At 48.9% G+C, this 71,912-nt stretch overlaps 1 protein-coding gene across 2 annotated transcripts; it reads right to left on the reverse strand.

Moving 5' to 3' along the window:
- Window positions 1-591: 591 nt before the first annotated feature.
- STUM (stum, mechanosensory transduction mediator homolog) lies at window positions 592-58,770 on the reverse strand. 2 transcript variants are annotated; one of them, XM_059905387.1, is made up of 4 exons: window positions 58,563-58,770; window positions 5,159-5,338; window positions 1,709-1,717; window positions 592-626 (listed from the first exon to the last, which is right to left on the reverse strand). In XM_059905387.1, the coding sequence occupies exons 1-4, from the start codon at window positions 58,768-58,770 to the stop codon at window positions 592-594; spliced, it is 432 nt and encodes a 143-aa protein (XP_059761370.1). The 2 variants fall into 2 exon arrangements, with proteins under 2 accessions (XP_059761370.1, XP_059761377.1); XM_059905394.1 differs by lacking the exon at window positions 1,709-1,717.
- Between the last annotated feature and the right edge of the window lie 13,142 nt (window positions 58,771-71,912).

A 71,912-nucleotide genomic window follows, 5' to 3' on the forward strand; every position in this document is an offset into this window, starting at 1 on the left:
GGAGATTTCAGGGGCGAGGAGGTGAGGGCTGCGATTAGGGTCAGCAGACACCTGCGGGGATCCGTCCCCCTGACAGCTGAGGGCACAGCAGGCCTTTCCACACTGGGCTGGAGTCTGTCCATCCTCACACCCGCTGCCCCCAGGAGACCAATCTGGCAGCGGCTGGGCACCCGGAGGAGGTGTCCGCTGCAGTCCTGCCCCTTGACGAGCCCTGCTCGTCTGGACGGGGCCACCGCTGCCTGGACTGGCGGCCCCTCGCGCCCTCGCAGTGGGCAGCGGGTGACGCGAAGCGGGCCGGGCCGGGGCGCTCCTGCCTCTCTCTAGGCATTCCCATCTCCATCCCACTCCCCACCCAACCCAGATGCCCTGTGTGTCTGCACTACAGGGCTGTCTGGAGCAGCGGGAGGAGCTGGTAGCCCTTAGAGCCTGCTGAGAAAAGCAGATGCGTTTTCAAAATAAATAATATTTTTAAGTCCCCTTTTTCCACTTCAAACCCGGGAAGCGGCAGAAGACAATGTGTGAAGACCCCGTGCCCGCCTCTGCCTGACGTGGCCCTCCTGGACACCGGGCTTCTCAGTGGCTCGCCCGGGCTCACAGCTGCTGTGGGATGCCCTGCTCCTTGTAGCCTGTAAGGAAGAAGCAGAGGAGAGATGGTCAGACACCCACATCCCTCAGCACTTCTCCAGGCGGTGCCCCCAGACAAGAATATGCTAGAACTTATTCACACAGAGGTGTAAATGACTGCCAAGGTCATTGGCTTTTAATGGGAAACAAAGGGATGAATGGAGAACAGTGGATCTTTGGGTTTAGTGGGGGATATATGAGAGGAGGGTGTCTGCTGCAGATCTGGTGGGGCTTGGAAGGTTATCACTGTGCTCCTGAATCCACACCCCTGAAGCTACTGCACAAAAGTGGCCGCAGCAGACTGGCCTGCTGTGATTTCCCAATGCGGAGCCTTGGGAGAAGGTACCAGGCCGGCTTCCCCAAGTGATGGGCATCTGGTACATGTGGACCGAGAGGAGGAAAGAATTAAAAAGGAAGACAGCGTACAGCAGGCGGGAGCCAAGCGTGCGTGCTCCATCAGCTGGACGTCTCTGACACAGGCCAAGGCGACTGATGGCTTCGAGCCTTTAAAGCCTTGGTGATGATTACGAGGACATGGGAAAAAATTGACCATTGTTGATATCAAGGAACTGATGCTAGTTTATTTGAGCATGAAAGGGTATTGTGGTTTTGTTTGTTTCTTTTTTTTTTTTAAAGACATCTACTGAAATATTTAAGGGTGACATTATAAGTCTGGAATTTGCTGAGCGGTTACCCCTGTTAGCTGGTAACTCAGCCCACAGAGGAGCATCAGGGGACTTACATGTAGTTTTTCTCTTTATTTACCAGATATTCATCAGATTTAGGTGTTCGGGGTAGAGGAAGATGTAGGGAGTAATAGATGAAACCAGAGTGGCCGTGAGCGGATAATGGTTAAAGCCAATATGCGCGTTTAGGGTCTCATTGTACTAGACCTTCTACTTGTGTCTGTGTTTAATTAAACATTGTCCAAAATAAAAAAAAAAAAAGAAGCTTCTGAAAATAGAAGCTTGTTGACCAATTGGGAGCGGGGGTGTTTGTGTGCATTGGGGGTGCGGGGCAGGGCAGTGAAGGGGAGGCCCCAGACAGCCCAGGCATGAGGCCTGTCATCCCCCAACAGACTCACCTTGGGAAACTTTGGAGCAACACAGGGGTATGAGGCAGCATGAGGAGGAGGAGAAAAAGAGAAAGAGAAAACAGTCTGAAAACAGAGGCCAGAGGGACTGCCTGAAATATAAAAAGAGGGAGAATGCACAGTGGGGCCCAGGAGATGGAAGCGGGCTGTGGCCAGTATTTACGGTGACCAGCCACTGCGGCCAGCGGCCAGCCCCAGCAGGCGTGTGGACTTGGCTGCAGGAGCGCACAGAGAGCGTGCTCCCCTCCCTGGGGGTCACACTCGGTGAGACACTGCCAAGAAGCTCTCTCCCCTTCCCTCCATATCTCAGCCAAGGCCGCTCTTCTGCTCACCTCCTGCCCCTCACTCTTCTTCCACCCCCAACCCATGTTTGTCTTGAGATGAATTCTGGATGGACCCCAAGAGGGACGGGTACAGGACAGGTTTAACTGTGACAGCCTAAAGATGTTGAAGTGACCCATCCTGGCCCCAGCCCAGCTCTGTCTGAGCCACGGGGTTCGCCTTTTATGTGGACAGGAGCCACATATATAAAACCTATTGCTTTGGGAAAGACCCAGGTGGGGGATGGCAAACAGACTTTATCTTGCAGACATCTTGGATCCATTGATAGTGACTGCCTGAAGCCCTGTGTTAAGAACATGTAAGACTATTCAGCAGGAAGTGTCATGATTGATTAGCCATGTCTGTCATGGGTATGGCAGTAGAAAGAGGCTCTCGTACAACTACCAAATATTTATTGACCCACAACCAATACAGGCTGTTGTTGACTGTTATTTGTTATTATTAATATAAATAGAGCAGCGGCCTTATAAGTTCCTGATTTTAACTTTTACTTTGATCTATATCTCTCTGATTCCCCTCTTAGGAGGTTTTTCTTGATGGTACATTTCTTGATGACACCCCAGGCAATGCCAGGTAAAAAAAATCACCCTGTATTGTTATAATTGAAAAGTTCCCTTCATTTTCACAGGATGGGGCTGGAGTGACACCAGAAAGGACAGCCCCTTATCCAACTACCTACCAGGACAAATAAGTCAATTGTGGCTATTCTCGTCTACATAGTCATCCTGGGATACACACACTCCATTGTTGCTCGGGGCAGTTCCAGCCCACAGCACCATCTCAACAGTGGCAATTACTCATCCTTTGAGGGTGGGCTTACTTTTTGGAGAAGGGGCAAAGGCACCCCTTGCTGAGATGGGTGAGCAAGTCTGGTGGCCAGGTCGGGTAAGTGGGTAGCGGTGAGGTGTGTTGGGTTTTCTGGTGCAGCCCTCAAGTGCATACCCCAAACAGTGTTCTAAAAAGTCTGACACAAAGACAGCATGCCTGGAACCAAGGAGGTGACCTACAGTGAAAGCTTGGATGGGGGGGAAGAGGGTAGGAAGGGTGGGAAGGTGGGTTCCAGCAGTTGATTAGCCTGCAGCCCAAATATGGCCCCGACACCAGCCACAGAAGAGGGATTTCTACTGAGTCAACAGCTAGGGTGATGGAAGGTGAGGAAGTGACAGGTCCCCATCTGCCCTTCTCGGGTCTCTGTTTCCTCCTCTAGGAGGTGACAAGGGGAGTTCTTGAAGCTATCTCTAAGATCCAGACCCTGTGGGTCCTGGTATCAAGCATGACCAAAAAAAAAGAATACCAGAAAGCTCTAGGGATCAGATTAGGCACCAACACATTTATTGAGACCCACCCTGTGACACAGGCTTGTGCCGCTGTAACAGGAAATTTCCGTACTGACATGCCCCAGTGCCTGGCCAGACAGTTGTGTGATGAGGAGATGATGCAGTAAGAGGGGTCGGGGCTCATACTGGGTGGAGACGGGGCAGCCGTCACAGGCTGTCCATCTGCCGCTGAGGAAGCCTCTGAGAGCAGAGGCCCCTTCCAGTTTCCAACTGGGACCAGGGTCCGGAGCTTACACAGGCCTCTCGGGAAGCACCCAACTCCCCTGGGAAATTGTCAGACTTGGCTTCTCAGGACTCACGGGATGACAGCCAGCACTTCTGTCCAATTAGCGATGCTCTGCACCCCTCCCCACAAACGCAAGTGGTCCGTGGACAGGCCCGTGGGGCGAGGCTCCCATGAGGGGCCTGCCTTGGTCTCTGCCTGCTCTGCCCACTCACCGACGTCCTCCCTGACAGCAGCCCCTGCCCCGAGAGCTGCTCTCCCCAGCAAGGAAGGACTGTCTTCTGACTGCTCCTCAGCTTCTGCCTGCCCAGTGTCCCCCTCCCTCTTCTCTGGCGCCCCTGTCTCCCAGCTCTAACTTTGGGATGCCCTGGCAGTCCAGCATCGCAGGCGGGGGGGAGCTGCTTCCAAGCAGCCTGTCTGACCAATCTACGGGCTCTGCCGAGCTCGCTCAGGCTCAGGGACCTGCATTTTCTCCGGCCTGGTGGCTTAATTGGTCACTGACCCGAGCCTTGCTGGGCCCTGGCATCTGTGTGTGCCCTGAATCTGGGATCCTCACAGGATCCTGAACTCAGACTGGGTCAACTAGGAATCATTCTAGATCATTCTAGAGCCCCCGACCCCTGGGCTTCCCCTCCTGCTTCTGCTGTCCTTACCTGGCACATCTCACCTCTGGCACTGACATTCCACCTGCCAATGGTTTTGTCAGGTGTAGGACACAGTAGGAGCGCGGAGTGCGGGGAGAAGGGCAAAGGGCCTGAGGAGACGTGGTCCTTGTTAGTGAGGAACTGAGGCCTAATGAGGTAGACAGAACGTGTGACAATACAGGGAGGGACATGCACAGGGGCACAGGGTGACGAGCGTGGCTGCTTAAAATAGGTGTCTGTTTTAAGATCTCACTAGGTTATTTTTAAAATGTTAATCAAGTCTCCTCTGGTAGTTTTGTGTCGGGATCAAGTTTGTGTTAAGTGACTGGTGAAGGTCCACTGCAGACAAATTAGGAAGAGCAAGGCTTTAGCATCAAGGAACAAAGAGCTTAGTTTAAAAGAAGTTGAAATGATGCTGTTCTAGTTGTAAAAAAACAGTTACAGTGTTTCCTGAGGGCAAACATACCCAGTGGCCTTTTCCTTCTTTCTGGAAATGGCATGATGGAGGCACAGGGGATCTGAGCTCACGCGGGCCACACCCCCGCTACCATGGTTGTCAGCCGGGCTGTTTCTGAGCTGAACGGGGGCTCCCTCCCTCCCTGATTCACGCCCTTCCCCTCCGGCTCAGGTGTCTCAGATTCCCTGCAGGCCTCGGGGCTGGTCGTGCGGGGAGGGTCCCGGAGCCAGGCGGCCACGGGCACTAGTGAGCAGGACACAGGTGAGCCCTGGGAGGAGAAGCGGGCCCAGGTGTGCAGATCGCCCTGCGCAGCCCCCATGCCCCGAAGGATCGCAAACGCCCAGACCACCCTGGGCCCTGCCCCTCCTCCAGCCCTGCTCCCCGCCTGCCGGCCCCGCTCCAGCGCCTCCGGGAGGGGTGGCGCCAGCGGCTACTCACTGGCGAGGATGACCATGTCCATGCCCCAGAAGATGCTCATGATCCAGCCCACCATGACGATGGCCGTGAGCATCTGGATGAGGGCCGCAGCGATGTTCAGCCAGAAGACGCAGCACACGTGCCTGTCCGGGAGGTCAGTGCGGGCACCACACAGCACGGTGAAGGCCGAGACGAACGTCCCTGTGAGAGGCCGGAGGGGACAGCCTTCTGAGGCCGCTGGGAGACACAGCGGCACGTGTGCTCATCACTAGCCTGGGGCCCAGCGGTTCGCCCTCCGGCAGCTCCGAGAGAGCGGCCTGTGTGGCACCTTCCTGCTCAGACCACCTCTGCTGCCCGTACTGGAGATGCCAATGTACCAGCCTGGAGGAGGCATGGCCTGGGGATGCCAAGGACCCAGCACAGTCCTGGGGCCTCTGGGGGAACACAGATGTCACATGACAATCGGGCCCTGCCATTAAGGAGCAACGGTGCAGCCACTTTCAAGGACAACAGACAGTGGGTGGAAAGGGCACCAACCTCATGTGGCAACGATCCTTAGGGCCTAAGAGTTCAGAGGTAGGAGCTGCTGCCACTGAGGTGACACAGAAGCCACCCACAGGGTAAATTCAGGAAATGACCCCCAGCACACACGCTGATTGTGGGTGCCAGCAGAGGGGAGAGAGGCCAGGGCATATCTCCCAGAACCCTTCCCTGAGGGGACGCCCCCAAGCACCCCAGACCTGAAAGGGGAAGGACAGAGAGCCCGAGATTTACTGAGCAGCCACAAGGCACAGAGCAACGTGGTGGGTGTGTCCACGGTCTTTACCTTGTCCCAAACTTCCCAGAGCCCTGCGGGTAATATTGCTACATTTACTGACATTTCTCTCCAGCCAGGCTTTTTTCTACACAGGCTCTGAGCCCCTCAATGACCCTGCAAGGCAGCTGGCCTTCCTTCTATTTGTATGAGTTTCCTATGGCTGTTGTAACAAGTTACCACAAACTTAGTGGCTTAAAACAACACAATGCTGGAGATAAGAAGTCTGAAATGGGTCCTCAGGGCTGGGTCCTTTCTGGAGGCTCTGGGGGACAGTTGGTTTCCTGGCCTTTTCCAGCTTCTTGAGGCTGCCTGCATTCCTTGGCTCGTGGCTGTGTCATCACAGCCAGGAGCTGCACATCTCTCCTCTCTGACCTCAGCTTCCATCCTTACATCTTCTCTCTCTGACTCTGATCCTCCTGTCTCCCTCTTATAAGGACCCCTGTGATTACATTGGGCCCACCGGATAATCCAGGGTAATTCCCACGTTTTAAGATCCTTAACTTAGTCACATCTGCAAAGTCCTTTTTACCATGTAAGGTACCATATTTGCAGGTTCTGGGGACCAGGGTATGGACATCTTCGGGGTGGGGGGGCATCCTTCTGCCCACCACACTATCTTACATATTGTATTAAGCAGGTGTTTCTGATGCTTTGCTATCTGGGGCCTTGCTGACCCTGGAGAGACCCCCTCCCAGAGCTAGCCAAGTCCTAGAGGTACTAAATGACTTTCTTACGCAAGCCAACCGATCCAAAGCCCACACCCAAACTCCTCCTTTATGGACTCTCACACTCTGGGTGATTCCCCCCTACCCTAATCACCCAGAGCCAGATACCAGACCACTAGGGCAGCCCCTACACGCCAGAGACCACTGAAATGATTCAAACTAGCCAATCCTAAACCTGCTTACCCTGTTTCGCCGTTCCTTCTCATGGAAACCACAGTAAAGGCTCCTCCCCACGTTTTCCCCTCACTCCCTCTGCCTCCTAACTGTGCCTTCCTCATTCGCCACCCCCAAAGTGCGGTGTGTCCCCTCCTCTTAGGAACTGTGAGTAACAAACTATCTTTCCTGCAAACTATTATATATAGAATGGATAAACCACAAGGTCCTACTGTAGAGCACAGAAAACTGTATTCAGTATCCTGTGATAAACTATAATGGAAAAGACTATGAAAAAGAACATATATATGTATAACTGAATCACTTTGCTGTACACCAGAAATTAATACAACATTGTAAATCAACTATACTTCAGTAAAAGAGGAATGTTAAAGAGAAAAAAAACTGTCTTTTCAGTGGCCATAGTTTCCTGATCTGTTGGCCTCACCATACCTAACTAATAATACAATCTACATTTTAAAGCACGCACACACACACAATCAAGAATTAAGTATCTTGCCCAAGGTCACACTCACAGGTGGGCATTGACCCCACCGCTGTCTGATGCTGATGGCCATGCTCTGTCATCCTGACCTCACAGGTGGAGTGACCTGGGAAAGCAGGTCCAGACGAGAATGCAAGCCACTTGGGAAATCAGCCCGTGATTCTCATGTTCCTACTTCTCATACTTCCTGCTCCTTGAGGAAACTACTCGGCAGGCAGGGGTTGGGGTGGATGGAGCTGGGGGAGCTTTGATTTCCCTCCCTCTCTGCACCCTGGCTTCTGGCCCTTCTTTGCCCAAACTTTGTGGCTCCTACTGGCTTCCTAATGTGGCCTTTCCCTCAGCCCACACACTCGTGCCTCAGATCCGAGGCCGACCCCTGAGTCCACCAGGCTGATTTCTGATCCCAACCCTGCCCCGTCCTCCTCCTCATCCGAACAACTGCCACTGCTTGTGAGTGCTTCTGCCTCTTGAGTTACTGAGAACTCCTCTGAGGTCCCAGGTGGCATCCCATGTACCTTTCTGCCCCCAGCCCAGCACAGTGGCTGGTGAACAGCAGGTGGGATACGGGGACCCAAAGAAATGCAACCAGTGTGACGTTCATCCTCAGACCACCTGCATCATCACCTGCAGTATTTGTTTAAAATGCAGATGCCTGGGTGTCCATCTGAAAGCTGGATGTCTAAGGGGTGGCCCAGGAATCTGCATTTCTAAGCAAGTTTCTCCTTCCACTCAAATAATGATAATGCTCACTAAAGTGTAATTACCAAGGGTTCAAGTTCAACCAAACAGATTCAGGATCAAGATTCAAGTCTAAACAGCCCCTCTGTGTTCCTGACACAGCGCCAGGGGTGGCCCTCTGGGAGATTTGGGGAGGCAAATGCTGTTCTCCCACTCTCACCAAATGGACAGTCCGTTTTTGTTTTTTGTTTTTTTGGTTTTTAAAATTTTATTTATTTATTTATTTTTGGCTGTGTTGGTCTTTGTTGCTGCGCACAGGCTTTCTCTAGTTGCAGAGAGCAGGGGCTACTCTTCTCTGCGGTGCGGGGGCTTCTCTTGTTGCAGAGCATGGGCTCTAGGCGTGCAGGCTCAGTAGTTGTGGCTCGCGGGCTCTAGAGCACAGGCTCAGTAGTTGTGGCGCATGGGCTTAGTTGCTCCGCGGCATGTGGGATCTTCCCAGACGAGGGCTCGAACCCGTGTTCCCTGCATTGGCAGGCAGATTCCTAACCACTGCGCCCCCATGGAAGTCCCGTGAATGGATTTATGGATTTATAATATAAAAACATCGTTTTAACCTATTCAACCAGAAATTTTAAAAATGATTTTAGCACCCTTTCATATGAAGAGGTGTTAATTACTTTAAATGAGTCTTCCGCTAAAGAACGAACCCTCTCCAGCAGCGACGGGTTAGCTCTAACTTATTGCATGAGCACCAACCACGAGCCCGTGCTGGGCCCTGGGAATACAGAGTGCAGCAGGAGGTGGGGCTTGGCTGGGTCCCACGCCAGGAGCTCACATTCTGGTGGGGACACTGGGTCACAAAAGGAACAGTGACGAATCTTGTTTGGTTTATCAGGAAAGGCTTCACAGAAGAGAACATGAAGTGGGGAGACGTCTGGAAAGCTGATGGGAAACAATCAAGGGGAGGAGGAGGGGAAGAGCATCCCAGAGATGACCCAGTGTGTCCGTCCGGAAGCTCAGAGGGTGGCAGGGGACTTTGAGGGCACAGGGAGCTGAGCATAGGGTGCGGCGTTCGGGGTAGGGATGAAGAACGGGGCTGGAGGCGGGCAGGGGTCAGACTGCAGAGGGCCCTGAAGGACTTGCTGTGGGGCCCGACTTCCTCTTCTAGGCAACACGCAGCCCCGGGAAGGGTTTCAATGGGGAATCACAGACCAGGATTTTGACTCCCAAGGGGAGGACGGGGCAGAAGGGGTGAGGCAGAGGCTAGGAGATGAGATGAGGTGAGGTGGGCAGGGAGGCGTGGCAGCGGGGAGGGGAGGGGGAGAAGGACCCCCAGGAGGGGAGGGTGTCCCAGGGATTGGGGGACCTGCTGCATGTCGGGGAAGGGAGAAGGGGGCACAGGTGGGTCTGGGTGTCTGGTTTCCCACACTGTGTGATGAGGGTGGAGCCACGATCCAGGTGTGGAGCCCAGCGAGGGTCGTGCCCACGGGCTGCTGAGCAGAGCCGAGCTGGAGACAGGGGCTGCGGGTAGCGCAGGTCACCAAAGCGAATGAGGTGAGGTCACCCGGGAGGGCATGGAATTCAAGGAAAGATCTCTGAAAGACCCAGGGGGACATTAAGAACACAAAGGGGACAGAGCAGGGCCGATCCGAGAGGTGAGGGAGAGTGTCCCAGAAACAGAGGCATCTCAGGGAAGAGAAGCTGGTGGACAGGGTCACTTACCGCAGAGATGGAGAAGGGACAGGTGGGTCCCGGGTCTGGTTAGGTCACCAGCAGCCTCAGAGGGGGGCTGAGAGGATGATGAGGAGGGAGCAGGATGTCAGAGGTTTGAGGGGAGAATGAAGTGAGGATTTCAGAACACAGGTGAGGACCACTCTCTCAAAAGTACTTGGGAGAAACTTCAGCTTGTCTGCCTGCTGAGGAGAAGCCGCCAGAGAGGGGAGAGGGTGAGGACATGACCAGATAGAGGGTAAGTGGGTGGCAAGGTTCTCGACAAGGTGAGAAGGTGAGGGGTGAGGGGGGGGTCTACAGCAGATTTCCCAAAGCGGTTTGCGCATTAGAATTCTCCAACTGAAGTTCATGCAAATGCAGGTTGCAGAGCTGCACCCCCAGACCACCAAAGGCACAGTGACGCATCCAGGGATGGGTCCAGGGATTGCTTGTTTGAAAGGATGAAAGAAACAGTCCCCCAGCTGATTCTAACTCACAATCAGGTTTGAGAATCCTTCTCTGAGAGGCGGAGAGACTGGCATCCTGGATACAGAACCGGAAAACCACACAACATTGTAGGAAATTAGTCCGTGATTCCGGCCTTTCACTCTGTCCCACAGCGTCCGCCACGTGACCCGGCAGTGAGTCAGGGAGATTACCCTCTGCAGCAGAGGCCAGGGGCCTGGCCATAATGTTTCTGGCGGTGTCGAGGCCCGGCCAACACTAACTGGCACAAAGGAAAAGGATGGTAATGAACTGAACTGTCAACCACCAAAATCAGTGTGCTATAAGACACCTGCAACTTAGGCATGGACATGTGCTTTGCGTGTCCTACAGGATCCTGAGGGAGAGAGGAGGGTGGGAGAAGCCTGAGGAGGACCCCACCCTCACCGCACAGAGATTTACAGCAAAGACCCCCAAGGACTTTGCAGCCATAGCCCTCTCTGGCCACCATGGCTCTGCCGAGGTCACTGGCTTCCCCGAGGAGCTCAGGGCTCAGGCCCCAGGCGCAGGCAGTGGGGAGGGGAAAGCATCCCCCCACTTCCATCCTGGATATCCCAAAGGGTCCTGGGGGAGGGCTCCTGGTTCCCCCCCCCCCTTCTGTCAGGCGCCAGAAGAGAAGCAGCGCAAAGTGGACTGGCGGTCTCCTGTCAGGAGAGGGGCTGGCTCTGCTCCATAGGATGGAGCCTGGGGGCTGAAATCGTCCTTCATGAGCCCCGTCAGGTTCAGCTTGTCAGATGACTCATGTGGGAGAAGTAGAAGGTTCTGGGCTAGAGGGGGTCTCTCAAGGCCTCTTGAACTCAGGGGGAGAAGGGCAGAGCTGTCCTCTGAAGAAGCTGCTCCCCAGAAAATGCGCTCCCCTGGGACGGAGACCAGTAAGTCCAGTTGGATCCCAGCCATCACCTGAAGCTGGCTCTGCGGTCATTAAGATGTGCTACTCATCAGCGGCCGAGACTTACACCTGAACCCCCTCCATCATTCCTCCAGGGAGGGTTGGTTGAGCACAGCTCTCTTACCAGCACAACCTTGAATGTGAGCTTCGGGGGACGGGAAGGAAATGTAAGGGAAGGCTTGGCCTGGACTTTGCAGCCGATTTGGAAGGACAAGCCACACCATACAAAACACGTCCCCCTGCTGACTGTGTGTGTCCAGTTCAGAGCCATAATAAGATAAATGGAAGATCACGTTCAGGGTCAAACTCAGTCTATGAAATTTCAATTCTCAAACCTGGAGGTGGGGGCATAAGAAGCAATGGAGACTGTGCTAAAAATACACCTTCCTGGGCTACACCAACCTGAGATTGTAATTCAGTGGGTCTGGTCATCATCTTTTCATCATTGTGCAATCATGGAAATGGAAAAGGAAAGGAAAAAGAAGTGACTACAAGTTCACAAATGATTCTGGACAAAAGCCCTAGGAAGACAGAATCAGGAGGGTTTAAAAGTCCCCGTGACAGCCACTATGGAGAACAGTATGGAGGTTACTTAAAAAAATAAAAATAGAACTAACATATGACCCAGCAATCCCACTACTGGGCACATACCCAGAGAAAATCATAATTCAAAAAGACACATGCACCCCAATGTTCATTGCAGCACTATTTACAATGGCCAGGACATGGAAGCAACCTAAATGTCCATCAACAGAGGAATGGCTAAAGAAGATGTGGTACATATATACAATGGAATATTACTCAGCCATAAAAAGGAATGAAATTGGGTCATTTTTAGAGACGTGGATGGATCTAGAGACTGTCATACAGAGTGAAGTAAGTCAGAAAGAGAAAAACAGATGTTGTATATTAATACATATATGTGGAATCGAGAATAAATGGTATAGATGATCTTATTTGCAAAGCAGAAATAGAGACACAGACGTAGAGAACAAACGTATGGACACCAACGGGGGAAAGGGGAGGGGGTGGGATGAATTGGGAGATTGGGATTGACATATATACACTACTGACGCTACGTATAAAATAGATAACCAATGAGAACCTACTGTATAGCTCAGGGAACTCTACTCAATGCTCTGTGGTACCTAAATGGGAAGGAAATCCATAAAAGAGGGGATATATGTATACGTATAGCTGATGCACTTTGCTGTACAGTGGAAACTAACACAACATTGCAAAGCAATACTCCAATACAAATTATACTCCAGTAAAAATTTTTATACTCCAGTAAAAATTAATTAAAAATAAAATAAAAGTGCCTGTGGCCTAAGTAAGCCAGGGTCGGTCTGCAGAAGATAAGGTCTTGGTCCTGGATGGGGCTCTGCATGCTCCTTCTGTCATCCCGGCTCCTGTGGTTCTGATTTCTTAACAGACGGGGCAGAAAGGGGAGAGGCTTTTGGACACTGTGTGTTCACATGTGCTTGTGGGAAGGCACTGTCTGTTTTTTCAGCTTGATAACTCGAACAGAGTCTGAGGAGGCTGTACTAGGCGGTCAAGGAAGGCACGCCAGACCACTGCGAGCGGGACCTCGTGCGTCTCAGAGAACGAAGGGTATCGCTGTGAGCCAAAGGACAGTCAGCCCAAGGTCCAAGGCTGTGGAGGTCTGTGAGGACGACTGTGTCCTCATCCAGAAAGTGTTCTGTAGACCCAACACCATGCTTCTCATGTCCTGGCCAGCAAGGAACTTGCAAGAGGAGACAAATTATAAAACCAAGAGAGAACAGTGCAGGCAAAACATGGACAGTTCTAGTATTTTCGTCATCCTGACCACCCTCAACGTCTTCAAAACAAATCTGCCTTGTTTCTTCAAAACAAAGCTAACTGCATTCCTCAAGAACAAAACAAAAAGGCCACATACTTAATGGGAGAAGATATTTGCAAATGATATATCCGACATGGGGTTAACATCCAAAATATACAAAGAACTCATACAATTCTACATCAAAACAAAAACAAAAAAAAAGAACACAACCCGATTTAAAATTGCACAGAGAAACTGAATAGACATTTTTCCAAAGAAGATACACAGATGACAATTTTCCAAAGAAGACATACAGATAACACATGAAAAGATGCTCAACATCAATAGTCCTCAGGGAAATGAAAATCAAAGCCACAATGAGATATCACCTCACATCTGTCAGAATGGCCATCAATAAAAGGCAACAAATAACAAGTGTGGGCGAGGATGTGGAGAAAAGGAAACCCTCATGCACTATTGGTGGGAATGTAAATGCAGCCACTGTGAAAAACAGTATGGACGTTCCTCAAAAAATTAAAAACAGAACTACCATACGATCCAGCAATCCCACTTCTGGGTATTTATCTGAAGAAAACGAAACACTAATTTGAAAAGGTATATGCTATGTTCATTGCAGCATTATTTTCAGTAGCCAAGGTAGAGAAGCAACCTGTGTCCATCAATAGATAAAAGGATAAAGAAGATGTGGTACGTGTATATATATATATACATATATATATACACACAGTGGAATACTACTCAGCTATAAAAAAATAATGAAGTTTGCCATTTGCAACAACACGGATAAACCTAGAGGGAATTATGCTAAGTGAAATAAGTCAGACAGAGAAAGACAAATACCGTATGATTTCACTTATATGTAGAATCTAAAAAAAACCCAAAACAAATGAACAAACATAACAAAACAGAAACAGAGTCATAAACACATAAAACAGAGTCTGGTGGTTGCCAGAGGGGAAGGGGTGGGAGAGGAAAGAAATAGGTGAGGGAGATTAAGAGTTACAAACTTCCAGTTACAAAATAAATGAGTCATGGGTATGAAATGTACAGTGGGTAATACAGTCGATAATTATGTAATATCTTTGTATGGTGACAGATGGTAACTAGACTTATCATGATGATCATTTTGAAAGGTACAGAAATATCGAATCACTACGTGGTATAACAGTCACTAAAATAGTGGCATAGTACTATTATACTTCAAAAACAAATAAACAAACACAGTTGCAGAAAAAGAGATCAGATTTGTGGTTACCAGAGTCAGGGGATACAGGGAAGGGCAACTGGATGAAGGGGGTCAAAATGTACCAACTTGAGGTTAGTTATAAGATAAATCAGTACTATTTATGTAATGTAATGTACAACATGATAAATATGATAAACACTGCTCTATGTTATATATGAAAGCTGTTAAGAGAGTAAATCCTAAGAGTTCTCATCACAAGGGAAACATTTTTTCTATTTCTTTAATTTTGTATCTACATGAGATGACGGATGATCACCAAACCTACCGAGGCGATCATTTTATGATGTGTGTAAGTCAAACCATTATGCTGTACACCTTAAACTTATATAGTACCGTATGTCAATTATATCTCAATAAAACTGGAATAAAAATATATTAAAAAAATCTGCTAGTGTCTTTGCCCCATAGATCCTGGACCAGTGGCAAAAGGGTTTGTGAACTGTTCTCTCCATTCCAAACAGCACAAAGATCCCTAATGAGGTGGCAGCCCCCCATCAGAAGGCGGCTTAGAAGTGTTTGGTTGGAAGCTCATCATTTTAGTGCAGTAACTGGGGTTCTCTCCTGCTGTTAGCATCTCCTAGGGGCCGTTCTAGCCACCTCTGATCAATTAGAGACAAGAAAGTGAATTTATTATGACTTAAACCTTTCCAAAATCAGTTTCATGGAAGAAAAATAATGAAGGGTGGACAGATGGGCCTTCTGTGCCCCCAGTAAAGAGAAGGTGTAAGGTACCCAGGACCACTTCACCGTTAGCCCCAGCTGCTACCCCACACCCGGTGCCCCCTCTCCTCTCCCCTCTCCTTAGTCGGAAAGTACCAGCTCGGAGTACCCTCTCTGTATTCCTCCCTGGCCCTCAGGCAAATGCTGAGGAGTCACATGGGGACCCGAGGATTGAGGAGCTCGGACAAAGGCAGCCAGGAAGAAGCCTTCAGATGGATAAGGGGGGTTGCAAGGGAGACCTCGGCAGGTAACAGTCCTGGGTCGAGACCACAGCCACGGAGGGGCCTTAGATTTTCCAACTGAAAAGGCTCCGTGGCTTAAAGGAAGGAGGACAGGGAGCCCCTCTGGCTGCCACTAATAAATCTGTCATCCTTCCTTGGAGGGCAGAGAAAATGAGACCAGCTCCCTCCTCCGTCCCTCTTACTGCCTCCACCGTGACATGAGGCTGATTATCCCGCGGAGCGGCGGGTTGACTGGAGCTGATAATTAATTTTAATGGCACTGGGCATTGCATCAGCCTCCCTGTGGTTGTGAGCACATCTCCTCTGCCCTCAGCCTCCCTGCCACATCCTTGACGCGCTCCAATATGTGCCCCCAGCCCTAGACGAGCTGCAGGACAGAACTGGACACCTTAGGTCTCTCGGGGGCCCCAGAGAGGCCCCAAGATCTCCCCGGGATCTTAAGCCTGAGCAGAAATGTAACCACGTGGAATTTCTCAGTTCCCCAGTTCTGAGCCTTGTCAGGACAGATTCTGGCTCAAACGGCAGAGGGTAAACTGAGGAAGTGGGGATAGGACCAGGAGGGCGGCTATGTAATGACCAGGGCTAGGAGTGTCCCGGCCCTCAAGAATCTCACAGGATGGTGAGAGAGAAGAAGCCACGGAACACAACTTGTGTGGTCAGTCCTGGGGGACAGGGCAGAGGCAGGGTGACCCCACGTTACAAAGGGGGACTCTGGCGTCAGAATTCCGGCTGCCCCCCCAGAAGCCTAGACAAGTGACCTAACCTCTCTAGACCTCAGTTTCCCCATCTATGAAGTTAAGGTAATGATAGTAGCCTGCCTCATAGGGATGTGAGGACTGAATTTGTGCATGTAAAGTACTTGGAACACCCTCATGGGAGCAAGGGGAGGGCCCTCACCCCGACCAGGGAGACCCAGAGTCTTCCCCAGGAGGTAATGTTGGAGCAGAATCCTGAAGAATAAGGAGTTATTCTCAGTGAACATGAGTGAAACTGAAGATCTCCATGAATCCTGCTCTCCTAGCGGCTTGTAGCCAATGGGACTACTCTTCACTCCACCTTAAAACAAAGTTTACTACAATTGCCGAGTTCACTATGTCAGCCTCATGGAGCCGGAGGCTTGGTACGCATCATATGCCACGGTACCATGCAGCCAGTAAAAATTATAGTTATGATAACTACGCAGCAAGCCAGGCCAGTGCTTTAAGTGAAATTACAAAAATAGTATGTATACTGTGCAGAGGACTATTTAAAAAATATTTACGCTGTTGACAAGGATTGGAGTGTATCAAAGCAAAATGAGAACTGTTTTGCCATGGCAGAATTAGAGGTAGCTTTTTCTCTTTGTTCAAAAACAAATTCTCTTTTCAGTTAAAAAAAGTTTCAGGCACCTGTCAAGATCCAACTCTGCTGTCCGCCCAACAGCATCTTACTGGTGACAGAGAAAACCATGTGGCAGTCAAGCAAACTAGGGGACAGATGGCATGCAGACACCTGACACAGAAAATAAATGATGCCATGTGACCACGTAAGGGCTGTGACAAAATCCCCTGAACTTCCAGGAACACCTCTGGAATGCAGCCCCCAATCCTAGGGCGTCTTTCCCACTTAGGCAGGCAAAGCCAGGCTATCAAGCTAAATGGGAGGCTTGGGCTCACCTGCTGGAGGTGGGATGAGAGGGAGGATGCTCCAGGTTGCTGTTTGGAAGCCAGGAAAGGACTCCAGTCCCAAGAGACCTGGAGGAGCCATGGTGGATTCATTTAGGAGGCTATACGACAACAAGAGCAGAAAAGGAGGTGGCTGGGCTGAGCTGGTACCCCAGCCTGCCGGAGGACTGGGGAGGAAGGAGGGAGGGCGGCAGGAGGCCTGTGTGGGGCTCGTGCTCAGATGCTCCCTGTCCGGCTGGGGACTCCTTGCTGGCCCAGCAGACACACCTGCTCCTTCCTGGAGCCGTGCCCTGCAGGGTGGCCCATGTGTGTGCTTCCGTGACAGGGACAACTTCCTGCTGGGGCTCCTGGGACTAGGCTCAGGTTGGCTCTCTCCAAGCAGGGCTGACGTTGCACCACGTTGGCACAGGAGCATGCCACGCTGGCAGAGAGGGGTTGTCAGTTGTGGTCTTTATTTTGGAAGTAAGCAACTCAAACAGGCTCAAACGACACAGGGATTTGCTAGTTCACATAATTGGAAAAGTCCAGAAAGGTGGTGTGGGGCAGTGGTTAGGCATGTAGGCTCGAAGGTCAGACTGCTGAGTGTGATTCCTGCCTATCATTTACTGGCTGTGGGAACGTGGGCAAATTACTCTGCCTCTGGAGGCCTGTCTCCTCATCAAAAATTTGTAGACCTATTTCCTCATCTGTAAAGTAGGAGTTAAAATAGTACCCTTATCCAGGGCTCTTTGTAAGGCTTAAAAGAGATTACACATTTAAAGTGCTTGGAACATACTAAGTCCTTAACTGCTGTATGCTGTCTTACTATTAATAAGAATTCAGGATTGGTTTGATTCCATGACTCAGTGATTCAACAGGGACCCAACATCTTCCATCTCTGCTGTGTCTTCCATGGTATCAACTGTATCGCAAGACCAACTTCCCTCACGGTGAAAAAATGGTTGCAGCAATTCCAGTTTTCACATCTACATACCACTTGTCCAGAGAAGACAGAACATTTCTATCCCAGTGTTCCAAGCAGGAGTCCTGAGATCTACCTAGATCGGACTGTGTAGGTCACATACCCACCCTTGAACCAACGATTTGGCAAAGAAAGTGGAAGGTACTTACTGGCTTAAGCAATTGGGCCCACCCCTGGAGATAGAAATAGGGTCAGATTTCCCTACAACGACCAGATTGCGTGAAGGAGGTGTCAATTCCTGAGTGAAAATCTTAGTTTGTGGGGGGGAAGTGAGAAGAGGGTAAAATGAGGCTGGTAAGTGGTCTGTGATGTTTGCTAACAGAAGAGAAATGTGTTACAAAATCCAGCAGAGAAATGACACATTGGACCATCATTTTCTAAATGGAGGTGTGGTGATTTTAAAAGATCGCCCCAAATTCTTTGACACTCTTCCATCAAGAGGTGGGGTCTAAATTCCTTCCTCTTAAACTGTACTCTGTGGCTGGCCAGCAGGATATAAGAGAAGTAACACTGTGCTAGTTTCCCAGGTCAGGCCGTAACAAACTGGTGCTTCCACTTCCTGAATCTCTACCTTCGCACTCTTACACCCAGCGGGCATGCTGTAAAGAAGCCCAAACCAGCCTCCTCAAGAAGCCACGTGGAGAGGTGTGTAGGTGTCCAGCCAACAGCCCAGGTAAGATCTCAGCTGATGGCCAGTATCAGCCACCAGACATGTGAGTGAAGATGCTTCCAGGTAAGTCCAGTCCCCAGCCATCAGGTCACCTTGGTCTTTGAGTTTTTGCAGCTGAAGCTCCAGACATCATGGAGCAAAAGATAAAATATCCTCAGTGTGTCCTGTCCAAATTCCTGACCCACAGAACTGATGAGCCTGCCGCAAGGCTTTTCTCACACCACTAAATTTGGGGGAGTTTTGCTGGACAGCAATAGATCATTGGAACAGGGGTGTCACTGAGCAACATGTCAGTGGTGGGGAAGGAAGGGTAGCAGGAAATGGGCCAGGCTGTTTGGTTCTTACAGCGTTCATTTACCACCTGACTCCAATCCTAGAGGGCCAGTTCTGCTTGCCCCCGGGCACTGGGTGCCTACTGCCATCCTCCACGCCGAGCTAGCACAGCCGCCGACAGTCAGGGATTCAGTTAGGACAACACCACACTGGAGCAGTGTTACTAGAAGTGCTCAATACTGTCAAAACATAGGGCTGCCGGCCACCTATGGTATGACCTTTGACCCACACAACTGGAGGCGGCCGCCGGGGACAAGAGAGGCTCATTTGCCCTGTAGCTGGGCCACTCTGACTTCTGTGTCTCCTGGACAGTGAACTGATGCCCTCGCCTCCCCCTCCAACCCCCCACTCCATCGAGGACCCCGGGGCTATGGGGAAAGAGAGAGGAAGGGGCCAGCGAGGAGGGGCTCCCTGAGGACCGTGCCAGGTGGACAGGGACAGACTAATAATTCACTGAGAAGGAAGAAGAGAGAACTGCTTCGACTGTCCTTTCTGCCAGATACGTGTGCTTGATGTCTACAGAAAGGTCCTTTCCCGACCTTCCTACGGCCAAGTGTATAACCGTTATTATGATTCTGATTATGGATCTATAATGTATCGAGCATTCGTTAGAGGTTAACATTTTACTATATTACCTCACCTGGTTCCCACAACAAGCCACGTCTTTATCCTCATTTAACAGACAAGACCTGGAATAAAAGGTGCATTAACCAACTGTAGTCAATTGCAGAAGTGGCCCCGATTCTCTACCCCCTGTACCCACGTCCTTCGCCATGTGACTCAGCACCTCCTCCCATGAAAAGAACCTGTTTCCCCACCCTTTGAACCCAGACTGGCCTTGTGACTTTCATGGGCCGATACATGTGCTAGAAGTGGCATCGGGCCAGTTCTGGGCCGAGGCCACAGGACAACGCGTTCCTTCACCTGCTCTCGCAGAGCTCCGGCCAGCCGCCATGTGAACAAGTCTAGCCTGTCCGCTGGGGGATGAGGCCACATGGAGGAGACTCCAGCCCCCCGGCCATCCTGGCTGAGAACCACGCCCAGCCCTCCTGAGCCAAGCCCACATCGCAACCCACGGACTGAGTAAATGGCTGCTGTTTTAAGCCACTACATCTTGGGGAGGTTTGCTATGCAGCAAAAGCTAACTAAACACCAACTGTGCCTGTTTTCAGAACCCAGTGGCCGCCAGGAAAGGGGAACAAGAGGCCGGAAGACTGGAGGTCCTCAGCTCCATCAAGAGAACAGGAGGGAGGGGTGGACTCAGGCTTTGGCTGCAGAACCTATCCTGGGACCTGAGAAAGCCTTTTCAGAAAATAGGAGCCAAACAAAATTGGTCTGGCTCCCCATGGATTGCCCTCTAGAGGGACCACCTCTGGGGCAGCCTGTACTTGCTGATTTCTTAAAGGGGCCAAGGGCAGAATGGATTTGATAAACCTACTTATTTCAGGAAAGGACCAAGAATTAAAACCAGCTGTCCTGATGGAGGCCTTCCCTCAGGTCCGGGAGGCTGGGACCTGATCCCTATAGGACAGGGGCTGCACAGCTGTCCCAGCTCCAGCCTCGGTATTGGTGGAGCTGAGGCAGCACCCCTGGGACCACGCTTCCAAGAGGAGGCTGGGAACTTCCACCGTGGCTGCAGGGTGACTCAGCCGAGGGGCCCACAGGGGAGGGACGCGGAAGCTGTGATGCTCAACGGGGCAGATACACGAGTGGGGAGAGAGGGGAGGGCAGAAGCTGGGTGGTCTTCAGTTGGAAATGGAAAAAAAGAAGATTTCAGTGGAATCCCAGTTGCGAAGGGGACATCTATATTACTACCCAAGGAGACTGGCCATGGTCAGTCCAGAGAATGGCTCTGCCTGAGCCATTGCAGCTTCTCGGTGACCCGAGGGCGCCAGGCTGGGCTCAGGGGGGAACTCACTAACGGGTGGTAAGTCTCCCAGCACCAGCTCCTCCCCCAGTGCCCGGCCTCCTACCCACCAGCCACCTCTTCTCAGCCGATTTTGCTAGTTTCCTATTCTTCTCCCCGCCCACAAGCTGGCTGTCCGTCCGTCCACCCCCACCATCTTCTCCGCTTACACTCCCTCCCGCTGTACAACCCACCTGAACACTCCAGCTCGGAGCCCAGGTGGTGTCACAAGCAGCCCACGCTCCACCCGGGCACCACGGACCTCCGATCACCGCTTTGTACTATTTGCAGGTAGATCGCTCACCACGGTGCAAGGGCTTTGAGGGCCCTGGCCTTGCCTGGTCCACCTTTGAGGCCCCTACATTGCCTAGAAGCATAATTGGCACATAGAAGGTACTCAAGTATCTAACGAATCTGAATGGAGCACAATGAAGACAACTCCTGGCTGGAGAGCGGCCCCAAGAAGTTACACTCTGCCCCCCACACAAGCTACAAGCCCTTCGAGGGGTGCAGCCAAAAGGTAAGAAACCCAGCCTACTTGGGTCTGAGCCCTGGCTCTGCCCCTTACCACCTGGGTGACCTTGGACAAGTCACTTAACCTCTCTGGGCCTCAGTTTCCTCATCTGAGAATGAGAGCAATAATCTCTACTGCTCTGTGTCGTCATCGACGTTATAGGAGGAGTTTGGTGCTTAGGACAGTACAGGGCGCCCAATAAGTGCGATGGAAGTGTGTGCTTTAACTATTAGAACACTAGAAAGAGGGTTTGCATTTTACTCCCCTTTATCTTTCAGGCACTGGTGCGATGCCTGGCACGTGGCAGGCCTTTAGTAAGGGTTTATTAAATGAATAGATCTCTACAGAGGCATCGGCTAAGGCCTGAAGATCTGTGTGTCTACAGAACTGGGCAAGATGTGTTTGTGGGTTTCTACATCTCCACTGGGTTCCCATCCCACACCCGGACCCGCTTCTGTGGTCGGCACACAGCTCACATTAAAGCAGTGCCCTTGCGGGACCATCAAAACGAGGAGACGGATCTGCTCTTCCTTGTCCCTACAGATGAGAGACGGCCTGACGTCCTGGGAAGACAAACGGACTACCTGCACATGCTCCAAATCCTTGGGCTGTTTAGGAAAGGTCACGTGGTAAAGGAGAGCAGAGTCACATCCCGGCCTCCAGCTCTACTTGGACACATCGCTCACTGCAGGACCTCGGCCATCACTTCCCCTCTCTAAGCATCCTCCTACTCCGGGGATGGTTATTATTACTGATGTTATTATTATTGGCACCCAGCAGGATTCAGTCCCCAGGATGTTTGATCTGGGCACCACTTTGCCTTCTGAAATGGAAATGACCCAGCTTCTTGGGGGCTGTGCAGTCCAGGAAGTAGCTCCCCACTCTCCCCGCAGGCCTGGCAGGGTCGGAGAAGGGGACAGGAAAGGGACAGAAGCCCTCGGGGGACGGGAGCCCTCGGGGGACAGCCTGACAACAAGAGACCAAAGCCCTGTTGAGAAGGCGCTCCATGCCCAGCGTAAGGACTTTATGTCCCAGAGCGTCCCACACCCTAAAGTGGACACAAACAGACCCAAGCGCACATCAAGGAAAATGTCCTTAAAGAGTTTGGGGGACCATAGCCCCCTCCCCCGCAACGAAATGGCAGGAACATTTCAAGATATGTGAACAATTATTCCACACAGAGAGTCGCCCCAAAGTACACGCTTCCTTCCCCGAGATGCCGTGACAGTGTTGCACCCACACTGTCAGGACAGGCGCGCTGCAGCAGCCCCTCAGAGCCCACACCAGGATTCAGACTCCTGGGTCTTGGTCACAGTTAACCCTGATGGAAGTCAGAATACTTGGCTCAGTCACTCACTTTATTCACCTCACTTGGCTGCAAATTGGCTCTTTCCAGAAATTAATTTCACCCTCCTTGGGTGTGCTTTCTGGGAATGATTTAGAATTTTCCAAAAAATGTGCTGCCGACCTTGAGAGCAGATCCCCAGGGCATGAGCTTTTTCTGAGCAGCGGCAGCCCTGCTAAGACCGATGACACGCAGGACAAGAGGATCACCCATAAATGTGCGTCTTGTAGGTGAGAACTTCTTTCATGTCCCAGTCACCCCCTCAAAGGCGATGGCGTCCAAAGGCAGAGCACACAAGCGTTGGTTAAAAACAAAAGCCTCTTCCCTTATGTCCCTTTCCAGTGCTTCACCAGTGGGGACGGGCAACGGGAGGTTTGGATGCCGGAGGGCAGTTGCTACCTTCAGCATCACCAATCTCATCTCTAGAGGTGAGATTAGAGCAGAGTCAGGCCTACCCTGCACTCCTAGACTCAGCACATCATCTGCTGCAGTGTTGCACGCCTCCTCCACAGGGCTGGAGGAAGTAGGTGCAGATGGAGAGAGGCATCGGCACTTATGCAGACACCCTGGTGGAACGGCAGGCACCCCAACCAAGGTCCTGGGGCTGGTCCGGGTGCATGGATAGTGCAACTGGATTTGTTACATTATATCTACATGTACAGTTAATGGCAGGCTCATGTCATTCTTGAGGCTGGTAAATTGCCCTGTTGTTATGCTTTGTTTCCAAAGCACTTCGAGGATCTAATCGAGGAACATAGCTACTCAGAGATGGTATCTCTTGGTATGCTTTGGGCTGAACGTGACACAAAGCCAACTCAAACGAGCTTGAGCGATATGAAGAGTGTATCATCTCAAATGATAGGAAGTCTAAAGCAGCTCAATTGTGTCCCCAAGGGCCCAGGCTCTTTCCGTACCTGCACGGCCACTCTGAGAGTTGGCTTCAACCTCAGGCTGTACACAGATGGCTGTGGCAGTTCCAGAGATCTCAATCCAGACATGACAATGTCTGCAAGAGTAAAGATAACCTCTTCCTGTGGCCCTCTTTCAGGCTTGAGGAAACATTTCCCTGATTAATGATCATTGAGTCACCTGTCAATTTCTGAGCCAGTCACCCATAAGAGAGTTGGAATTATAAGACTGGCTTGGACTAGTCATCTTGGTGGAAAGGATGCTGGGAGTCAACCTCCCTGCCCACCGCTCACAGCCTTTACCTGAGAGCAGTGGGCCTCTCTCCTTCCTCCTCCTGGGCACATCTCTTCCCAGGCAAGCAAATCAATCCTAGAGACTACTACGGTGAGATGTCACAGCTAGACATCTAGAGAGTCCCTCAGAACAATCACTGCATTTCAAAAATGCCCTACCCAAGTGTGCATCACTGACGAATGGATACACAAAATGTGGAATATATACAATGGAATATTATTCAGTCTTGAAAAGGAAGGAAATTCTGACACGTGATACGACATGGATAAAACTTGAAGACATTATGCTAAGTTGAATAAGCCAGTCACAAAAGGACAAATACGGTATGATTCCACATAGAGACAGAAAGTAGAATTGAGGTTACCAGGGGCTAAGGGAGGGGGAGTGAGGAGTTACTGTTTAAGGGATACAGAGTTTCCGTTTCAGATGATAAAGTTCTGGAGAGTGGTGATGGTTGCACAACAATGTGAATATACCTAATGCCACGGAGTTGTACACTTAAAAATAGTTAATATGGTCGATTCTATGTGATGTATATTTTACCACAATAACAAAAGTAACTTTTGGATCTCTCCTAACTCACTAGTCGGCAGCCTCAGTGAGAGGTGAGCCTTTACCGGGACGTACACACCCCGCACGGCAGCCACTCGGGAGCCTTGATCCTGTGTAATGTCTCCATGTCTCAATTTAATTTCATCACGGCTCTTAGCATACGGAAAGAATCCTTTTTCTTCTCTGACTTGAATGCCATTTTGATTAAAGAGGTCCAACCTATAGGGAGGCAGTGTGTGAACGCCAAAATCAGGGCCGCTGACCCCCCCTCTAGGGGCACTCACAGCTGGGGACCCCGGAAGACACAGCCTGCCACCCCATCCCCCCCCCCCCCCAGTACAGCTCAGTCCCTCTAACTCTGCTCCTGCAGCCACCCTGGTCAGCAGCTCCAGGAGATTGTGTGTCACTCACTTTAATGAAGAGCTTCTGAGACCTGGAGTAAGGACAGACCATCAATCTACCTGCCAGGGAGCGGCCGGGAGAGGAGTCGTGTTCCTTCCTGTGATCTGACTACCGAGCCAAGGAGAGAAGCATAGAGTCAGATAGAGCCGCTTCCGCAGCTGATGGATTTCTTGGAGCAGAACTCATTAGGTGGAAGGAGACTTATCTGGGGGCTTTGCAACCTCGGCAGGACATTCTCTTTCCAGAGATCTAAACAAGCAGGAAAGAAATGGAGATGGCAGCTCGGGAGCTGGGAGGTGGGACTTGGCCCCAGTCCAGACGCCCAGGCAGGCTCTGGGGAGCTGCTCACCCCCAGACATTGCAAGAAGGCTCTGCAGATATGAAAAGCAGAATTTGTGGGCAGAGTGTAGTTCCCTTCAATATTTTAGAAGTTCAAACTCGCCACTATAGGTCCCAATCTCCTAAAAGGGGGCTGGAAACTGGGCGAGTGAGTAAGGCATGCCATTCTGTAGAAACAGTTGGTTGTTTTTTTCCTCTCGGAAATGGCACTTTGGAAAATCTTGTCCTCTGATGGACTCCCAGAAATCCCCGCCCCGATCTCCCCAGCAGGGACAGTGTCCGTGGAGACTGGCCCATTGCCCCTGCCCCAGACTTCCCCTGTTGCCACTTAGCCATGCCCCGCTCTGCTGCTCCCCACGACCCAGGGGCCAGCCAGGCCTGGCTGCCGAGTTCAGCGACCAGCCGCTTCCGTCCGGCCTCTCTCCCCGGCTACCCACCCCGGGTGCTCTGCTGGGGTGGGGGCCAGAGAGTGGCCTGCTGGAGAACTAGGCCAGGCCAACCTATCTCTCTGGGAACCTTCAGCTCCCAGCTGGGGTGCTTCCTAACTTCCTGCTCCCCGTCCTAGGTGTGCAATGGGGCAGGGCGACAGCGCTCAGTTTCACTTGGGGCTCGCTCTGTGCCGGGCCTGTTCAAGTGCTACACCTGCAAAGTCTCCTTCCGTCCCCACAAAAGCCCTGAGGTGGGCGCTCCTGGCAAGGGAGGGGGTGGGACCTTGGTCACGGGCTGCTGATGGTGCTAGGGTGCCCATGTCAACCTGGCTCTGCCCCCTTCCAACCTTGGGCAGGTCAGCTAGGCTCTCTGTGCCTCTGGCCTCCTTCTGCCCCACAGGGCTGATGTTAACTGTACCTGCTGCACAGGTGTTTCAGGCAGCTCGGGCCGCCATAACAAAGTGCCACAGTCTGGGTGGCTTAACAGAAATTTATTTCTCACAGTTCTGGAGGCTGGGAAGTCTGAGATTAAAGTACCAACTGACTTCAGTTTCTGGTGAGAGCTCTCTTCCAGCTCTTCAGGTGGCTGCCGTCTCACTGTGTTCTCAGGTGGCAGAGGGAGCGAGAGAGAGTTAGCCTCTGGGGTCTCCTCTTATAAGGACACTAATCCCATCAAGAAGGCCCCACCCTTATGACCTTATTTAACCTCAGTTACCTCCTAAAAGCCCTCCCACATACAGACACACTGAGGATTAGAGCTTCAGCGTAGGAATGGGGTGGCTGGGGGCAGACACAATTCAGCCCATAGCAACAGGCCTGGTGTGATGAATGAGTGAGTACACACAGAGCTCCTGCAACACAGCCAGGCACACGGTCACACCTACAGGGAGAGTCTAGGTGTGTGACCCAGACTTGTACTCGTCACCCTGACTCTGTGGACACTCTCCACCCTGCTCATAACACAGGATGGGGGTGACAATCCACACCTGCTCTGGTTGCTTGTCCCCTGTGAGTGCTAGACAGGCCTTTCCCTGGAGGGTTATGAGGTCTGCAGCCCTGGGGTCCCCTGACACCCAGCCTGGTGCCCCCTTCCATTTCTCTGGTTCATTCACTGCCAGAACCTGACTCCTATCCCCTTCTGGGCTTCAGGAATCCTCTCACAGCCCCAGCTCAGGTGTATTCCTGGGGATGTTTACATTCTGGACTCCGTAACAGATTTCTGAAGCCTGCCCCATAGCTCCTTCAGAAAGGTGTTTCCTGTCCACACAGGGCAAAGACTGGTAGACAGGAACCACACTTATGGACCCAAATCTATTAACCAATATGAGTAACTCCCCAAGGAAACCCCTCCATCCTGCCTCGGATTTATATCAGGGACAATTTCTCTAACACTTTGTCCATTTGCTTGGGCTGCAAACCAGTTGCAGCCACCGTGGCCCCTTCCTCCACTCAGCTCTCTCCATTCTGAGAGTTGGCAGTGGTAACGTCCCCACCGTCAGCTCCCCTACATGCACATGTTTCTGTGAGGTCACCACATTCCTCACCTGTCTGCACACCTGTAATTTTTACCTACTTCATATCAGTTTCCCTTCTTCTGGAAACAGTGCCCATAGCTTCCTTTGGGGCCTCCCTCTCTCCCATGCTCAGGCCATGAAGTTTGGGTGGGAATGACCTTGGCCCCCAACTCCCAAGGCAGATGCATGATACAGACCTGGACGATCCAGACATTCCACTCCCCAGGCCACAGTGACTGGCTCAGAGATGGGCACATGACTCAAGGCAGGCCCTTGAGATTCAGTTCCAGGAGTTTACTGGACCAATTGGGAGAAAAAGCCCTCTTTACACTGGAATTGCTAGTTTAAAAGACATTGTCAACATGGAGCACCTGGGAGCTATCGTGTAGAAAGAGCCCATCTAAAAATCAAACGTAGAGGAATGGAATTAGGGCCAAGAGCTGGGAAGAGAAACTGAGTCCTGAGGACATCTTTGAGCACCTGGATCCAGCAAGACCTGAAATCCACTGTGCCACTAGATTCCACAGTTCTGTAAGGCAATATATTCTCTCTTTTGTTTAAGCCAGTTGAATTGGTTTCCTGACACTTCTAACTTAAAGACAGTAACCCATCACCATGTGTTCCAAGAGCTCTATGTGTGTTAACTCATATGACAACAAGCCTGTGAAGTAGGTACTAGTAATATCAGGTTGTTTGAATACAGGCACAAAGAGCTTCATTGACCTGCCCAAGGTTAGAAAAAGTAGAGCCAGGGATGGCAGGGCTGATGTACCACTTTGGAAAACCTTAGTATGCAGTAACTAACCAAGGTGGGGATCCAGATCACCTTATCAGAATTGCCCAGGTAACACGCTGTGGGTGCTGAACTGACTCTCGGATAGTTGTATTAAAACAACAAGCCAAACTCCATAAACTGCAACAGCCCCAGGACTCAGGCGTGACCTGCGTCCTGCCTGGGGCGAGAGGAGGAAGGTGTGGTCACATCACACCGCTCAGGACTTGTGGTCAGGGGACCAGGGCTCTCTCCCTGCCTCTTGCCACTGCCCCACGACCTGGGAGAGTCCCTCTCACTCTGACCCACCAGTGTCCAAGTCTGTAAATTGAGAGGCTTGGATGGCATGTTCCCGAAGGACCCTTCCAGGTCTCACTTTTTGTGGCCCGGGTCCTGTGAAACAGAAGAAAGACCTTCTGGCAGAACCAGCACCACGGGGCCCACAACTTTCCTGCTCGGTGTTGGAGCAGAATCACTGGTGGGCGGGGGAGGGAGGATTTGAGCATTTGCTCAGAGGCTGGTGGGGCCCCCTACACGTAGGCTTGCCCTGTGGCAGGCAGAGAGCGCCTGGGCCCCAGGAAGCCTGCCCGGTGGCTGAGTCCGGGACTCTGGGAACACACAGAGGTTTCCCTGCCCACGTAACCCGCCTGCAGGCCTGCCCGGTGGGTGGGGCTCGTGCAGGGCACCCCCTCCTCTGACCCAGAGGTCTCGGTGCTCTGCAGTGAGGCAGGGTCCGCTCCCGGTGCCACCTGATTGGCTTCGCTTTCTGTCTCCCGCGGGCACCTGGCCGCACAGGACTGTCAATCTCCCCACCTGGGTTTTCCTGGTTTCCGCTGAAGCCCGGCTTCATGAGAACAGCACTGCAGACCCAGGATCTAGTTGAGTGACTAAATTTTAGGCACTTGATACATACTTGTTGAAAGCTGTTACATGGATGTAGTAAACATTAGAGAAACAGACTGAAAACAAGCCCCATAGCTGTCCCTCATAGTCAGAAGCTCTCATCTTTCCAAGGTCAAATCACATCTCAATGACCTTGGCCCGGGACGCCTGTGTTGAGAATGCCCCTCTCTGTGGAGGAAGGTGAGGGCAGAGGCCTCCTTGAGGACACAGGTCACGGGTTCTCATGGCAGCCCCAGCGCCACCATGCCCGTCAACGCGTATTCGCTGTGTTTGTTCAACAGTCTTGCTGCCTCTCTGTCTGTCTGTCTGTCCATGCCCGTGGAGCAGCTCTGACAACATAGGTTTTTAAGCAACTTTGGTTAACAGGGCTAGGTACACAGAAGTGCGAAGTAGGAGGATTAGGAAGGGAAAAGTTTCTAAGGGGGTAAACCGGGGGCCACAAACCCCCTGGGGATCCACGAACTAGGACTGGAAAAAATTTACTTCTTTATTTTCACTAACCTTTAACTCAATTTCAGCATTTCCTTTCATTACAGATGTAGGCAACAGCCACCATAATATTAGCAGAACCTGGTCTTCATCACCAATAAGATATTTCCATACCACAGTGAAGCTGAGAAGTAGATTTCTCAAAATACCATTGACACTGATTACTATTTCAAAGTTATGGCACTTATTAGACTCACGGCTGGATCTTCTTATTTAGTATATTAATACAGGAGCCTGGTGTTTCTTCTATATACAAATTTGTTTTTAATATTTTTTTTTTTAGCAATTTCATGTATCTTTATTTATTTTATTTATTTATGGCTGTGTTGGGTCTTCGTTTCTGTGCAAGGGCTTTCTCTAGTTGTGGCAAGCGGGGGCCACTCTTCATCGCGGTGCGCGGGCCTCTCACTGTCGCGGCCTCTCTTGTTGCGGAGCACAGGCTCCAGACGCGCAGGCTCAGTAATTGTGGCACACGGACCTAGTTGCTCCGCGGCATGTGGGATCTTCCCAGACCAGGACTCGAACCCGTGTCTCCTGCATTGGCAGGCAGATTCTCAACCACTGCGCCACCAGGGAAGCCCTGTTTTTAATATTTTGATAACTGTGTTTAAAAATTATTCATTTTCTTTATAAGTCTATGTAGTAAATGCATTAAAAATGCATTAAAATTATTTTGAAAGGGGATCCAAGGCTTTACTAGACCGTTAAAGGGTCCAATGGCACCAAACAAGTTTCAGAACCCCTGGATTTGGGTCTGATATCTCCTCCAGGGCTCAAACCTGCCACTCTTCAATTACAGACCATGGAAGGCCATTTGATTGGACGCTGGGTCTCCAGGTGCCGGGGAAGGAGGGAGCCATGAGGAGAGGAAAGCCCTCCAAGTGATGCTTGTTCCACCGGCCAGAAGGAAGCCGCGAGGAGGGAAGTGGCTTGGCGTCCCTGGGTAGGAATTTTTCTCCCGCGGAGCTCGCTAATCTAAACCAACAGCTGCTGCATCTGTTCAGGGTTCTGAGTTTTTCTACCTGTTGGAGGCACTATGCTCAGACTTTTCTCTCGTACTCTACAGATTTTTATTGTATCTGCGATGGTGCTTGCAGGCATCATTGGATGTTCTGACACTGCCAGTGTGCTCTGGATGAGCCCTGTTGCTAAGAAACAAATCCCAGAGGTATCTTTTAACACACAGCTCCATAAAAGCACATTCCTCCTCACTCAACTCCAGCGTGCCTTTTCTCTGGCTGCTTAGGTTAAACGAATAGCTGTTTTCCAAAGGCCTCGTTTTGAGCCTGGAGGAAAATCCAATGAACTGCCCCAACGATGCAAACAGGGGAGCTACTTTCAGAGCTTGGGGTGGTGGCCTTGGACAGAAAGAAGGGCACCACCCTGGCGAAAGTTGCCTGCAAGGCTCTGAGCAGGTGGTTGGTGAAGGAGGGCCTCCTAGGAGGGACCAGCGCAGGCTGAGAGGACAAGCAGGGCCCTGATGTGCAGAGATGCCTCGAGGGACCCCCCCACCCCATCCTGGGGGCTCCTTTGAGGGTTTCTAGGAACCACTGACCTCACCATTCCCTGTAGAGCGGTTCCAAGTTAAACATGCTTTAGACCGAATTCAACCACAACTTCTCTCCCCGGGAGGCTCCAGTCTTCCTTGGTGTGTCCACCAGACAGCACAGAGCAAGGGCTCCTGTGAGGGACACCACCTTCCCCTCGCAGCCCTACCCCATTCCTACTCCTATTGGTAGGAGTGAGGTGGGCCTGAGGAACTTGCATTTTTAAAAAAGAACCCCATTTGAGAAACTCCTGGGGCAGGCCCTGCTGGTAGCAATCACCCCTGGTTCCCTTCTCCTCCAGGCCTGGCTCTGGGGACACCACAGAGTGCCACAGACTGAGTGCCCCACCCCACTCCTACTCATACTAAACCAAACCCTCAGAGGATGAAAGCTGGGAGTTGACATTTAACAAGCTTCCCAGGGGATTCTAATACACCCTGAGGTTGAAGAACGACAGTGTAGGACCACACATCAGCCATGTCCCCAGCTGGCAACTCTGATCCCAAATTACTGAGGATCTGCTATGAGCCAGGCATTGTACCAGCCTCGGAGGGGCAGAGCTGAGTGTGAGGACGGGTCCTGTGCTCAACAGGCCCATAGTCTAGAGGCCCTGCTGGTTTATACAGCATCCGTACTCTCAGTGCTGGAATGGGAGGGCTAGCTTCACCCCAATACAAATTCCAAGGATGATAAGAATGATATTTAATTTTTCAAAAAAGCAGTTTAAAAATAGGCAAAAAACCTGAATAGACATTTTTCCAAAGAAGACAAATGGCCAACAGGAAAAAATGCTCAACATCCTTAATCATCAGGAAAATGCAAATCAATGAGCTATCACTTCACACCTGTCAGAATGTCTATTATCAAAAAGACAAGAGCTAACAAGTGTTGGAGAGGGTGTGGAGAAAAGGAAACCTTCGAGAACTCTTGGTGGGAATGTAAACTGGCGCAGCCACTGTGGAAAACAGTACAAAGGTTCCTCAAAAAATTAAAAATAGAACTACCATATGACCCAGCAATTCCACTTCTGGGTATTTATCTGAAGGAAATAAAATCATTATCTTGATGAGGTATTTGCACTTTCATATTCATCACAGCATTATCATCAAGATATGGAAACAGCCTAAATGTCTGTCAATGGATGAATGGATGAAAAAACTGCCGTGTATATATGTGTGTGTATATATATATATATATATATATATATATATACACACATATATACATATATACACACACACAAACACATATATATGAATGTTATTCAGCCTTTAAAAAAGAAGGAAATCCTGCCATTTGTGACAACATGGATGGAACTTAAAGGCATTATACTAAGTGAAATAAGCCAGACACAGAATGGCAGATATTGCATGATCTCACTTACGAGTGGAATCTTTAAAAAAAAAAAGCCAAATTCCTAGTAACAGAGAGTAGAATGGTGGTTAGCAAAGGCTGGGGTGTAAGGGAAAAGAAGAGGTAAAAAAATAAATTCCTTTAGAGCTTGGGAAAAAATGTAGTCCTCACTGTGTTCCAAGCACTATTTAAGCACTTTATGTGTAATAGCTCATTTCCTCTTCAAAAGAGTCCCATGAAGTGGGTACTATTATTATCCCCATTTTGCAGATGAAGAAACTGAGGCACAAGAGGTTAAGTAACTTGCCCAAGTCACACAGCTATCACATGGTAGAGTAGAATCCAGGCCCTCAGCAAAATAAAGAAGTTATACCCAGAAAAGGATCACCAGGATTCATTGAAGCACACACAGAAAATTGGGGATCCCCGACTCCCCACATCAAATGCCCTTTTGCTCCCGAGCCCACAGCGGGCCTCTCCCTCCCACGTCCCCATCTCTGGGCAGTGTAGCAGGTGGTTCTGCTTCTACTTATTTTTCCCACCCTGAGAATGAAATCTTCCCAGTCCTGGCAGGGGGAGCAAGGGCCCGCCTGGCCTTCCTGCACCCTGAGCATTGAGGAGCATCTCAGAAGGCAACGCCCCAGGGCAAAGCTCTCCACTGCAGTCCACGCCTGGGCCTCCACCCTGCAGCAGGGCAGCAGCCGCCAGAGGGGGCAACAGGCAAAAAGGCTCCAGGCTCCTTCCCTCCCCCAGCTGCCCGACAGCCGCAGCCATGCTGCCTGCTACTGATGCATTATTTAAAAAAACGTCTAAATTAAATATGTATTCAGGGAAGAGGCTGGAGCAGTGCTCCGGGCACTGTTCTGGTTCTGATTCCCACTCTGGACGGGGCAGTGAGCCACTTTCCGGCAGCTCTCTATGCCAAATTCCTCTGGGCTATTTCAGGGCAAATAAAAATGCCTGGGAAGCCCTCTGAGCAGCCCTGGAAGGCATCACTGCAAACTGGTCACCAGGTCGTAATCAAGTCACTCCACCCAGGGTTGACAGCCAGAAACACCCCATGCCCCAGGCAAGGGAAGCCCCAGCAGCGAAGGTGCCAGCTCTCCAGCCGGCGTCCACAGTGGGACCCAGCCCAGGTCACCCCCACAGTGAGCCTTGCCCCAAGCCTCACCTACTCTAGAAGCACAAAAGGGCGCCTCACGCCTCTCCTTCACACTCTTTTTCACTTTCAATAAACACCCTTAACAAATAACCGGTCAGCAGCAGCTGCTGTCTCCAGAGTCTGTAGACTGGATAGTCCACTGTGTGAGGGGCTCTGTACCTTTCTAACTTGTGCAAACTCTGAACATGCCCTTGTCCTGTGCACACCGGGGGCGCCAGTGTGCAGGCTCACACGTGCACACACCGGGGGTGCACATACAGCCTCTCCCGGGCATCGCAGTTTGGCTTTCAAGGGACGGAGAGCAGCACTCCGCCAGACAGGGAGTCTGGCACATCCTCTGGGTGGCCCTGTTCAAATTTCCGGCACTACATAAATAATAACAGTCAACACAATGGCTTTCTAGTAATTCATAATTCCTTATGATTCATAATTCTGTATGATTCAAACCCCTCGGCTGGGCCCAGGTGCTCAATTAGCAACTCCTGGCACTGAGTGCCTGCCCTGCTCACTAGAGAGCCCTCGGTGGAATTTATCTCATGCTGACACACTTCCTCTTTTAACTCCTTTTACTGGTCATTTCTTTTCCAAAACATTTTTAGTTACTAGAAAATCCTCTCTCTTATGCGTTCTGCTTCTCCCTCGATGGCTTTGTATATTCCATTTTCTGGGAAATGAAGTTTCACTGTGAAGCCCCTCTGTTTATGAGCCAAAGAAATATCTAGCATCATTGATAAAAAGTCTGGTGCCACTGGGACCATCTACCTCTTCTTCTAATTAAATCTGCTTTTCCTTAACTGCTGGCATTCAAGATGACTATAAAACTCTTTCTGAGTCAATGTCTTCTTGTTTTGTTTAACAGTTAATATTGTTACATTTTGATTTCCTGTTATTTTCCATTATAGATTTCAGCATTTCAGCAGTATTGTGCATTTAATGGGATTTTTTTATTTTTGACAAATCTGGTTAAAAGGAATAAAAGAGCCCTCAGGCTCTTCACCACACCTTGGGTAGCTCAAGGGTGTCTGGTCCTCAAAGGCTTTCTGAAACCCAGGTTTAAAGAGACTGCAGGTCACTGAGACCTGGACAGGATCATTGATCAGCTGAGACCACGCCCACAGTCCACCACCCATTGGTTTCATCCGGAGAGCAGGCTGGCCTCCTTCTCCCCTGACCAAGTCCACTTCCCAGAAGCCTCTCGTGTCGATTGCATTGTTTAGAGATCCAGGTCTCTGTCATAACATGGATCCTTGGAATCAGATTTGTAGCCCTTGAGGGAGCAGCAATGGGTGGCTGACAAATTTACCACCTACTTTCCCCCAACCACATCAACCTCAGCCTTCAATGTGCAAAAATCTCGACAAGAATCATGTTTATGGAAATTATATCACCATGGCAACTGGAAAGGTCTCACAAGTATTTTTAAAATAGCAAATTAACAAAACCCACTTATAAAAATCTAAAATCTGTTCTTTTACGGGCATTAGTGAACACACAGATTCGAACAAATACAAAATATGTTTCATGACATGATGCCCGAAAGTCAGTAAAAAGGGCTCCTGACCCTAGATTAACTGGGGACAGAGGGCTGAATTTGTGAAAGCAAAGTTTCCTTTTTCTAATAACAGGTTGCACCTTGGATTTATTCTGGAAAATGACACCAAGCTCTCCTAGTGCAGAAAAATGTGGATAAGAGACCTGAATTGCTGAAATACTAATTTCTTACTTTCTATTTTCACATCACTGATATTATTACCTTCCCCACTCTGCAAGACTATTCCATTTTTAACTCATAGGTTTTTAACAGTTGCATAAGCTTCTGCCGCTGTGATTTAGCCTGGCTGAATCTCTATTATAAAATCTGCTTCTCAGAAGTCTGCACACAAATCACACAGGAGGAGGAAAAAAACAGATCAGAGGTACCCAACCAGAACCTTTTTGCTTTTTAAAAATGTTAATTGGTATGGCTATCAAAGGGGATCCTTTTAAGTAGATGATGCACTCATTTTTGGTGTCTTTTGTAAAGACTTAAAACGTAATAGGCGTATTTTGATGACTCTTCTCATAACAAGGAACCTTTGAGGGTTTTAACAACTCAAACAGTGGGGGTTCTTTTTGAGAGTGGAGGGAGAAAAATCAAACCATGCACCTGACGACTTCGTTCTCTAACTGTTCTCAGTCTCCACAACAGGGAGGGCTGGTGGTGGGTACAACCAAAGGAAATGGGGGGCAAAATACAAAATGATGGGTCCTCCAGAGAGGAACACACGCTGGATGGAGGTGGTGATTTGCTTTCAGTGTCTTCCATTTATAGCAGGAAGCGTGAAGAGGAATAGCTGTTACAACAGCCTGGGCTGCTGCTGCATCTTCCAAAATGATCACAGAGATCACAAGCAAAAAGCTGCTTGTGAATGGTGAGCTAGCTCTGAAAAGGTGGACGGTGTTCTGATTCATGTCAGGGGAAGAGCGGGAGAGGGGGCTGAGTGGCCAATAGGCAAGTAAAGAAGGGGGCTCCAGGGTGAAGGAGCAGCGCCTCCTGGGGCAGCCATGCTTCCGGCGACCTAAATCTGCAGAGGGGACGGAGTGGGAGCCAGGTGCATAGAACCTGGCTTCTGCCGCTGGGGAAAGAGGGGCAGCGCGCAGATCTCTGAGCCAGGCGCCAGGGGCCAGAACTGCCCAGGGAGGAGGTGGGGCTGGTGCCCGCCTGCCGTTAAACAAGAACATGAAAAACCATAAAGGAAAACACAGAAAGAAGATGCCTGGGACCCGGGGGCGCCGCTCAGCACCGTGTCAAGCACCCCCCTCCCTGCGCCGCCCCCTCCCCTGGGCACTCTTGGGAATGTGGCATCTCACGAGCACGAGAGCCATTTGGAAGCTGGACGCCCACGCTTTTCTGGCTCTGTGTACTGGCTGTTCCAGAGCTTCCAGGAGGAAGACTGTTAGAATCCAACTTCTTTAGGAAAACCGGGCTGGGTCGGGATGGGGCGTGGTTGCCAGGTTGGCGGCCAGGCGGCGGTAATGGTGCCAAGCTGGTGGTTCAGGATCCCACAGCTCAGCTGGGGGCGCTAGAAACACAGGTCTCTCTGCCAGTGGGGGTCAGGGTCTTAAGGCAGTGACTGTTGACAGAGGTCTGGGCAGGACCAGGAGAACCAACCTGTGAAATGCTGATGTTTAGCAGCAGAAGAGCAGGAACGGGGGTGTTGTCTGAGTCTCGAGAGGGCTGGGTGGAGGAAGAGGGGTGCAGGACAGAAACCATGGTCAATACACAAGCCGAAGGGAGCCGGAGGGGCAACGTCCAACCTCTCTCTTCCTTTACTCCATCCCCTGCCAGTGCCCCCCATTGGCCAACACGCCTGGAGCAGGTGAGGTCACGTAGAGGTCAGCCTCAAGGCCAGGGATGAGTTGAGAATGGATGGGGGTCAGGAGGAAGGATGTGCAAGCCTCCGCTCCTGCCCACCTCGGCAAGGGCAAGCCTCGTGCCCTCAGAACGTGAAAGCAGGAGATCAGCCAGACTGCATGGGTGGGACGAGCCAGACAAGCTGCTGGAGCAGAGCCCCCATTCACTTCCTGACTTAAAGGGACATGGTGCATATGACCCTGATCTTATTTCGTTAACTATCTCAGCGCAAACAAGGAGGCAAGAAGAATAATCACTCTTGCTTCGGAGGAGTACAAAGTAGGGCCCATCAGGGAGGTGAGCACCATCGGGCCGAGGGTACTGTTGACGACAGATCTGGAATGAGAAGCTGCGATGCCAGATCTCAGCCCAGCAGGGGCCACACTCCTTCCCAGCTTATTATCAGTCAGCAAGTGTGGCTGGGATCCTGCTCGGTGCTCTGCGCTGGACCACACTCTAGGGGACGACACAAAAGAGGTGTAGTTGAAGAGACAAGACGAACCCATGTGACAGATTGGAAAACCCAAAGTTAGAGCAGCAGGTAGGCCAGATAATCCAAAAGAGTAAATAAATGCTCAGTTTTAAGGCATATTCTACCCATCACCCTACCCCCTAACACCAGTCAGTTTTCATTGTGTTCAGACTTAGGCTGAGAACCACGTGCCTTTCTCCCATGATTGGTGGTACTGCCGATCCCCTGATGCCTGGGGGCGGTGGGTGAGGAACCCCATGCAGAATATGAAATGATGGGATGCAAACAGCACAGGGGAGACATAACTGCTCACTCCTTCCTTCCTAGGTCTACCTTTAAGGAGTGCATGGGTCCATCTCCAAGTACCTACATCCTGACATGGGGTAGACCAGCTCTTGTCCTCAGGGGAACCCGCACAGGATCATTGACAGCACCCTGTGGCAGGTTCTACACTGGGCTCAGAGAAGCCGGCAGGGAAAATAAAACACACAGCCATGGGACTTCCCTGGTGGTCCAGTGGTTAAGACTTCACGCTTCCAATGCAGGGGGCGCGGGTTCCAGCCCTGGTCGGTGAACTAAGTTCCCACAAGCTGCGTGGCCAAAAAAAAAAGTGTACAAGAAAACCAAAAACCAAAAACAAGACACACAGCCATCCTACCCAACTGTGGGCCCAAGCAATTGGGGATCTTGCCCAGGCCATTGCTTTTGTCTGCTTTCCTTTAGCCCAAATCAATTCCCAAGCCCCACAGTGAGGCCCCTCTCCTCAGGACGGACTCAGAGTCCAGCCATAGACACTGAGGTCCCAGACTTCGGAAACCTGGCCACGCCCAACTTGTGAGCTTTGGTGCATCAGCCACTACCCTCCCCCCTTCTGCCTTGAGCCTCAGAACCCCAGCTTTAGGGCCTAAGACGGTTATGTTTATTTTTCTCCTTCCTGAGTCAGGCCACAGGATGATCCCTGAAAAGATTCCACTTGTATGTTCTAGCCACATGACCCCTCAGAATGGCCGAGGCCAACGGTAGGCTCTCCCATGCCCTCCCGGAATGGTGTGGTCATTGGTTGTTGGCTTGAGGCTGGTTTCTTTGAGGTCCACAAATGATTCTTGGACTCCACACTGAGATGTCAAAAAGAGGAATTACCAAGACAAGAAAGACTTCTCCAAAATAGCTCTGCAGCATCGGGACCTGCTCCAGCTCTGGCTGAAACATTCAGATGCCTGACCGGCCCCAAAGGAAGGCTGGGAATGCAGCCGGGTCAGCCCCAACGAGCCACTGCAAGGCCGGCTAGTTGTGTGCACTGCCCACGGGCCCCAGCCTCCCGGGTAACTCACTTTAGTTATAATCAAGCCTGTTGTACTTGATTAATGTGCTGATGGAACAGAGGAACGGTTCACGCTCCCAAATGTCTGCAATAAGCTTCTGTGCCTCCTTGGGGTTTTAATAGTTGGCATCCCTAAATTGCACAATTTAGGTGCAATTGCTATATCTGAACTATGTGAGTTCAGAACGTTCGGCTTTTAACCATATAATTTTTAACCTATTAGAAAATACTTTCAAACTTACAGAAAAGTTTCAAGAATAATATAGAAAAATCATGTCTACCCTTTGCCCAGATTACCAGATTTTAACACTTGACTATATTTGTTTTGTTTTTCTCTCTCTTTCTCTTTACATAGTGTTATCTTTTTTTCTGAACCATTTATAAACAAGGTTGCATACATCATGGCTTTTTATCCCTTAATACTTCAGTATGTTTCCAAAGACAGAGGTATTCTCTTACGTATCCACAGCACAGTTACTGATTTTAGGAATCATAATATGGATACAATATTTTTTCTAATCTACAGTCCATATTCCGATTTTATCAATTGTCTCAATAATGTCCTTATTGGTATTCTTTTTCCCTCCAGTACAGAATCCAATACCCCGAAGATTATGCTTTGTATTTAGTGGTCAGGTTTTTCTGTCTCCTTTAATCTTTCATAATGATGATATTTTTGAAGAATACAGGCCAGGTATTTTGTAGAATGCCCCTCGATTTGGAGCTTTTCTGATATTTCCTCATGAATAGATTCAGATTATGCACCCCTGGCTAGAATACTACAAAAGTGATGTTGTGTCCCTCTCAGGATGTCACATCAGGAGGCATGTGATGTCTGTTCCTCCTTGGTGATGTTAATATTTTTAACAGCTTTATTGAGATATAATTCATATACCATAGCATTCACCCATTTAATCATTCAGTGGCTTTTAGTATATTCAGGTGTGCCACTATCACCACAATCAATTTCAGAACATAGTTTATCACCTGAAAGAGAAACCCCATACTTATTAGCAATCATTCCCCACGTCCTCCCAACCATGCCACTCCTCCCCCGACAGCTATTTTCTGTCTCTACAGATTGGCCCATTCTGGACATTTCATATAAATGGAATCATACAATATGGGGTCCTTTGTGACTGGCTTCTTTCACCTAGCATGACGTTTTCAAGGTCCAGGTAATGTTATTTTGTTCACCCAATCAAGGTGCTGTCTGCTTTCTCTGCTGTATGACTTTTCCTCTTGCAAGCAATAAGCATTCTGTGGAGAGACACTTGAAGATCATGCAGATATCCTGCTTCTAATCAAAATGTCCCCTTAGATTTAATTTGATGGCTATTGCCCAAACCAATCTTTATTAAAATGGTTTACGAAGATAGACCGCCTCCACTGCTCCCCCCTCCCCATCCCCGCCCACGCTTATCAGTTGTTGGCTGAACAACTTGGAAGGATGGATTCTGACCCAGCTCTTCCCAGTCACATGGTGACTGTCCTCAGTGAAATTCCCCACAGAGCAAGCCCTGTGGCCCAGCGATGGGGGCGGCCAACATCCCTCCCCTGCCCCATGTCCCTCCCCTGAGTGGCTGGAACACCAAGGACCCACCAGAGACACACATGTTGTGGTACAGCATGTACCACACGCCTCCAGTCCTGCCTCAGCCCTGAGAACTGGATCCCATCCTTCCCTCTGAGCTGGGAAGGCTGAGAAGTGACACGAGAGCCTATGTCCTTTGGGTAAGAGACACACTCACTAGGTTAACGGGGCTAGTTCATGCTCTTGACTCCGCCTTCACAACCAGAAGTCAGTCTGCACACACATCTTTCCTTCAACAAATGCCTACTGGGCCGTGCTAGGTGCTGTGGGAGGTTGAAGTGATAAAGCACGGCCCTTACGCTCAAGGAGATGATTCATATGAGAAGATTAAGACACTAACAGCAGAACAGAATTTAAGGGGAGCAAGAGAAATGTCCTAAGTGGCCTGACAGCCCCAGGAAGGAGGAGCTCCCCACACGGAAACGGTCAAGAAAAGCTTGGAGGGGCAGGGCGTTGGCGGTGGGCCTGGAAGCTGGGCGGGATTTGGGCACGATGGTGGAGAAGGGTGTTCCAGGCAGGGGTACAGAGGGGCAAAAAGGCATGGGCAGAACCATAAAAGCAAGTCGTCCGGTTTGATTCAGTAAAGGGAGGGAAAGAATAGGTGAAGTTCATTGAATCCTGGTGGGTCTAATGTGGAATGTGAACTTAGTCCGTGGACAATAGGGAGCTACTGAAGGCTTCGGAGCAGAAGAATGAAATGGGCAGAGCTGAGCCATGGGCAGACACAGGCTTAATCTCTTAGCATAGAAATTCTACTAAAACCATAGGTGCACTGAGCTGTTGCCCAGGAAGACCCACGTCCACCTGAGGTGCTGTGGGCACTCCCTTCTGCCGCCTGGCCTAAGGGTGACTCTTCTCGGGCCAATGCAACACCCACAACCAGGGCCAGAGCCCATCTGTCTCCAGAGGGAGGGGCTCACTCCATCTCGGAAACGGCCCACGTTTCAACTTATGCCACTGGTGCCATGCTTTTACGTTTCTCATTGAGAAAGTTTTCCCTCTTGGTGAGATGCTTCTTTTTAAAACAAAACAGAAAATAAAACATGACAACCTCCCAAAAAATGTTTCTTCCGAAAGCCTCCAGGCGGCTCGCGTCTCGCCCATCTGGGCCTCGCCTTCTGAGATGCGGATTGCTGACTAGCAGAACTCTGAGAAAAAGGTACCCAGACAATCACTCTTCCTCAAAACCACCTGCCTGAAGGTGTTCTTGTCACATTAAGCTTCCAAGGTTCTCAAAGGAGACGGGCCAAATGGTGATATTGGAAAGCAGGGCAGGGGAAGGAGCAAAAGGTTCTGAATCTGCTAAAACCCACTGAGTTGTATACATTGAAAGAGTGACGTTTATTTTATGTAGCTATATCTCAATAAAGCTGTTATGAAGGGGAAAAGGCTGGGGCAGTGAGAAAAAGAAGGTCCAGGTGGTGGGATCGGATGTGATCACTGACAAGTCATGTATTGTCCCCTGCAGCCCTCATCAGGTCTTTATAATAGCCACACACTCATTTAATTCGACAAATAGTAATTAACCCTCCAGTACAAGCCAGGCACTGGAGTGGGCAGGAAGACCTTGGGCTGGGGTAAGTGATGTGAGATTGTGGGTAAGAGCCTTCGGTCCGGGAGGAGACCTCTTCTCTGTAAAGTGAAGGGGTTGGACGGCCCTAAAGCTGCCTGGCCCTGGGAAAAGGGGACCATTTTCTTTGTTGAGGTTTTAGGACAGGTGACAGGCTCTTGTCCACAAACACCAAATTATTCTTGGCTTTGGGGTCAAACTTCTCAGTCAGTGAAGACCAAAGCCTACAGAAGACCTGGCCGTGGCCCCTACACAGTCCAGGTTCCAGGACAGCCCTGGTCTCATGTCATTTTATTCTTTTCAAGAAAAATGACTTCTTCAATGAATTTAAGACCGTTCATAAAATAAATGCTTATAAGTATCCATCAATAGACAAATGGATGATGTGGTATATATACACAATGGAATATTACTCAGCCATAAAAAAGAATGAAATAATGCCATTTGCAGCAACATGGGTGGACCTAGAGATTATCATACTAAGTGAAGTAAGTCAGAAAGAGAAAAACAAAGACCATATGATATCACTTATATGAATCTAAAATACGACACAAATGAACCTATCTACAGGACAAAAATAGGCTCACAGAAATAGAGAACAGCATTGTGGTTGCCAAGGAGGGGGAAGAGGGGAGAGGGAAGGATTAGGAGTTTGGGATTAGCAGAGGCAAACTGCTATATATAGGATGGATAAACAACAAGGTCTTACTGTATAGCACAGGGAGCTACATTCAATATCCTGTGATAAACCATAATGGAAAAGAATATGAAAAAGAATATATATTTATGTATAACTGAATCACTTCGCTGTACAGCAGAAATTAACACAACACTGTAAATCAACTATACTTCATTAAAATTAACTTTAAAAAATGAAATTCTGCTATTTGCAACAACATGGGTGGACCTGGAGGGTATTATGCTTAGTGAAATACGTCAGACAAAGACAAATAGTGTATGATATCACTTATATGTGGAATCTAAAAAAATAAAACAAATGAATGAATATAACAAAGCAGAAACACAGAGAGAACAAACTAGTGGTTACCACTGGAGAGACGGAAAGGAGGAGGGGCAAGTTAGGGGCAAGTCTGTTAGAGATACAAACTACTATGTATAGAATCAATAAGCAACAAGGATATATTACACAGCACAGGGAATATAGCCAAAACTTTGTAGTAACTTTAAATCTATAAAAACACTGAATCACTATGTTGTACCTGAAACTAATGTAATATTGTAAATCTACTAAACTTCAATAAAAATACATCCTCCCAAGGCCAACCTCTGCCCCTTGCCCAGGTGATAGGGCTTCAGGGCTACAAACCACCTACATGGCCTCCAGGATGAATAAATGGTCTCCCTGGACTCATGAGCTGGGAAGTTCAAACACAGACCTAGGATCTGTCTAACTTTTACAGTAAGATAACTACAAGTAAAGCTTGCGGGGCATTTGTGCATGTGCCTGCGTGTCCAAATACACACGCACACATTCATTCTCCAGTCTGATGCTCCCACAGCCTTTTACCAAACGGTAGTCGGCCTCAGAGACACGTCCCTCTCAGAGGCCCAGGGTTTTGGGGTTATAATGGCAGAACCTTCTGGTAAATGGTAAACCAAGCCCTAGAGAATGTGCGCTGTTGCCCCCTTGCCCCCAGCGTGTTGGGTATGGGAGGTCCCAGCAGTGCCCAGCAGGAGGTCCCAGGTCTCGGCTCTGAGGCACATGGGACCAGATGCTGAAAAAGCTGCCCTGCTTACAGCTCTCCTGCTAACCCTCGTGCCACTGTGAGGAAAAGCCCAGGATGAGCTTGGGAACAAAGGACATTTTGTCAATGTTAACTGGTAGTGATAACCCTCCTTCTGACCACGGAGTGCTTCGCGGTTAAACAGAACATAACGACCCTGCGAGGTGGCAGAGTGGGGATTATTTCCGTTTCACGGATGGGGAAATGGGCTCAGAGAGGCGAAGGGGCTCAGGGCTGCATGCATCTGAAAAATCAGAACTAGCTCTGGGGCCTCCTAACTTCTAGTTCACCCCCTTTCCACGACGCCTCGTGGCTTCATGAATCTGATGCGCAATGGGAGATGTGATTTAGTCCAGTGCCCTCCAGGTCACCCCACTGTATTTCCCCTACCTGCCTACCTATACATTGCAGCATCACTCAAAAGCCAATGTATAAATGTCACTGTGCCAAGCGACACTCGCTCAGTGAGTCTCCCATGGGACGTATCCCGTAGTGAGTTGGGTCACAGCCTAGGCAGTGATACTTTGAGGGGTGACCAGGTCCGGTTCAATAATGTAAATAGCATCCACATTTCTTCCCAGATGTTGCAAGAAACGGAGCTGCTGTGGGGAGTGGACGTGGTCAGTCAGCAGGTGATACTAAGGAAGTTTGTGCTGCAATCAAGTGTAGACCCAGGGGCGTGCTGAGCAGAGGACAGTTGACTCGGTGCCTACTACACAGCACATCACTCTCAGATGTGCACCGTGCTCCTGCTGAGATGCAAGGTCAAAGGGGACAGGGTCCCTGCAGTATACCGTATGTTTGATAGTGAGAGTGCTCTTAAGGAAAATGAACTAGGGAAAGGTAGGGAGTCTGGGGAGGAGGAGGAGAGCCACAATTTTAAGTAAGATCGTCTGGAAGGTGTTATGGGCTGAACTGTGTCCCCTCAAAACTCCTATATTGAAGTCCTAACTCCCAGTGCCTCAGAATGTGACTGTGTTTGGAGATAAGGTCTTTAAAGAGGTAAATAACTTAAAATGAGGTCTTGAGGATGGGCCCTAACCCCATATGACTGATGTCCTTATAAGAAGAGGAGATCTGGACACAGAGACACACAGACAGAAGACCATGTAAAGACACATGGGGGAAAGTGGTTGTCTACAAGCCAAGGAGAGAGAATTCAGGAGAAACCAACCCTGCTAATACCTTGATCTTGGACTTCCAGCCTCCAGAACTGTGAGAAAATAAATTTCTCATATTGAAATGCATTGAGGGCTTACCTGGTGGTGCAGTGGTTAAGAATGCACCTGGCCAATGCAGGGGACATGGGTCCGAGCCCTGGTCCAGGAAGATCCTACATGCCGCGGAGCAACTAAGCCCGCGAGCCACAACTACTGAGCCCACATACCACAACTACTGAAGCCCGTGCGCCTAGAACCTATGCTCTGTAACAAGAGAAGCCACTGCAACGAGAAGCCCGCACACCGCAACCAAGTGTAGCCTCCACTCGCCGCAACTAGAGAAAGCCCGCGTGCAGCAACGAAGACCCAACGCAGCAAAAAAAAAAGCATTGAATGATGAAATTTTGGATATACTGGGTTAAGTACAATATACTAATAAAGTTAATTTCACCTGTTCCTTTTTACTTTTTTTATAATATAGGTACTAGAAATTTTAAGATTACACCTGTGGCTCATGTTATATTTCTTTTTAACAGCTCTGGCCTAGGGCCACGTGGGTCATCATGAGGACTTGAGCTTTTACTTGAGTGACATGAGAGCCATTGGAGGGTTTCCAGCCCAAAAGTAACATTATCTGATTCACTTGTGTTTTAAAAGGATCCCTCTTATGGCCACGTTGAGGACAGGCTATAAGGGAGGTCAGTAAGGGCAAGCAGCCCTTTAAGAGGCCACTGCACTCTGGAGAAGATGGAGGCTTGGACCAGTGAAGTAGACACAAGATGATGAGAAGTGGTCAGATACTGACTACATTACGAAAGCAGAGCCAAGTGTTTCCTGACAGACTGGGCGTGGGGTGTGAGAAAAAGGAGTCAAGGATGAATTCCAGCTTTTGGCCTGAGCTACTGGAAGGATGCCATTTGCTGAGATGGGGAAAGACGAGGGAGAAGTAAGTTTGGGGAAGAAAATCAGAAGTTTGGTTTTGGGTAAGTTAAGTCTATGATGCCTTTTGCTTTCCAAGGGGAGATATTGAGAAGTCAGTTGGATATAAAACTCCGGAGGTCAGGGTAGAGGTCTGAGCTGGAGATCTGGATCTGGGAGTCATCATCGCAAGGATGCAATGTAAAGCCAGGAGACTCAGCATGAACATCGGGGGTTGAGTGTAGGCAGAAAAGAGATCAAGATCAAAGAGAAGATCAAGATCAAGAAGATCAAGTGCCCTGGGGAACTCCCAAGTTTAGAAGTTGATGAGATGAGCAAAGGAAACAGAGAAGGAGTCACGAGGTATAAAGAAAACTAGGAGAGGGTGGTGTTCCAGAAGCCGAGTGAAGACAGTGTTTGGAGGAGGGAGTGAGCAATTGTGTCCAATGCGACTGAGAGGTCCGGGAAGGTGAAGGCAGAATTGACCACTGGATTCAGAAAATCTGGAGGAGACTGGTGATACTGATTAAGTACAATTTAGGTGACTGATGGAGGTAAAAACATGCTTAGAGTGTGTTCAAGAGAAAATGAGGGAAGAGGGATTGAAGACAACAAATCTAGACAACTCTTTCAGGGAATTGAGCCACAAAGGGGAACAGAGAGATGGGCAATGGGCAGAGGTGGGTGTGGGATCAAGAGATCCTATTTCAAAATGATGGGAGACAATTTCAGTATGTATATGTGCTAATAATGAGTCACTAGACAAAGGAAAATTGAGATGTCTGAAAGAGTGGGAATTCTTCTGGTGTTTTCCTAATCTCCAGAGTATGCTTATATTGCTTTTTTTGTTTTATCAACTTTAGACATCACTTATTGACTTTCTGCTATGATACATAAGAGTTAGCTTACTTAACCATTCCTCATCTCCCTTCTACTCTTGTTCCCACATTATCCCATTGTCCCAAAACATCATTACTGTATTTCAGTGCATCTGTTGATTTCCTTGGTAGTCTTTATTTCTTGGTCTAGCAACTACAGACAGTATGTCTTCATCACCCACTCCACATGAGGAGGGTATTAACATCTCTACCCTCCACACATTAGTCAGCTTTGGTAGGTTGTGTTGGGACAATAACAACACTAACACAACAACAGAAAAATCTCAGGAACTCAGGCTTATTACTCACTCACGTGACATGTCATGCCTTGCTTCTGATATCCTCTTTATTCTGGGAGCCAGGTTGAAGAGCAGCCCCCATCTGAGACCTGCCATTCTCATGAGAGAGGGAAAAGAACAATGGCAGAACCTCACAATACCTCTGAAAATGTCTGCTCAGGCATGGCATATGTCACTTCCACTCACTCAACTGGCCAAAGCAAGTCACATGGCCAAGCCTGATATCGATGGGCAGGAAACGAAGTAGTCCCCTCCCACAGGAATTGTGGCAAGCCACAGGGCATTAAGTGGAGATGTGCCATCATCTTTCAGTGGATAAGTGGGAACAATAATTTAATCTATCACAATCTACCTGCCAACTTCTACAAGCTGTTTTTTTTTTTAATTTTATATTGCCAAGGTAAAAAAAATCTTTCACACTCCTTTATAGCTATTATTAAGTACTCTTCAGTGCTTTGCCTGTGGTTGGTTTTAAAAGCTGAAAACCACTGAGGAGGGCGGAGTCAAGATGGCGGACTAGGAGAACGTGGAATTCGGGTCTCCGCACAACTAGGGCACCTACCAGGCACTGGTGGGGAACCATAGACACCTAAGGGGACGGGAGGAACCCCCAGTGAGTGGGTAGGCCGTGGGGCATGGGGGGAGTGAAGGGGGAGGAGTAGTGGAGGCCAGACGGAACTGGTGTCCCTGAGGGGCGGCTGGGGGAGGAGAAGGGATCCCACATCCGAAGGGAAAATTGGGGGACCATTGGGAGGGTGAAGGATCAAAAGGGAGTGTAGCCAGGTTTTCCCTGCCCACTTGGACCCCCAGGAAACTGCTGAGATCCCAGGCCTGATCCTCTGCCCACCTAGGCCCCCTCCAGCTGTGCGGGTCCTGAGGGAGTGGGAGGGAGGGAAGGGGGAGCAAAAGTACAGGCCGGACCTCCAGGACTGGCACCCCTGAGGGGTGGCTGGGGGAGGGGAGGAGTTCCTACACCCAGCGGGACCCACCCACTGTTAGGGGTCCAGCAGGGACAGAGGAGACCCTGGGGGAGACCATGGGAGGGGGGCATGAAGGAACAGAAGGGAAAGTGGCCAGTGCTTTCCCTGTACACTTGGGCACCAGGGAGCCTGTTGGGTTCCCGGGCCAATCCTCTGCACTCGGAGCCTACCTCCTCCCGTGCAGGGCCCAAGCCCCGCCCCTACACCCCCACCCAGGGCCCCACCTCTACACTCAGAGACCCCCTCCATCGTGCTGGGCCTAAACCCCACCCACACACCCTCACCCAGGGCCTTACCTCCAAACTCCGGAACTCCACACTCCAGAGACCCTCCTTTCCATGTGCTGCCTCTCCCCTTCTGGGCACATCCTAAGCAGATGCCCCGCCCCACACTCAAACGCCACCCCCCCACCCACCTAGGTCCCGCCCCACCCTAAACCCCGTCCCTGCCTAAGTTCCACCCCCGCCTAAACTCTGCCTCCACAGCCAAGGCTTTTTTTTTTTTTTTCTGTTGTGGTTTTATTTTACCTTGTTGCAGTTGTTTCAATTATATTTTTATTTTTCCTAATATATTTTTTATCTTTCTATTTTGTTTTTTATTCTTTGTTATTGTATTGCTCCTATTTTTTTTTTTGCCACACCACTTAGCTTGCGGGATCTTGGTTCCCAGGCCAGAGGTCAGGCCTGAACTCCTGTGGTGGGAGCTCCGAGTCCAAACCACTGGACTAACAGAGAACCTCAGACCCCAGGGAATATTAATCAGAGTGAGGCCTCCTGGAGGTTCTCTTCTCAGCACCAAGACCCAGCTCTATCCAACTGCCTGCAAACTCCAGTGCTGGACGCCTCAGGCCAAACAACCAGTAAGACAGGAGTACAGCCACACCCATCAAAAAAAAAAAAAAAAATAGAAACGACAAAAAAATGTTACAGATGAAGAAGCAAGGTAAAAACCTACAAGACCAAATAAATGAAGACAAAATAGCCAACCTACCTGAAAAAGGATTCAGAATAATGATAGTAAAGATGATCCAAAATCTCAGAAACAGAATGGAGAAAATACAAGAAACATTCAACATGGATCTAGAAGAACTAAAGAGCAAACAAACAGTGATGAACAACACAATAACTGAAATTAAAAATACTCTGGAAGGAATCAATAGCAGAAACCGAGGCAGAAGAACAGATAAGTGAGCTGGAAGATAAAATGGTGGAAATAACTGCCAGTGAGCAGAATAAAGAAAAAAGAATGAAAAGAATTGGGGACAGTCTCAGAGAGCTCTGGGACAACATTAAACACACCAACATTCGAATTATAGGGGTCCCAGAAGAAGAAGAGAAAAAGAAAGGGTCTGAGAAAATATTTGAAGAGATTATAGTCAAAAACTTCCCTAACATGGGAAAGGAAATAGTCAATCAAATCCAGAAAGCGCAAAGAGTCCCATACAGGATAAACTGAAAGAGAAACATGCTGAGACACATATTAATCAAACTATCAAAAATTAAATACAAAGAAAAAATATTAAAAGTAGCAAGGGAAAAGTAACAAACAACACACAAGGGAATCCCCATAAGGTTAACAGCTGATCTTTCAGCAGAAACTCTGCAAGCCTGAAGGGAGTGGCAGGACATATTTAAAGTGATGAAAGGCAAAAACCTACAACCAAGATTACTCTACCCAGCAAGGATCTCATTCAGATTCAATGGAGAAATCAAAAGCTTTACAGACAAGCAAAAGCTATGAGAATTCAGCACCACCAAACCAGCTTTACAGCAAATGCTAAAGGAACTTCTCTAAGCGAGAAACACCAGAGACGAAAAGGACCCACAAAAACAAACTGAAATCAATTAAGAAAATGGTAATAGGAACATACATATTGATAATCACCTTGAATGTCAATGGATTAAATGCTCCAACCAAAAGACATAGACTGGCTGAATGGATACAAAAACAAGACCCTTATATATACTGTCTACAAGAGATGCACTTCAGACCTAGGGAGGCATACAGACTGAAAGTGAGAGGATGGAAAAAGATATCCATGCAAATCAAAATCACAAGAAAGCTGGAGTAGCAATACTCATATCAGATAAAATAGACTTTAAAATAAAGACTGTTACAAGAGATAAGGAAGGACACTGCATAATGATCAAGGGATCTATCCAAGAAGAAAACATAACAATTATAAATTTTTATGCATCCAACATAGGACCAGCTCAATACATAAGGCAAATGCTAACAGCCATAAAAGGAGAAATCGATAGTAAGACAATAATACTGGGGGAATTTAACACCCCACTTACACCAATAGACAGGTCATCTAGACAGAAAAGAAATAAGGAAACACAAGCTTTAAATGACACAATAGACCAGATAGACTTAATTGATATTTTTAGGACATTCCACCTGAAAGTGGAAGAATACACTTTCTTCTCAAGTGCACACAGAAAGTTCTCCAGAGTAGATCACATTTTGGGTCACAAATCAAACCATGGAAAATTTAAGAAAATTGAAATTGTATCAGACATCTTTTCCGACCACAACACTATGAGATTAGAAATCAATTACAGGAAAAAAACAGGAAAAACACAAATACATGGAGGCTAAACAGTGCACTGCTAAATAACCAAGAGATCACTGAAGAAATCAAAGAGGAAATCAAAAAATTCCTAGAAAGAGATGACGACAAAAACACGATGATCCAAAACCTATGGGACGCAGCAAAAGCAGTTCTAAGAGGGAAGTTCATAGCAATTCAAGCTCACCTCAAGAAACAAGAAAAATCTCAAATAAACAATCTAACCTTACACCTAAAGCAACTAGAAAAAGAAGAACAAAGAAAACCCAAAATTAGTGGAAGGAAAGAAAACATAAAGATCAGAGTAGAAATAAATGAAATAGAAACAAAGAAAATAGCAAAGATGAATAAAACTAAGAGCTGGTTCTTGGAGAAGATAAACAGAATTGATAAACCTTTAGCCAGACTCATCAAGAAAAAAAGGGGGAGGATGCAAATCAATAAAATTAGAAATGAAAAAGGAGAGATTACAACTGACACCACAGAAATACAAAAGATCATAAGAGACTACTACAAGCAACTATAAAGTGCCAATAAAATGGACAACCTGAAAGAAATGGACAAATTCTTGGAAAAGTACAACCTTCCAAAATTGAAACAGGAAGAATTAGAAAATATAAACAGACCAATCACAGGTAATGAAATTGAAACTGTAATTAAAAATCTTCCAACAAACAAAAGTCCAGGACCAGATGGCTTCACAGGTGAATCCTATCAAACTTTTAGAGAAGAGTGACACTTATCCTTCTCAAACTCTTCCAAAAAATTGTGGAGGGAGGAACGCTCCCAAAGTCGTTCTACAAGGCTACCATCACACTGATACCAAAACCAGACAAAGATATCACAAAAAAAGAAAATCATAGACCAATATGACTGATAAACACAGACGCAAAAATCCTCAACAAAATACTAGCAAACAGAATCCAACAGTACATTAAAAGGATGATACACCATGACCAAGTGGGATTTATCCCAGGGATGCAAGGATTCTTCAATATACGCAAAACAATCAATGTGATACGCCATATTAACAAATTAAAGAATAAAAACCATATGTCATCTCTGTCATCTCAACAGATGCAGAAAAAGCTTTTGACAAAATTCAACACCCATTTATGATTAAAAACTCTCCAGAAAGTGGGCATAGAGGGAACCTACCTCAACATAATAAAAGCCATATACTACAAACCCACACCAAACATCATTCTCAATGGTGAAAAACTGAAAGCATTTCCTTTAAGATCAGGAACAAGACAAGGATGTCCACTCTCGCCACTGTTATTCAACATAGTATTGGAAATCCTAGCCACAGCAATCAGAGAAGAAAAAGAAATAAAAGGAATACAAATTGGAAAAGAAGAAGTAAAACTGTCACTGTTTGCCAATGACATGATACTATACATAGAAAATCCTAAAGATGCCACCAGAAAACTACTAGAATTAATCAATGAATTTGGTAAGGTTGCAGGATACAAAATTAATGAACAGAAATCTCTTGCATTCCTATACACTAACAATGAAAGATCAGAAAGAGAAATTAAGGAAACAATCCCATTTACCATCACAACAAAAAGAATAAAATACCTAGGAATAAATCTACCCAAGGAGGCAAAAGACCTGTACACAGAAAACTATAAAACACTGATGAAAGAAATCAAAGGTAACATAAACAGAGGGAGAGATATACCATGTTCCTGGATTGGAAGAATCAATATTGTGAAAATGACTGTACTACCCGAAGCAATCTACAGGTTCAATGCAATCCCCATCAAATTACCAAAGCCATTTTTCACAGAACTAGAACAAGAAATTTTACAATTTGTGGGCTTCCCTGGTGGCACAGTGATTAAGAATCCGCCTGCCAATACAGGGGACACGGGTTCGAGCCCTGGTCTGGGAAGATCCCACATGCCATGGAGCAACTAAGCCCGTGCACCACAACTAATGAGCCTGTGCTCTAGAGCCTGCAAGCCAAAACTACTGAGCCCACGTGCCACAACTACTGAAGCCCGCGTGCCTAGAGCCCATGCTCCACAACGAGAAGCCACCATGATGAGAAGCCCACGCACCAAAATGAAGAGTAGTCCCCACTCGCTGCAACTAGAGAAAGCCCATGCATGGCGATGAAGACCCAACGCAGCCAAAAATAAATAAAAATAAAAATTAATTAATTAAAAAAAAAAGTTTTACAATTTGTATGAAAGCACAAAACACCCCGAATAGCCAAAGCAATCTTGAGAAAGAAAAACAGAGCTGGAGGAATCAGGCTCCCTGACTTCAGACTATACTACAAAACTACAGTAATCAAGACAGTATGGTACTGGCACAAAAACAGAAATATAGATCAATGGAACAAGATAGAAAGCCTAGAGATAAACCCACGCACATATGGTCACCTTATCTTTGATAAAGGAGGCAAGAATATACAATGGAGAAAAGACATCCTCTTCAATAAGTGGTGCTGGGAAAAATGGACAGCTACATGTAAAAGAATGAAATTAGAACACACCCTAACACCATACACAAAAATAAACTCAAAATGGATTAAAGACCTAAGTGTAAGGCTAGACACTATAAAACTCTTAGAGGAAACCATAGGCAGAACACTCTATGACATAAGTCACAGTAAAATCCTTTTTGACCCACCTCCTAGAGTAAGGGAAATAAAAACAAAAATAAACAAATGGGACCTAATGAAACTTAGAAGCTTTTGCACAGCAAGGGAAACCATAAACAAGACAAAAAGACAACACTCAGAATGGGAGAAAATATTTGCAAATGAAGCAGCTGACAAATGATTAATCTCCAAAATATACAAGCAGCTCATGCAGCTCAATATCACAAAAACAAACAGCCCAGTCCAAAAATGGGCAAAAGACCTAAATAGACATTTCTCCAGAGAAGACCTACAGATGGCCAACAAATGCATGAAAAGATGCTCAACATCACTAATTATTAGAGAAATGCAAATCAACACCACAATGAGGTATCACCTCACACCGGTCAGAATGGCCATCGTCAAAAATCTCTGAACAATAAATGCTGGAGAGGGTGTGGAGAAAAGGGAACCCTGCTGCACTGTTGGTGGGAATGTAAATTGATACAGCCACTATGGAGAATAGTATGGAGGTTCCTTAGAAAACTAAAAATAGAACTACCATATGACCCAGCAATCCCACTACTGGGCATATACCCTGAGAAAACCATCATTCAAAAAGAGACATGCACCCCAATGTTCATTGCAGCACTATTTACAATAGCCAGGACATGGAAGCAACATAAATGTCCATCAACAGATGACTGGATAAAGAAGTGTGGCACATATATACAATGGAATATTACTCAGCCATAAAAAGGAATGAAATTGAGTTATTTGTAGTGAGGTGGATGGACCTAGCATCTGTCATACAGAATGAAGTAAGTCAGAAAGAGAAAAACAAATACTGTATGCTAATGCATATATACGGAATTTAAAAAAACAGTACTGATGAACCTAGTGGCAGGGCAGGAATAAAGACGCAGACGTAGAGAGCAGACTTGAAGGCACAAGGGGGAAGGGGAAACTGAGATGAAGTGAGAGAGTAGCATTGACATATAAACATTACCAAATGTGAAATGGATGGCTAGTGGGAAGCTGCTGCATAGCACAGGGAGATCAGCTCGGTGCTTTGTGACCACCTAGAGGGATGGGATAGGGAAGGTGGGAGGGAGGTTCAAGAGGGAGGGGTTATGGGGATATATGTATACATATAGCTGATTCACTTAGTTGTACAGCAGAAACTAACACAACATTGTAAAGCATTTATACTCCAATAAAGATGTGGAAAAAAACCCAAAAAACTGAGGAGCATTTATATCATTATGACTAAGCAAATATTCTTCACTGCACAATCAAAGGGAAGCTAAGAGCCCATACAGTGCACCACTGTTCCAATGACAGATTCTATGCACTTAAAAGAGCTTTCCTTACATTCCACCACTTGCTTAAAATCAGGCCACATTTTGATTTGCTTCTTATTTGAGCTATACCTTTAATAATTTTTTGTTGTTGTTTTTCCTGAAGTTGTTATTACCTCTCTTTTTTATTGTTGGTAGAAGAAACATGTGCTTTCTACATCATATCCCTAGTATCCTCAAATTCTTTCTCATTTATTGTTTGGAATCTTCTATTCTTTTTGAAGCCTACTGGCCTCCTGATACAATTGGGTAGGTTGCTTCATTTGAGGATATTAATGCTTTTGCATAGCCTTTTGTCTTTACTGCAGTTACTAATTGCCTTCTGTTTTTCTTGCTTGCTTTCTGTTTTGTATCACAACTTTAATCTCTTGCAGTATACCAATAATATTCTCTACTCTGTGGAATGTCCCCTTCTCACATCATCCTCAGAAACCTGTTTCCTGGAGCCTCCTACCCTCCCACTCTAATGAAGACTGACTGCTCTCCAGGCTTGCTGAACAATTTTATCCTGCGTTGCTTTTCATGTCTGCCCTGAATTGGATACATTATTCCCTGGATCTCATATCTTCTTTCTTGGTTTACTCTCTTGTTTTGCTGAAATACACCCTCAAATGACTTCCTTAAAAACGTTGAGTAGGATGTGAACTTCCTTGGTCCTTTCATCCTCCGGCCTGCCTCACTTCTATATAAAATAAAGGCATTGGGCGAGATGATCTCTAATGCCTATTCAAGGAGTAAAATTCTGGTCAGTGTGCATTCCATAAATAGCATATTGATAGTATATCAAGGAGAAACTTTAAATGGTTCCTGCTGTCAAGGAACTTACAATCTATCTAGATAGACAAATAATAAACTCTTGAAACAATAATAAAAAGGCAACAATACAAAAGATGGCACAGGGTAGGGAATGATTCGTCATCAACTAGAGGCTCAGGCTTAAAGGAAAGAGAGAGAGAAGCTGAGCCAGCCTGTGGTGCTCTGACCAGGGAAGCAAGACCTTAGCTGAGTGTCAAAGAGTAGGCAATATATTAGGGATAGATTAAATATTTATGAATATTCAGCAGTAGATTAATATCCAACATTAATCTGATGGAATGGTTAACAGTCAATGGAAGTTCTCCTCTGTCCAACTTTCCCTGCCACTATCTGAGTTATCAACATTTTCATTTCACCAAGTCAATCAAGATAGATACAGTTTTCAAATATGAAAGTATAATTTGGATCCTAACCAATAGATAAACCCTCTGGCCATTTGGGGGCATAACAGTGAAATTCCATTACATGTATGAGTAATTGTGTATACTTATAAATGCCCTACCAGCTGGACTATGAAGGTCCATTGATCTTTATTAGTAGACTTTCACTGAATAGGAAATTACCATCATCCATTTTTCAAATTTATTTTGTATCGTTCCAATGAGGAGTCAGAGCGATCATAATGACTTCTCCTTCCCATCCACTCCCCAGGAAAGGAAACACCCCTCTTATGTATGTTATCCCAACAGCACTGCTGCTTGGGTGGAGAAGGCACCAGGGAATTGTAAGGACTGGGCTTCTCTATGGCAGGTCCTGCAGACTGGATGGACCTGAGACACTCTACCAGAGAAAAACCGTGCCTTCATTCAGCCCAACACTGGCACTCTCATCCAATCTGCAAATGAGGAGAGGACTTGCAGGTGAGGATGCTTCCAGAAAAAAGAAGAGCTCTTTGGGCCAATGCTGTGACCAGTTTCCAGAGAGTGGGAGTGAAGTGAGGATGGCAAGTGCTTGGGGCCTCGTGATGGATACTCTCAGCAAAGTCTAACCCAATACTACTCCCTCTGGGAGGCTTTCTCTGAACACCCACCCCAACCCTGGAAGAATCACTTACTGCTCAAATACTCTTCCTGCTGCCATCATAGCACTTTCAAATTTAAACAAAGTTTGCATCCATTTCCCTCAACTATCTATGACATCTTGACTGATTTATTCATCGTCACATCCCCAGTGCCGGGTATGTGGTTGGTGCTCTGTGTTTGTCGAATGAATGAGTGAATGCATTAAAAGAAGCTTCGCTTCCTCAAAGGGCAGAGCTAGACATGAATACTCAGTTTTTGCAGAGCATCAGATAAGCCAGGAGGACCTGGAGAGGTGGATCTGGGTTGAGGGAAAAATTTCTGAGAGCTGGGACCATTCAAACCACTGGGGAGGGGGCAGTGCAAAAAAAAAAAAAAAAAAAGCCTGCAAGTTTTGCCTGTGCTGCTTTGTCATCCAGGACTCTACTGCAGGTCGAGGGGAACAGAGAGATCAATAAGTACTCAGAAGAAAGGTCCCGGGGGTGGCCCCACATACCAGAGATGGGAGCAGCACTCAGCTCTGTAGAAGGGCAAAGAGCAACAGGGACCCACGGTCTCCAGAACACTCTCTAATGGCCAGACCCTGAGCTTTACGTAATCTCATTTCATCCTCCCAGCAACCTGGAGAGACAGGCATCCCTGACTCAGAGATATGAAACACCAACAAGGATCTGGAACCCCCTTCAGGGTGGAGAGGCGCCGGGGCCTGTGCACTCAGTCCACTGTACAATGACAGTCAAAACAAAACGATAAAATGCCTGGATTTCGTCATTGAAAATTCCTAAGTCTGTATACCCATGGCTCATCTCAGCCTGTTTTATTACTTTTGTAGTTTGCTTTTTTTCCTCTTTATTTTCTTCTAGCTTCTTAGAAAGGTTTCTTACAAAAATCCCATAGGATTCGGATCTAACAAAGGGAAGTGTAAAGAGGGAAGAGCTGGATGCCCAGGGCGGGGGGGCAGAAGGGCAGGGGGCGTGGCAGCAGGGCTAAGGGTGGGAAAGGGACCTAGTGAGGCAGACCCAGGAGGGCAGGTGCAGGTGCACAGGGGCTGTGGCCTCAGCCAGCAGAGACTTGACGGAGCTCCTCCCACCAGGCCCCAATGTGCTTCCTTCCTCAAAGACCATAAGGTGGCATTTACTTCACCACTTTAAGAAAAGTGGAATCGAGACACATCCCTGCTCATGATCTTCACATCCCCAGAGAGACGGACAGGCAGTGTGTTTTTACTCCAGCAGGTGGGGATTTCTGACAACTTAAATTAACGTCGGCTGCGTCCCCACCGTGTCTAAATGTGCGAAGAGAGCCGCCCTGACACCAACCAGCCTGCTGAAGGCACCAACAAGGCGGACGCCCAACTAAAGACCACCTAACTTCCTGCTCAGACAGATACGCTGCTCTGGCCACAGCCCCCCACCTCCCCCCAGGGGTCAGAAAGGTGAGCACGAAGGGGAAAGTGAACGCGACCTGCGTGGGTGGGTGTGATCTTCGCTATCAGCGCTGCAGAGGACCCTGCAGAGCTGGCTGAGAGCGGGGCCGTGAGAAAGGCCAAAGCAAAACAGAAAACCACTTCTAGCTGACCTCTGTTCTTGGGAACTTGGAGCCTTACAGCGGCAAGCTTTCTCCTGGGCACAGAGGTGCCTGCCTCTCCAGTCCCGCACGGAATTGGGGGGTGGGGTGCTCTTAGCACGGAAGAACAGCCGGTGCCAAGCTGGCAAGCTGGGAGTGGGGGGAGGGCGTGCAGACAGATTTGGGGGTGAGGTTAGGAGAGGGAGGGTCAAGAAAACCTAGCATTTCCTCCCTTTAGGCCCTCTTCGGCACTCCTATCTCTGTGATGGGCGTCTGTTTTAAAATTTGGGACACTGCATCAAGGACCCTGCAGGCAGCCAAAGTCTGACACCGAATTACAGCCGCGCTCTCCACTTTCTCAGGAACGGAAGTGATGGGATGGAGTTATGGGGTCACTCCTGGCCAAGTGCGGTTCAAACCCACAGGCACCTAAACTAACAGAATCATCCCCCTTCCCCTCGGCCTCCTGCGGGGCTGCCGGCGGAATCGCGGGCACTCGGGAAGGAGGTGGAGGAGACTCTGGCTGAAGAGCTCTCGCCCACACACGCCCAGCACCGCGCGAACGCAGGCGGGGCTGCGGGGAGCCTTCTATCCGGGCTCGCCCCGCTTTTCCCCAGCTCGGCCGACTTCTCGAATGCCCGGGACCTTGGCCACCCCCACTCGCGGCCCCAACGCTCTTCCGGCTGGGGGCCCGCGCCCCTCCGAGAGAGGAGCTCGTAGGGGGGTGCGCGCGGCGGAGGGAAAAGACAGGATTTGGGGGCGCCTGGAGGGGAACCTAGCCGGGGGCCGAGAGAGCCACCCGGGCCGCCGCCCGCGGGATCCAACATTCCGGGCAAAGTTTCTGGCTCTTTGGGCCCGGATCACCTGGCTCCCAGGTCGGAGAAGGTGAAAGGTGTGTCAGGAGCCCTTCGCCGCGCTTCCCTCCGGGCGCCCACTCCAGGCGCTTCTGCCACCTGCCAGAGGGCGCTGGGAGCGCCGGCGCAGCACGTGCCGCCCGTGGGCGCCGCCCGAGGGTCCCTCCCCGGCGCCTCCCCTGCCGCCCTCCCGCGCCGGTGCCCGGGGCGCAGGGGTCGCGGCCGCCGCGTCTTACCCAGTCCCGGCACGAAAGTGTTGAGGAAGAGACAGATGACGGCCACGGGGAAGGGCATGTAGGGGATGGCGGCGCGCAGGGGGCCCTTCTTCTCGCGGACCTGCACCACCACCCCGCTGGACGAGGACGTCCCCCGGTCCGCCGCCGCCGCCGCAGCCACCGCCGCCGCCGCTGCCGCCGTCTCGGCGTCTTTGTGCGAAGGCTCCATGGCGGGGCGCGCTCCCCGGGAGCCGGGCTGCCGCGGCCGGGACTGCCGCCCAGGGCACAGGGGGCGGGTGGCGGCCGGCTCCGGGCTCCGGGCTCCGGGCTCCGCGCCGAGCTCAGGCGTCCAGCGTGCTCGGTGTGCCGCGCGGCTCGCCCAGAACCCCGCACTCCCGCGTCCCCAAGCGCCCGGCCCTCTGCCGCGCGCTCCGCTGCGCTCCCACACCCCCGGCGGAGGGGCGGGGAGGGCGGCGTGACACTCGGTGACAGCGCTCCGACGCCCCTCCCCGCGGGGCCCCTTCCCCGCCCTCCCCTCCGCTGCCCCCACCCCCCCAAAATACCGCTTACAAATCAGGGAGGAGGGAAGAAAGTAGAAGAGGAACGCAGAGGAAGCTGGTGTCCAGGTATTGGGAGGAATGGACACACGTCTCACTCCCCAGACAGGTGAACCGGGCGGGAACCTCAGCCAAGGACACCGCGAATTGGGCGTGTGCGCTCGGCTGGCAAGGCGGGGAAAGGCTTCGAGGCTGAGTCCTTTACTCCGGAGGATGCATTTAACGCTAGGGAGATGGAGGCAAGGAACGCGCCGCGCCTGGTGCCTGGTACGCTTTAAATTCGTTCTGATTTAAATGGACTTGAGTCAGAGAAAAAGCGATTTTAGGATCGATAATCGAGCTGAAAGCAGGAGACGCAGCTTTTCAAACAGGTCTCCATGAGACTAGTTTAAATGGGACCCTTCCTTACATACACATACACACACACACACACACACACACACACACACGAGATGGGAAAAGCAAAAAGAAATGAGCCTGTTGCTTGGAAGTGGGTGTGTGTGGTGGGGGGCAGTGTTGGGGACCATCCCCTGAACAGTTCTGGGAGAAACCTGGGGCTTCTGTGAGCTGGACCTGGTGTTTAAAAAGCCAGCGAAGACACAGCGCCGTCTGGTGTTGATAATGCAGCAGTTGGTAGAAGCAGAAGGATGTGGCCGGGCCGTGTCCAAGAAGGCAGCAGGAGGCCCCATATTTAATCAGATTTCCTGAATAACGGCCGCCTTCACCTCCACACCTGGAAAAAATAAACGAAAGCAACTGCCTCTTATGTTAGGGAGGGATTCAAGGCATCAGAATTATCCAGATGTTCAGCAAATTGTCTGCATAAATCCCCTTCCTTTTCAGTAACCCTCTTTCTCCAGGAAAAATGGTGATTGAATAATCCCCAAACAGCCCAGGGACTCCGAGGAAGGATGCTAAAAAGAACCATGGGTATTCTTTTATGGGTATCCGAATAAAATAATTTTAAAAGCAGGTGGTCAGCAGGGGGTAGTGGTGATACCGGAGAGCACACACACAGTAACTAGTTAGGCCTGGCAGTCAGAAGTGAACAGGACCGAAATGTTTGTCTCTATTCGGCCACTAATTACCTGTATGACTTAAAAGAACTCATTTAACCTCTTATGGGCTTGAGTTACTGTGATTGTAAAATCAAAGCAATATTCAGTTTAATACTTACTTATTGAAGACCTAATATGACTTGGATTCTGGGGAGAGGGAAAGGAGTAAAACCCAGCCCCTGACTTCAAGAGTCTAATAGATGAACTGATAGATACTAACAACCGCAAGGGACAGAATTACAGACGGTGATGAATGCTGTAGCTGGATAAGCTGAAGGTGCTGAGAAAACATGGAACCATCTGTGAAACCAGCTACAGAGGGGAGGCGTCAGGAGGTTTCCCAAAGAAGGTGACAGTGGATGAGATTTGAGCAATGACTACAGTTAACTACTTGCAGGAGATTTATTTTATTTTAAACAAACATTTATTTATCCAAGCACTCTGCCGGGCACTAAGCACTTTACACATTTTAACTCATTTAATCCTTACCACACTCTGTGAAGTAAGTATTATTTATTACCCCATTTTACCAATGGGAAAATTGGAGTACAGAGAGGTTTAGTAAACATTCTTTGAACATTCTTTTGCAAAGCACCTGAATGGTTTTAGGGCCACTAAAACGATTTCAGGGAAGGAAATGGATTTGCATCCTCTAGTTTTCTAGATGATTTGCTTAATATCTAGAATGGATGTCAGAAAGACATCTAGGCAGAGCAACAGCATGTATGAAGGCATGGAAACCTAGAAAAGTAGGAACATTTCAGGAATTCAAGTGTGGCAGGACTAAGGCTGGTATGGGCAGGGGCTAAAGATGGCTCTGGTGGGGTGGGCAGGAACCAAGTAATGACTGGCAAAGGAATCTGGATTATATGGAATCACTGCAACATTTTAAGCAGGGATGTGGCATGACCTGAATATTCCAGTCACTATTACTACGTAACAAACTACCCCCAGACACAGCTATTTTGTTATGATCCCAAATTCTGTGGATCAGGAAATTGGACAGAGCACAGCTCAGACAGGCCTTCTTTGCTTTATTACGTCTGGAGCTGAGAGGACTCAAACGGTGGCAGCTGGAACAGCTGTGGCTAGAGGATCCACTTCCAAAAGGATTGTCAACTCTGATACCTTGACTGGGATAACTTGACAGCTGGCTCAGCTGGGACTGTTCCGTAGAGCATCTACACATGGCCGTTCCACGTGACGTGGACTTTTCACAATGTGGTGGCTGGGTTCTGGGAGAAACTTCCCCAGAGGGCGCATTGCAGGACCAGTGGAAGCTGTGTGGACCTTCTGCCCTAACCTCAGAAGTCACACAGTGTCAGTTCTGTGGGCTCTGTTGGTCAAAGCAGTCACAAACCTGCTTAGATTCAAATGGAGGACACCATACCTCTCAATGGAGTAATGTCAAAGAATTTGAGCCCTGGTTTTAAAACTACCCTAATGAGATACGGTTTGGGGGAAGGACCACTCAGTCAACAGTGTGGAGGATGGATTCAAGGGGGTTGTAGACAGAAAAAAAAAGGTTGCCATTATATCAGTAAACAACGAATGTTACCCTCCATCAAGCCATCTGTAACTGCAGCCACCCTGACGGTGCGCCCTGAGGGGAATTCAGGATGGAGGGAAACGGGATACTGGCCCTAGGTAGTTAAGATGCATATCAAAGGTATAATTTCAATGAGCCCAGACTCTTGCAACTTCCCAGCCATAGAAAAGCACTAAAATTATTAACTTGAGATGTCTGTTTTTTGTGAGTAGCAGTAATCTTTTGATGCTGGACTACATGTTTGTTTGTTTTTCAACGAAAATTCCTATACATCCCAGCTCCTCCCTTACCTCTTTAAAAGAGTCCTTCAGAGCTATCTGAGAGGCTATTTCCGAGGCTATAGTCATCAGTAAGGTTCCCTAATAAAACATAACCAACAACTTTTAGGTTGTGCATTTTTTGTGGGGTTTTTTGTTTGTTTGTTTGTTTTTGTTCTTCAGTTGACAGTGTAAACTTAGGGCTCATGAGAGGGAGGACTCTTCCTGACCTCCATGGATGGGGAATAGGGAAGGGATAGTTCCCAAATGAACAAATAATAATGATATTATTAGCAGACAAAGCGGAAAAGCTGAGTTTGAGGGACTGAGGACAGCCAAGGGGTGGTGGGCACTTGTTGATTATATAACCAGCTGTCTTGACTGTCAATTAGTCAGTGTGAGTCTCAGTAAAGCTATTTGGGCTGCAGATTTTGGAGCCATCAGCATACAAATAATACTTAAAGCCCTGTGGAGTAACGCAAATGTGGAATAAGAAGACTAGAGTTTCCAGGAAACTCACCAGAGGCTACTGAAACTAAGCAGAAAGAAAGGAGGAGGGAGAAGGAGGTTTTAAAGGAGAAACACTAAGAATGTTTCATGGGAGCCAAAGAGGAAGATTTTTAAGGAGGAGAGGTCAGCCGTGTCAAATGCCATAGAAAGATGGAGTAAGACCCCGAAAGTGCCTATTGGATTTGGCTGTTAGGAGGTTCAGCTCACTGGAATCCCAGCTCAAAAGTCTCACCTACTGTGTCCATTTTCAAGGAATTTGTCCCATTTCACCTAAATTGTTGAATTTGTTAGCATAAAATTATTCATAATATCCTTTTATTATCTTTTTAATGTCTGTGAAATCTGTAGTGATGTCTCCTCTTTCAGTCCTGATATTGGTCATTTGTGCTTTCTCTTTTTTCTTAATCCCTCTTGCAAAGGGTTTATATCTATTTGACATTGTGACCATGACTGATGTTTGAAGGTGAGTTTAAGATCTAAGCTACTTCAGGTAGTAAGAGGTCTCCAAAAAAGGTGAAACCTTAAAAAATAATCTCCCCCCGAAATCAGACACAAATACAGCAGAGGAAACAAATCAAACAGTTGATTACTTCAGCCAAATACATCTAGGCCATGCATTGGGTCATGAAGATAAAATCTGTTGTTTGGCCTTGTTCTGTCATCAGCTGAATAAAGTACCTCAGCTTTGAACCTCTTTTTAGCTGAAAAATTTTTTTTTGCTTAAGTCAGCTTCCAAACTGTACAAGGAATTCATATATCAACCAGGATTGCTCCTTTTGGAAAAGACTACATCGTAGCCTTGGCAGTAGAAAGACAGACTTTATTTGGAGCTCCCTGTATTTAAACAATTTCTTAACTTCTCTGAGCCTCAGTTTCCAAAACTGTTAATAATACTTATCTCATTTGTGTATGTGTCGGGAGTAAGGGAGAAAATATGTGCAAGATACTCAATAAAGGGGAACTGAGTCAGGAGCCTTTTCACCCCAAGTGATAGAAAAACCCAACTCCAATTTAGCTTACAGGGAAAAAAGGAATTTATGGATGTGATGGTTTTTGACGTATGAACGTGGCAAAGCTGAATTACAGTTCCCAGAATTCCCTTTCTAATTTGTTTCCATTTAGCATGGGCTACAGATGATGATTGCTCTCAAGAGCTGAAGGACAGATGGAGGCCGTGGTCACTTTATACCATACGTGCACCTCCTCTGAGGCATTTAATCAAATACTAATCTAGGTGTTGTGGCGAAGCAATTCTGCATATGTGATTGAAGTCCCTAATCAGCCAAACTTAAGTTAATTTATGAGTGTCCTGGCTGGGCCTGACTTAATCAGTTAGAAGTGCTTTTAAAAACAGGCTTAGGCCTTCTCTGAGGGAGCAACTCCAAGAGACTGTTAGGTCAGCAGTTGCTTTCCCTTCCTTCTACATCTTCCTTTGTGACCAAAACCTGTGAACGTCAAGTTTCAACTCTTACCAGGGGCTTCCCGCTTGCTTGTGATCTTCTCTCCCTGTCTGCCTGGACCTCAGATTTGCTTAGCCAGCCCCCACAGTGGTGCAAGCCAATCCCTTGTAATAAATCCATATCTGTATCCTTATCTATCTGTCAATCATCTGTGATTCTGCTGGATCTACTTCTCTGATTGAATCCCAACTGATACAATGGGCTCACATGGCTGGGAAGTCCAGAGAAGGGCTCAAACTATGACAATGAGTCATCGAATCAATTCCTCTCTCTCTCTCTTTTTTCCTCTCTCTCTCTCTCTCCATCTCTCAGCTCTGCTTCCCTCTCTGTGTAGTGGCTTCATTCTGTTCATTCTGTACACTGGTTCTCCCCATGTGGTGAGGAAGATGGCCTCTGAACCCTAGGTTCACATCTTCCCAGTCAAACCAAGCAGAAAGAGACTTCTTTCTTTCCCACAGAGAAGGGGTTCTGACTGGTCCACATTTTGGATCAATCACTTTTGCCAGAATACTATGTTAAGTTTGACCAGGCTTGTCATGAGTGGGATTCTGTGATTGACAGCCCCCATCAAACCTCAAGGAGTGGGTAGAAGCACCCCCCAAAAAAGAGGTGCTACTGTAACCAGAACAGGTGTCTGGGGATGTATGCTAGACAAACATAGCTGTAGTGACCACAGTCTACTGCAAAGACTGTTAGTGGGCTTCTTGGTGATGAGCCTTCTAAGTCACTGATCTTGATCTACACGAGTCATGTGTTCAGACTTCCATCCACATGCTGACTTCCACTGACACATCTTCTGGTTGCCTCTCCCAGACACAACACACTCATGTGAAGTGTGGTGTTAAAGACAGAGCCCAACCTGGTTTCTCTTCACATCTGCACTTCCCCCCAACTGTGTGATCTCAGTCAGAGCAAGTCATCTCTCTGTGCCTCCATTTATCCATTTGTTGAATAGAAATTTTCATGCCCAACCTTCTCACACTAAAAGACCAGGAATGTGGATTTAGATCATAAATTAGAACAGTAGTATTATTTCAGGTCTTGGGATCAGGTGGATCCCTTCCCTGCTTCCTCTGTGGATGGAACTTCTCATCTTCCTTCCTAAAGTGACATTTGCCCTCCCTACGCCTCCCCCAAAGCCATAATAGTATAAGGTTTGCAGAGGAACATAATGAGAGAAAGGGAATGTTTATAAGGCCAAGATCAAACAGAGAAGTAGAGGCCCGGGCCCCCCACTCTCCCATCTTCCCATGCCGGAGCCAGAGTGTTCTACTGGACTCAGTGTGGGTCCCTGTTCTAGTGGAGGGGCGCTCCCCTTTGTGGGTATTCTTTCTTTTATTTAATAGGTAAGCATGGTAGAAACCTTGGCCATAATCAGACCAGGCTGTCTAGATTTGGACACTAACTGTTTACAGAATTTGGAAACCTAGTGCTTATAGGAAGTCGCCCCTCACAGGGAAGGGTGAAGCTTAGCAGCAGTTACCTATCCCCCAAGTGGGAAGGTGAGCTTGGACATAGCATCTCCACCCCAGGGGAAGAAGGACCTGGGACCCAGAGTTACTGTTAAACAATATTGCTCCTTGCTCTGCACAGTATTTAAGGATCAAGGGAAGAATTATTATCACACTGAATTTAGAGTCTTGATGACCTGAGAAAAACACGTTAAGGCGACGAGCAAGGCCTGGGGGGGGAGACTGCTATCTCTTTAAGAGTCCTCAGCAGACCCTCAGCCAGAGCTTTATCTGGCCAAGTCCTACTTCTTGTGCAAACAGTTTTACCGTTTTCTAAAGTTGGTCAGGCTGCAATTACTAAGAAAAATATGGAATGCTGTTAAGAGAGAGACCAGGAGAGCTAGCAAAGCCCTTTCTGATCTAAAAGCAGGCAGATTTGCAGTTTCTTAAGAGCCAAGCACTCCTGGACTCTGGCACGCTGAAGCGTGGGCCAAATTCAGAACCACCAGAGGCAGAGAGGACCCTACCCCGGGGACCTCTTCTCTATATGGGGAAGTAGTTGAAAGGGTAAAAGTGTTGCCTCCAGAGAGACTGAGCAGCCTAGAGCCTGCCTGGGACACGTAGCAGCTATCAAGCGGCTCAATATGGGAGCTGTGGCTACCTGTGGCTACCTAAAGTTCATTAAAATTCAGCAAAACTTAAACTTCAGTTCCTCAGCTGCACTAGCCATATTTCAAGTGCTAAATGTCCACCTGTGGCTCGTGGCTACCATACTGGATGGTGCAACTAGAGAACGTTTTCCTCATTGCAGAAAATTTGATTGGACAGCACTGAATTAGAATAGGATTGAGCTGCGTGTTAAAAAGATGCAACACCGAGTGGCTTAACCAAGATATTAGTTTATTTCTCTCTTTTATAAAATTCCGTGTCAGTAAAGTGGCTCAATTCCCCAAAGTCATCAAGACCGGTTATGCTCATGTGGTGTCCACAGAGTTAGGGACCCAGGTTCCTTCCATCTTGACGCTCTGCCACTGCGAGGGTGTTTCCTGGTCCACATGGTTGAGAATGGTGCCCCAGCCGGGGGAAGGGGGAAAGAGGAAGCATCGCAGCTCCTTTTAAAGGCATCACCTAGGCCTGCATCAATCCCTTCCACTTCATCCATTGGCCCCATTTTGTCTCATGGCCTCACCTAACTACAAGGGAAGCTGGGAAACTTTATTCTGGTGAAAAATTAAAAGTTTATTCCTGGACTTCCCTGGTGGTGCAGTGGTTTAGAAGCCGCCTGCCAATGCAGGGGACACGGGTTCGATCCCTGATCTGGGAAGATCCCACATACCGTGGAGCAACTAAGCCCGTGTGCCACAACTACTGAGCCTGCACTCTAGAGCCCACGAGCCACAACTACTGAGCCCACGTGCTGCAACTACTGAAGCCCGCATGCCTAGAGCCTGTGTTCCACAACAAGAGAATCCACCCAATGAGAAGCCCGTGCACCGCAACGAAGAATAGCCCCCACTTCTCGCCGCAACTAGAAAAAGCCCGCACGCAGCAACGAAGACCCAATGCAGCCAAAAATAAATAATTAATTAATTTTTTTAAAAAGTTTATTCCTATGGGAGAAAGGGAGCATGGATGTTGGGGGCACGTAGCAATCTCTTCCATGGCAGTTATGTGGGTAGCCCTGGAATCCATTTCTGCCAAGTTTTCTTTCTTGTAACCGTTCTCTCTGTTCTCTATCTTCCTACTTTCCTATTTCCTCCCTCTTCCTTCTACCCCACTCCCCGCTGCACCCCCTTCAATGCAGCAGGCCCCGTGCTCCCCAATTTCACATACACAGTCTCATTTTACCATCACAGCCACCTAGTGAGGGAGGTAGTAATTGTGCCCATGTGACAGATGAAGACAGTGTGACTCAGAAAAGTTCAGTGATGAGCTGGACTAGATGGGTCCCGCAAGCTTTCTCTCCCGTTCACTAAATTCCACCTGTTTCTTCCTCTCTCCCCGGCCCAGGCCCATCTCTCCTTCTCCTTGGATTCTCTCCACTGCCTGTCTCTCTCCTCACATCCTAACCCTCTCCCTTCCTCTCCCGGTTTTTGGGCTTTTATTCTTCTTTTCTGTCTCCCAATGTAACAAGGATGACCTCACTCAGCCGATTACTCACTGCTTCCACTCAGCTTCTAATAAATCTATTAAGTTGTAATCAACCTATAAATCAGCTCTCCTGAGAAAACCTGGTAGGGATTAGGTTTGCGTTTCCCTGTAATTACAGCTGAGGAGCTGAGCAATGAATCAAATTGACTGACAGAAAAAATGGGGTGACCTCAGACACCTTATGTCTTCTCTCCTGTGGCCTGTCCAGCCAGGGCCTGACCACAGATGGCCTGGCTCGCTGCTGTGCCCCTCCCCACCTGTCCCCAAAGCTGAGGCTATGGGGGCCAGACCAGACCTCTGACCTCAGGTTGGAGGTCAAGATCCTAAAGGTCACAGAAAAAGGGGGTCTCCAAGATAGGCAAGAATCTTCCAGAGCTCTCATCCTCCCGTTCACAAATACCCCTCCTCCTCTGGGTCTTGGGTAATTTCTCCCTCCTTTGGTTTCCTGGGGTTTCTCTCCCTCCACTGGGGTACAGAAGTGGGAGGGAGTGGGACTTTCTGAGAAGTGTCAGTCCCCTAAGTGGTCTGGAAACTCTGCACTTGATTTTGGCTGTTTCTGACAGAAACAGAAGGGGACGGCAGGCAGCAGTGAGCCTTTGGGGGGGACCAAAGATGGACAGGGGTGATAAGAAGGCCAGAGGGTGAAGATGCCCTGAAAACTGTGGGGACCAAAGATGGGGGCAGGGGTGCTAAGAAGGACAGCTGGGGAAGATGCCTTGGAAACTGAAAATCAATCTGCATCTCCTTTCTCTCCAGGAAGCCAGGTGGGATTGGAGCAAGTGTGCTTCGTCCAGGCCGGGATGCTGACCTTTCTTCCCGCCCTCCTACGGAGACTCCTTACCATCTGGCTTGGGCTTCTGTGGCCTTCACGCCCACACCGGCAACTCCTCTTCCCTGCAATACCCTCCCGCACCGGCCTGAGCACAGCGGCTGGCACATCCCGGGTGTTCGATCAATGTGAATTGAGTTCGCCTACTCATTCAGGTGCCAATCAGTTCATATATCTCCACATGCAATTTTTATTATCCGGCTGTCCCAGATATTCCCCAATTCACTGATGTCTTTTTGGAAACAGTGGGAGTCCTAGAACTGATGACTCGCTAGAGGGTGAGAGAAACCAGGAGGAATCAAAAGAGAAATAGCCAAGATGAGAGAGAAGAAAAGAGAGAGGAGGGTATGGGAGAGGAAAGGCAAGACAGAGACAGAGACAGAGGGAGCTTGCCTTTCACCTTAAAGGTGATCTGAACCAGGGCACAAGGGTGGATCGTGTGCCATTACACTCACAACCCTGGCATTTAACTGAGAGAGTAACAGACTAGAAAACAAAACAGAGAAAGGCAACCACAAAGCCCAGCCAACATAGCAGGCAGGCGCTGTCAGCCCTGGACACCCTCAGATCACTGAAGGTGGGTCATAGCAGAGACCCAGTGTCTTCTTACTGACCTGGTTCCGAGCCCGTCAGCTGAACTCCCTCTGGCCCTAAACTGGGAGTCCTAGCCCTGCGGCCACTCACCAGCAGCCTGGCTGGCTCCTGCTTCCTGGCCCCTCTTTCCACCTTCCGGGGGCCCCTCCCTGGGTCCCAGGCTGCTTTTGCACAGGTGCCTGGTCTCTTGCTTCCTGTGATGACGCCTGGGGACACGAAGCTCTGTTGTTCTGGCAGGCACCACAGACTGGGCTCTGTCGGCCCTTAGTCCCTGGGCGTAGGTTGGTTTGTCTCTCCGGTAACCACCCAGCACTGATGTCAGAGGGGCTTCAGAGGGGCTGAAGGAGGCCTCTCAGGCCTGCACCCCATCTGCACCCCCACTCGCCCAGGGTCCCGAGGGAGCCTCAGAGAGCCCCAGGGGGCCGTGCCCTGGGAGGTGTGCACATGCACGCTCAATACCCAGGACACAAGGGTATACGCTCGGGCTCACGAGAGGCCGTTGCATGGGCTCTGGAGTCAGACATTCCAGGGGGTGCAATCCTACTTCTGTCACTCAGCAACTGTGCAAGCTGGGGCAAGGGACAGACTCTCAGAGACTCTGTTTCCACACTTGCAAATGGGGCCAATAATAGTGCCCACCTCATAACGTTGCCCTGAGGGCTGCATAGAGAGTGCCGAGCACGACGCCTGGCACGTGGCAAGTGCTCAGTTACCATTATCCTTATTGACACTTTCTAGAGGAGACCAGGACAACTCCATTGGTGCCAGGGGCTCTAGTCTTCCCATTTGCCAGATACAAGCACACAAAGTCCAGGTGATTTACTAGGCCAGTTGTCTTCTGGGGTGGTGGGAGGAGGGAGGCATGACCCTAGAACCCTATAAGAGATGACCCTATAAAGTAGCAAACTACGTGGTTATCTAAGCAGAGTAATAAAAAGTGACCTTCCCAGCATCTCAGTAAACCATCTTTACCACAAATTAGTCCCGAATCCCTAAAACATCCAACACTGGTCACTTATTTGGGATAAGGCAGAGGCCCCAGACAAAGAAAATGCATTGAGTCCTCTTTGGGAGACTTACTTCTTTGATCTGATCATGTCGGCCTTGTTGGACAGCAGGGAGAAAAGTTGCGTTGGGGTAAGATGGAAGGCTGAGTCTCTGATTACCAGCTGAGAAGAGCGGGTCTGGAGTTGGGCATGGGGTTGGGAGGGGAGTGAGGATGGGGAGAGTATGTGGGTCTCAGCAAGCAAGGTCATGGATTAGGGCCCTGGAGCCTGGGGTTTCTAAAAGGGGGTGTGTGGGACACACTCCAGGGTGGCCTCCATGATTCCTACCCCCTGCTGTTCACACCCTTTGAGCCTGGGTGGGAACTGTGACTTATTCTAGCCAGTGGCATATCGTAAAGGTGAAGGGATTTTGCAGATGGCAGTAAGGTCCCAACTCAGTTGATTTTGAGTTAATTTAAATGGAAATTGTTCTGGGTGGGCCTGACTTAATCAGGTGAAACCACTTAAAATGGGACTGGGTCCCCCTTGAGGTAAGAAGCTCTCCTTGCAGCCTGGGTGAAGTCAGCAGCCATACTGAGGAGGCCCACAAGGCGGGAGCTGACAGCCTAGTACCTGAAGGCAGCTTCCGGCCCAAAGACAGCAAAAAGCCAGAAGCCTCAGTCAGATCAGTGCAAGGAAATAAACCTTGCCAATAACTCGAATGAACTTGGAAGTGGGTTCTTCCCCAGTCAATCCTCCTCAGGAGAAGGAGGCCAGCTGACACCTGGGTTGCAGCCCAGTGAGCCCCAGAGCAAAGGACCCAGTTAGGCCACGCCTAGACTCCTGAGCCACAAACACTGTGATAGAATAAAGTGTGTTGCTTCATGTTGCTAAACATGTGTGATCTGTGACGGTGACAGAAAACTAATATTATGGAGGGAAATGTCCTGGAGCTGAAGACAGCCTCCAACTGTAATGCATTCGCCTGCTTCTCTCTCCAGGAAGCACCTGCTTGGGCTAAAATATTCAACCCTGATCACCTTGCTGGTCCCACTCTATTTTTGTCCTGAGGTGGAAAGGGGCCATGTCTGTGGATCCTGCTCCCCGAAGAACCCTTGCCTGAAGCTGCTATAAGGAGAGTGGCACCCTTGAGTCACACCGCCAAGACCCCTCACCCTGAGAGAAAGCCAAGTACTCTGTAGCAAAAGTGCCCTGGCTCCCAGGCTCACCCAGGGAGGGGGCTGCTGGGAGCTCAGGGGGAGCTCCAGGTTCTCCAGCCAGACCTGGTCCAAGACCAGTGCCCTCCCTCTCTTTCTGTGCTCCCAGGGAGTGGTCATTGAGCATCCCTGGCCCTGGCTCTGTCACCTGAGACCTCACACCACCTTTAGTTAGACATGGGGCCACCCCTGGGTAAGTAGGCAAGCATGCCGAGACTGTACCCTCAGCCTTGGTCCTGGAGCTGATGCTTGACCCTGCGCACCTTGGCTGCTTCCCTCCCTCCCTCCATGGCAAAGGCCTGTGGGCCTGCTTCCCGTCTCTGACCCTGTGTGTGACATTCCCCCATCCCGTGTCCCCACCTGCAGCACAGCCCTTGAGCTGACTTCATGTTTCTTATGGATAAAATTCCTCTGAGTGACTTCTTAACTTTTATTTTCTTAGAACCCTTTCTTTGCACAAAAATCATACAAGAAAACTCAGTCTGCAAGGACACAAAAGTGGAGCAGCTCTGATTGAGTGGAAGGAGGTGAGTGGCCTCTACCCAGCAGACCCCTGCCTGCCCCCTCCCCGACTTCAGCTGAAGTGCTTCTTGGAAGTTTGTTTAGACCTTCCTGGCCACGGCCCAGTCAGGACTTCCTGTTTGTCTTCCTCAGTCTGGCCAGGACAGGAAGTTCCACCCTCTCATCCCCAGCACAGCTGTCGATCAATGAGAGCAAAAAGAATGTTCCCAATCCATACTGAGTCCCTAAAT

This window comes from Balaenoptera ricei, chromosome 1 (genome assembly GCF_028023285.1).
Source record: "Balaenoptera ricei isolate mBalRic1 chromosome 1, mBalRic1.hap2, whole genome shotgun sequence".
NCBI lineage: Eukaryota > Metazoa > Chordata > Mammalia > Artiodactyla > Balaenopteridae > Balaenoptera > Balaenoptera ricei.

What these genes read in the sequence shown, in the direction of transcription:
- STUM (XM_059905387.1), bottom strand. Translation starts at nt 58,770, where the DNA reads ATGGAGCCTTCGCACAAAGACGCCGAGACGGCGGCAGCGGCGGCGGCG. An exon ending in CACTTTCGTGCCGGGACTGG is followed by an intron (nt 5,339 to 58,562) that starts GTAAGACGCGGC and finishes GGCCTCTCACAG; the next exon opens with GGACGTTCGTCTCGGCCTTC.